We start from the raw sequence: 57,197 nt of genomic DNA, 5'->3' as shown, positions 1-57,197 counted from the left end.
TGTTGTTTTTTGGACAGCGTTGCAGATAAGAGGTTTGGTTTAATTTGCCGTCTAGTCCAGGGGTCTCCAGCCTTGGTCCCCTTTAAGACTTGTGGACTTCAATTCCCAGAGTCCTCAGCCAGCAAAGCAAAGCTGGCTGAGGGACTCTGGGAGTTGAAGTCCACAAGTCTTAAAGGGGACCAAGGTTGGAGACCCCTGGTCTAGTCCAGGCATTTCCAGCCTTGGCAATTTTAAGCCTGGAGGCCTTCAGCTCCCAGAAATTCCCCAGCCAGCAAAGCTCTGGGAGTTGAAGTCCTCCAAACTTAAAAGTTGCCAAAGTTGGAGACCCCTGATCTAATAAGCAGAACTGGGATAAGTTTGTTTTTTTGCTTTCGTTTTTATTATTTTGCCTTAATCGCTTTATAAGCAATGAGCCACTTCCTTCTATTTCACCCCAAAACACAACGATCATGATAGGTGGAGTGGGCTGAGAGGATCAAGTCACCCAGAAAAAATGTCCTTACTTAAGGTGGGACTAGAACTCACAGCCTCCCAGTGATTGGCCCAAAATCAACCAGTCGGCTTTCATACCTAATGCCGCACTAGAACTCGCAATTAACCCAGCTGGCTTTCGTGCCAAAGGCAGTATTGGGACTCATTGTCTCCTATGATTGGCCCACATATCCAGCCTTTTGTGCCTAAGGTGGAACTATAAGTCCCCGTCTCCCGATTGCTTCCCTGTGCAGAAAGTGAACCAAGTAGGACTGAGCTGTTCATGATCCGGGAGGAAAACATACATGGGGGGCTCTGGATGGGGGTAAAAGAATAGGCGCCTGGTGGGTTTGAACCTCCATGCCTCAGTTGAAGGGGGGGTGGAGGGAGCCTGAGATGCATTGCACCACTTGTTGTGAGCACGACCACACTAGCCATCTTTGGAGCACACCTGAAACATAGTGCATCATCATAGCATCGGACTGTCAGGGTTCAAAACAGAATGCCTGACCTAGGTGGTTTGATGGGATCACAATATAGTGGCTTGAACTACCAAGACCATCTTTTAAAAGGAGAGAAATTCTGGGGATTGAAGTTCTTAAAAGAACTTCTTGGTCCCCAATGCTGAATTTGCTGCAGTGGGCTAGGCTGGGAAAGCAGGTTATTTGAAGGACTTCCTATCCCTTGTTACATTCATCCAGTCCACCAGGATGGGAAGGCTAGGCAGGTTACAGATCCAGGGTTACCTATCCCACACAAAAGGGCCTTCTTGGTGGTAGCCTCTTCTCTGTGGACCATCATTCCCCCCAAGGAAGAGGGTGGGGTCAATCTATTCTCCGAAGCACCCCGAAGACAGGACAAGGAATAATGGATGGAAACTCATCAAGGAGAGAAGCAACCTGGAACTAAGGAGGAATTTCCTGACAGGACAATTAACCAGCGGAACGGCTTTCCTCCCAAAATTGTAGGTGCTCCATCAGTGGAGGTTTTTTAAGAAGAGACTGGACAGCCATCTGTCTGGAATGCGTAGGCTCTCCTTCTCAAGCAGAGAATCGGAGCAGATGACCTCTAAGGTCCTTTCCAACTCTGTTGTTGTTATTCTGATTGTTCCTCCCACCTCCACCCTGTGGGTTTTGTGAAACGCCCCCAAAAGGTGGTTTTTATCAGTAGGCCCGAGTATCCCAAATTGCTATGGACCTGATCTAGTGGCTGGTTTGATTGTACAGTTGCTGCCATGGGGTGGGATGAGGACTTCCTGTGCTGTGTAAGAAGTTAACAACCTTGAATAAAATTTAAAAAAAAAATGTGCAAAGTCTCTTAAATCAAGATGGGCTCCTTTTTTTTTTGGCCTTTTTCCATGTGGTTCTTCAGACAGATCTATAGGCCTCAGATTTCTTGATTTCTTCATTCAAGCATTGAAATTAAACCCTGATTAGGCATTCATTAAAAAAAAATGTTGCTTTTTTCCACAGCTACAGGATTTGAAAAACGTGTGTTTTAGGACGCATCCCTGAACATAGGTAGCCCTTGACTTACGACCACAATTAGGGCCAACATTCCCATTGCTAAGCGAGACTGTTGTTAAGTGTGTTTTGCCCCGTTTTACAACTTTTCTTGCCACAGATGATGCCAAGTGAATTGCTATAGTTGTTAAGTGAGTAACACGGTTGTTAAGTGACTTTGCTTGCAAGAAGGTCGCAATAAGGGCATCACATGATTCTGGGAACACTGCAACCACTCCTAATATGAGCCAGTTGTCAAGTGTGCAAATTTTGATCACGTGATCAAGGGGATACCGCAAGTCATTAAGTGTGAAAAAGTCGCAAGTCACTTTTTTTCAGTGCCATCATAACATCAAACTGGCACTAAATGAATAGTTGTACCTGTTAAAAGTTCTTACCCGCAAGACAATTGCTTTTTAAATGAAGATCAGGCAATTTGTATCTAAAAATCAACAACTGATACTTAAATATTCCTATTTTTAATTGCATCGAAGATGGGGAAAAAAAATCATTTCAACAGTACATTTTATTTCCTAACAAAAAAATTATTTAAACTGATGAAACGGGGAGTGTAGGAAATCCTTCAAACTCTTTTGAAAATGAAATGGGCTGCTTGGAAAATTTGCGAGGGGAGGGTCTTGAATTCCCTCTTGAATTCAAAATGGCAACCTCATATTCAAGTGACAAATCTGGGGACTGAAGCAGTTCCCAAAGAAAATGCTCTGCGCCACCCCCGTTATGAAATATGCAGCGTTTCGGCATCGTAGAAATTTTAACAAATTCAGGACCGGCATTAACAGAAAAAAGCATCGACGTTTGCCTGGACCACTAAATAATAAAAGTGTTATTTTCTGCCGTTTTTTTAAAAAAAGGAAAGTTAACTATCCGATACAAAAATTTGTGTACATCCCAACATTTCGATTTCAAAATGGAATTTTGTCTGCTGAATTCAAACCGAAGAACAGATTTCCATTGCTCCTGAAAGTTAGTTTTCTGAAATAAATTTACAGCTTGCTATCTTTGCCGATGCTCATCCACGGATTTGCAGATCTGACAAAAGATAGCAGAAAATTAGAATGCTAGCACATTCGGACATGATGAAAACCCAGAATCAGAAGACCATGAGAGGACGCAACAGAGGCAAGGAGAACATGGTTCTTGCTTCTTCATTCGAAAGAGAAGAGAGACTCAGTTTGTCTAAGCATCACTTGGAGTTCAAACTTCAAAGCTATCCGCATGTGGATAACGTCTGCAAGGGAGCATTAGGCAAAACTGATCAAGAAACAGGATAGTAACCAGCTTTTAACTCATGGGGTACAAATATACGTGACATTTTCCAGGCAAGCAATGAATCTAACTCCCAGAATTCATATCTCTGGTGGTGAATGATCGCTTAGCCAGGATCTTTCAGGATCTTCCTGAACACTACAGATCCAAGATCTTCCTGGATCTGTAGTGTCAACATTATTGATGTGTCAAGCTATCAGTGAACCATTAGTTCAGCATTTAAGGGCAATGTTTAAAGCAGATAGACCGCAGATGAGATTCCTATAATACAATTCTTCACAGTTCCATGGTTATCAAGCGAATTTCCTTCGGAGAAACAACTTAAGAGGCTTAAATGAAAATTCGATTGCACATCAACAATATCATCTAGTTTGAAACGAAACTCTGGGCAACACAAAATGATTGCCATAGCAGAGTGTACAAAAATTAAGGTTGTGCTGAGTTTAAATAAGGCTCCACTTCTGTTGGCAGCAGTTACTTTCACCTAGACACTGAGAAGAAAAAGAAAAAGAAAACAAAACGTTGATCCGAGCTACGGACATAAAAACATTCTGTTATGCATAACTGCTATGGTCAACCGTAGGATCTCAGCTGTATCTGCTGCTTTCACTGGGACTTCGGCAATTAGAATAGCTGCGGTCACTTTCGCTGTCCGACCTGTAAGATCTATAAGGAAAGACAAAATATACATCAATATAACACTCACTTCCACCAGGCACTCACTTCCACTTTAAATACAGGCAGTCCTCGACTTACAACAGTTCATTTAGTGACCAACGTTACAAGGGCACTGAAAAAAATGACTTAGGACCATTTTTCACACTTACGACTGTTGCAACATCCCCTTGGTGATCAAAATTCAGATGTTTGGCAACTGACCCATATTTATGACATTTGCAGTGCCCTGGGGTCACATGATCCCCTTTTGCAACCTTTAGACAAGCAAAGTCAATAGGGAAGCTGGATTCACTTCAATCGTGTTACTACCTGAACAACTACTGTGATTCACTTAACAACTGTGGCAAAAAAGGTTGCAAAATGGGGCAAAATTCACTTAAGAAATGTTTCACTTAAGAATAGAAATTTTGGGCTCAGTTGTGGTCGTAAATCAAGGACTACTTTTGAGACTTTTTCAAAACCTGAAGATACAATCATGTCATGAAACAAGTTCACGCAGTTATCCCTCCTTCAACTCGCACGTGTGCTGGATTTGTAGCCAAGACTTCTGAGATAGTGATGTTCTAATATTTCTTCCATTTTGTTGCTAGTTATTCCTTGAACCCCATCAGCATTGACAAGCTCCCCATCAGTCAATTGCAGAAGGCAGCTTGACTTGGAACAGCTGACATCCTACAAAGAGACCTTTAGCCCCATCAAACGGCGACATCTGTCTATTCCAGGTCCTGAGGGAAAGATTCCAGACATAGACAAAAATGCCAAATCCAGTCTGAACATCTGGCTGATTGTGTGATTAACCATAATATACGAAGTGACAGAAGACAGAAAAGCTAAAGTTTTTGGGGATTTTCAAATTCAAACAGACAGGCAATTGCCATATAACACCGCAGACTTAACAAGGGTTGATTACAAAAGACAAAAAAATCCTGGATAGCGGATGTGGCAATGCCTGTAGACAGCAGAAGAGAAGAGAAAGAACTAGAGAAGACAATAAAATGCAAAGACCTGCAAATAGAAGTAAACGACTGTGGCAAAGATAGTGTCAATAGTGATAGGCTTCTTGGGTGCAACTCCAAAACAACTCGAGTACCCCTTCAACCCCAACGGCATTGACACAATCCCCATCAGTCGATTTCAAAATAGTTTTAGTTGGAACAGCTGACATCCTTTGATGAGATCTTTAACACCGTCAAACAACAGCCTGTTGCACGTCCTTGAAAAGGACTCGAGAGGTGGTACAAAACTGCCAATTCGAGTCTAAACATGTGGATGCCTGTGCGACCTAGCGTAATAAAGGTTGACAAAAATGCCAGCGCTACTTTAAACATCTGGCTGCCGGTGCGACTCTGTGTCAGGCAGGAAGGTGTGTTGGAGACATTCACTGCCTTGAGTTATTTGTAAAAAATAAAAGCAGGATACAAATTTTAAAAATGTTAATTTTTAACATGGTAACTGAAAACTCCTTTGGGGACCTCCATGATATTTAAAAGAGAGCAGGGATCCTGAGAGCAAAAGTGTTTAAGAAACACTGGTCTAGACCAGGGGTCTCCAACCTTGGTCCCTTTAAGACTTGTGGACTTCAACTCCCAGAGTCCCTCGGCCAGCAAAGCTGGGAGTTGAAGTCCACAAGTCTTAAAGGGACCAAGGTTGGAGACCCCTGGTCTAGAAGCTCTCTAAACTTCCCCTGCTTTTGCAAAATGCTGGCAAATACACAGCAGACCTGAAAATGGAATATAAGAGTTTGCATGCAATGTTTCCCAGCCGTTCCAATAACAGTCAAGCTACTAGGAAAAATTTACCTGGAACGTCGGTCGTAGCTACGAGACCGGTGGTAACTGTCACTTCTTTTACTTCTGCTACGGCTGCGACTCCGGCTATAATAACTGTCATAGGTGTAGGATCTGCTTCTGTGAAGGAACCAGAAGCAATGGATTATTTGATTTAGAATGACTTCAATTGTTCGTAAGTAAAACAAAAATTGTGTGAATGTAACAACTGCTTTTAGATTGCCAATCTTTTGTGCTGACAAAACTTGGAAGAAAGGAAAGACACCTAGAAAATTGCAACAGCTATGAGCTTTATACCTGGTGTTCTATCTATTCTTTATAACCAGAATTGTTTTTACAACTAAAAATAATAAGTAGTCCTCGAACTTACGACCATAACTGAGCATAACATTTCTGTTGATAAGCGAGAGCTTTGCCCCATTTTATGACCTTCCTTGCCACGGTTGTTAAGTGAACCACTGCAGTTGTTAAGTTAGTATCATGGTTAAGTGAACCTGGCTTCCCCATTGACTTTGCTTGTCAGAAGGTCGCAAAACGGGATCACAACTGTCATAAATATGAATCAACTGCCAAGCGTTTGAAATTTGATCACATGACCATGGAGATGCTGCAATGGTCATAAGTGAGACAACTAGACACAAGTCATTTTTAACTTCGAATGGTCACTAAGTGAACTGTTGTAAATCAAAGACTACTTGTACACCTGAATCCATGCATTATTCCTAGATATTTGCATATTACTCCTAGGGTATTAGATTTAGGAAGGAATGTAAAAGGAGAGCTTGTGCAAGCTTCAAATATACCCTCTCTCCATTATCTGTTAAAGAAGATTTTTATTTTTCCTCCATTTTTCCATGCTTGCCTGAAAAAAAAAAATCCTTCGATAACAGATAATCTTTGATTTGCAACCATTCGTTTAATGTCATTGTTGGCAGACCTGAAGGAGGAACGCTGACAACCATTTTCAGTGACAACGGCACTGAAAAAAAGTGACTTATGACCGCTGCAGCATCCCCATGGTCACCAGATCAAAATCTGGATGCTTGGTAACTGGCATGGATATACTACAGTGGCACCGTCCTAGGGTCACGTGGTTCCCCTTTTGCAAACTTCTGACAAGAAAAGTCATATTCACTTAAGAATCGTGTTCCTTACTTTAACAACTGCAGTGGAAAGGAACGTGGTAAAACGAGCCAAAACTCACTTCACAACCGTCTTGCTTAGCAACAAGAAATTCTGGACTCAGCTGTGGTTGTTAAGTCTAAGACTACCTGTAATTGTTTATAAAACAATGGTCAGAGTAACCGGTTTACAGATTATTTTACGAAGATGTTTATGAAAATGACCTTATGCGTATTACATACCTTGACCGACTCCGGTGAGTGTAAGAGTTGCTTCTGGATACGCTTCGACTATAAGTGGGACTATTAAAACAAAGAGGGAAGAAAGGTTTTTCCGATACAGCACTTAACAATAGCACTTAGATTTAAATTGAAAGAGTGTGTATAGGTCTACTATGTGTATCAGTCCAGGAGCTAGTACAGCCAACAGTGGTTTGTATCGAATAGTGGTTTTTATCTACAATAGGAATATAGGAATACTATACATACAGGTGCTACAAGCAGTATCTAAATGAACAGCAATTACAGCGAGGAAGAAACTCAATGAACCAACCAACAGGGCAGAAAGGTCTCCACTTATTACAAAGACCCTTAAAGGGATAACAGCCAAAGACCCTGCTGACTCATTCCCCTCATTGCATCAGCTGGTTAGCAAGGTAAATTATTATCTTGACATATATACTGCTTTATAGTGCTTTACATCTCTCTCTAAGCAGTTTACAAATGTCAGCATCTTGCCCACAAACAATCTGGGTCCTCATTTTACCGACTTCAGAAGGACGAAAGGCTGAATCAACCTTGAGCTGCTCAGGATCGAACGCCTGACTGTGGGCAGAGTTTGCCTGCAATACTGCAATCTAACCACTTGCGCCATCATGGCTCCTATAAATTTCTCCAATCCTTTAACTTTGAAAGACAACTTACCTATAACTTCCGTCACTGTGGTAAGATCTGCTTCGACTTCTTGAGCAGCAATCACTGTGCCACCCTCTGCTCGGGCTTCTCGAGTAACTGCGGGATCTGTGTATTTAAAAGAAACAAGTTGGGGAAGAAAACATAACTGAAAAAAAGACACCACCTTGAAAAAATACATTCTAATAGACAGTGAGTTCGAGTCCTGCCTTAGCCATTATAGTCAACTAGGTGACTTTAAGCCAGTGCTTCTCAAATAGTGGGTCGGGCCCCCCCGGGGGGGCGCGAGGCTCCGTAAAGGGGGGCGCGTTTGACCTCTGCAAACATACTAACATAACAAACATGATACTATTTAGTCGCGCGGGGGGCGCGAAAAATGTTTTCTTCTTCCTAGGGGGGCATGACAGAAAATAATTGAGAAGCACTGCTTTAAGCCAAGCACCAAGAGAGTGTGTGAGCTAGTCCTGACTTAGGCACCAAGGCTGGCTGGAAGACCTTGGGCCAGTCACTGGGAAATGATGAGTTGCAGTTTCGCTTTAGCCATGAAAACCAGATGGGTAACTTTGGGCCAATCACCAAGAGATGTTCTAGTCCCACCTTAGACACAAAAGCTGGCTGCGTGGCTGTGGACCAGTCACCAAGAGACAGTGAATTTGAGTCTTCTCTTAGGCATGAAAGCCATGTGGGTGACTTTGGGTTAATCACCAGGAGACAATGAGTTCTAGCAAGTCCTAGTCTTAGACCTGCCACATTCTCTCAGAGAAACACACCTCACAGGGATGTTGCTGTGGAGAAAATTGGAGGAGGAAGCTGTGCTAGATATGTTCGCTGTCTTTGAGTTATTTATAAAAATAATCAAGGCAGGAATTACATGAATGAATGAATAAATGAATGAACTCACCTATATGAGTACTTGGAGCTCCTCGACTGACTTCGTGAGTGACTGTAAGACAGCGATCTTGTCCGATGCCTGGATTTAACATCCGACTTGCTACGCGAGCGACTCCGACTTCTGGACTCGCTGTCCTCTCGTGTTGGAGAATCTTCTTCACTCGAGCTCTCGTGGTTCCGGGGTCGCCGATTCAGGCGTGCCGTCTTTCTGACTTCGTCAAACAGGGAGCCTGGCCTAATCTTGTTTTTACTTTTAATCTCGATCCTTAAACCTGGAGGTTTGGGATCGGAGGAGCCAGAAGCTATGTTTTTCATTTCAAAGGCATTGCTGGCGGGCCCTGCAAGCTGCAGATTCCCAGCGCCCTGTAACGGTTTCCACTTGTTGTCCCCAAGACTGCTTGATGAATTTTCAGAAACTTCCACTTTCAGCAGGGTTTCAACACTGGTGGCAGCTTTCGGTTTTTCCCTGTCTCGTTCCTGTATGCCTTCTTGGAGGCTACTCAGTCCCTTAATATCAACGGCTTGTCTTACATTCTGGGTTATGGTGCTAATTGACGCCTGGGAACTTGTGCTGGCTTTAATGTCTTGGAAATTTAATTTTAGGCTTACTGGGGAAAGCTGCAGATCCACTTTTACAGGCGAATCATGGTCTGGGGTACAAATATCCATATCGTCTATCACTATGATAACCGGCTTGTTTCCATTATCCTCCTGAGCTGCAGTGGGACTTTTGGAAACAAATATATTTTTAGTTGGATAGGGAACGTGAGTTGAAGAAACAGCTTTTTCCTCACCGCGTTTATTTAGTTGGCTAGTGGAGGCACCTTGATCTGCTCCTCTCTTTGAGACAACAGTCTCTTTGTGAGACATCCGATCATCCTTCGCATGATCTTTGATCGTTTTATCACTTCGGGAATCTGGCTCTTTGTTTTTGTCTTTGGCTTCCTTTTTGGCATGTTTCTCTTGCACTTCTTTTATTCCAGATTTTCTGACTTCCTCCTCCTCCTCCCCCTCCTCCTCCTCTTCTCCAAATTCTAAGGGAGGCTGCCAATGGAATGTCTCTTTTCGTTTTTCAGCCTTGTGTTTCTTCTCCTTTTTACTTTTGGATTTTTCTTTCACCTTTTTGATGTGGACTTTTTGGAAGGGTTTTTTGGAACTTCGCTTCGGCTTCCAGGATTTGTCTCTGGAGTCTGTATCGGAATCGGAGGTCTCAGTTTCTGAAGAGGAAGGAAGTTTGTTCCCTTTTGATGTGCTGGGGACAGGGTCAGATTTGCACTTGCGTTTGGCGGGTGGGTAGGAATCCGTATCAGAGTCCGATGAGGCCTCGCCTTCCTCTTTTGCAGACAAGAGTCTCGAGTTTTCTTTGTCATTTTGGGTGACTTCTCTTTCAGAATTTACTCCGGAAAACCACTCATCGATCTCATAGTTTTTTGTTTTGGCTTTCTGGCCACTTCTACTCTCAGATTTGTCTTTCAAAACTTTTTGTTTGGAACGGTTGCTGTCCTGCCCAGACTGAGTTTTCTCTTCACGTGGATTGCAACCCAAATTTCTTTTAATTTGCTTCCGGGTCACATTTTCAGATATTAATTGTCCTTTTTCTTCGACGGCTTGGGACAAATTGATAATCAATTTGTCACTATCAGTCGAGGAATTGCTGGAGGATCTGCTTGCACTTCTAGGCTTCGAGCTCACGCCTTTCACGTAGGGGAGTGTGCTTTCCGAACTGCTCTGCCTTTTCTTGGACAGCTCGGAATTTCTCTCACGGGATCCCGACTTTGTCCGGCTTTTCTGTCGGTCATCCTCACTGAGGGAAAAGTAAGAGGAGGATCCACTGTAGCACGACTGGTCGCTGGGGAACGGATTCTCCGAACGGGATCTCACACAGGATCTCACAGTAGATCGGGATCTCACACTGGATGGGCTTCTTGATCTGGAATAGGACTTGGAGGAGGACCGACTTCGTGAAGTCCTGCTTCTAGATTTCCACCAGCTGCCTGAGCTTCTGTTGCTCTGGATTTTGGAGTAACGGCTCCGGTCGCTCTCCGAACTCTTTTGCTGCTTAGTATAGGAAGAGGAGCATCCGGGGTCTTGGATACCGATTAAGCAGTAATTCGCCTGAACAGGTGGTAGGTGAGTGGTCTTGGCTTTCATTTCCTGAAGACGCTCATAAGATGGTTTCCACGGTTTTTGCCCTGGTTTCCATCTGGAAGGCGGAGGACTATCGCTCAGTGGGATAACTGGGAGGGTTTCGGCAACCACGGGCTGAATAGTCAGTTTATCATTCTGGGGTAACGCTGTTCTTGCCGGTTCAATGGAGACCAGCTGACATTCCTTTAAACGAGGCACCGCAGTTTTGGGCGAGCTGGGGACCGTTTTCACCGGTTTTGAGGCAGAACTGGATCTTGACCTGCTCCTTGAACGCGAGGAAATGTGAGTGTTTCTCGATCGAGAACTTCGGGGATAAGACCTCGACCTGGACCGAGATCGGGATCGATACTTATAGTACGAGCGAGAATCTCTGCTGGAGAAAGAGGCCGAGTTCTGCTTGTCTCGCTCTGATTTGGACCAGCCTCTTCTAGAAGAATCATCTTTAGATGTCAGAGAGGAAGAACGTGATGCTCTTTCCCGGTCGCACAATGATTTTGTCCTTCTGGCAGAGGAAGGAGAGGATTCTACCTCGGTGGAAGGAGACCGTTTCTTTTTCATTTGCTTGTGCTTCTTTAAGTGTTTCTGCTTTTTGGCCTTCTTCTTGTGCTTTGCTTTTTTCTCTTTCCGGTGTTTTTTATGGTGGCTGAGATGTTGAGCAGTACTGAGGTCTGAAAAGCCATTGTGGGACCAAGAACGAGACCGAGGGGACAGGCTTCTTTCATCCCACCGTCCTGGGTCGCTCAGCCTAAGAGGTGGCGGGGAGAGGAAAATCAAAGTATTTTCATTTTAGTCTTTGATCAGCTTTTGGAAAAATAAAAAGAATACACTAAAAATAGTTTTCAACACATTGAGGAAGGCGGGGGCAGGAGGTTAATAGGAAACCAATGTATCTAATTAAAAGTTTTGCACAGTTGTACAACCAGGTGAAGATATTTTAGCCACCTGATGTGTGAGTTTGGGGTTAGCATTCTTTTAAAAAAAAATGAGCATAAAATTGATTAGCGTGGCCTGGCCATTTGGAAACAACTGGGACTATTAGACCCGGGTGCTGCGTCCGGAGATATGAGGACGTGATTAAGATTTTCTATTGCCCTCTATTAACAAGGAGAAAAGTCTCTGCAAATAAGGAGTCCCGTGAAATCTCCCTCCCAGCAGAGCCGATGGGACGGGACGCCAATAGGTTCTGGAAAAGACCCATCTATGTCTGCTTTATGGTTAAATTGTACAGATACCCTGTAGTAGAGGACTTGCAGCTGTAACATTTGGCAATAGAATTCAGGGGCACCGATGATATAATTTTGGCAATGTCTCTGATTCGAACAAAGCAATCCAAAAAGCAAGCAACCTCTTTTAACTATGGTGCTTAGCTTCCTGTGGGGATTAAGCTCTAAGCAAGTGCTCTAAGCAGCACCTGAAAGAAAGCCTGAATGAGTAACTTGGATAAAGCTGAAAAAAAACAGAGGTCTGAGAGTGGCCTCTTCCTAGAGAAGAAGAACCAGTAGTCACAGTATACCATAGAATAGCATAGTTTGCTCTGTAGTTCAGAGTTGAACTGTGGGGTCCTTGGTGCTCTCTGAGCTGTGCTTCTTTTCTTGAGATGTTTCATGACCTAGCTATGTAACATCATCAATGCTAGAAAGGGCTGTGGTTTGCGGGGAGGAAGAGGAGGATAATGGCGACTGGATACCTAGGTGCTCTCTGAGCTTGGTTATTCTAGCTTCCAGTACGGATGGTATTACCTAATTGGGTAACAAAACAATTGCAAGAAAATAGCCAAGTTCAGAGAGCACCCAGGACACCAGTCTTCCTCCTTCTCCTCTTCTCTGCAAGTCCACAAGTTCTAGCACTGATGATGTTACTTAGTTGAATCATGAAATGTCTGCGAAAAACCCAACCAAACTCAGAGAGTACCAAAGAGTCCGCAAGGTTTATATCTGGTAAACAGAGTGTTTACGTGCTTTCAGTTAGGGTTCTCTGCACTTAGGAAGATCACTAGTGAAATAATCAGTACTGTTCACACAGCCTCCAACTTACCAATTTAAACTGGGCTCGAACCCAATTCTATGTGCCAGTCGGATGGGCTGAACCCACCCAAAATGATCTGAGCAACACTCAGAAATAAGTCTGCTATCTGATTTCAATCACTGATTTATTCTTGAAGTGGCATAAAGGAGGAAAGAATTTCTGCATGTGTCCGCACCCACAATAATCCAGAAACTGGCGTCTCAGAGCACCAGTGTTGTATTTTTTAGTAGGTTTAGGCCTGCACATTTAGTAACTCTGCTTTATGGAGTGCGATGACTCAGCGGTTAAAGATGCTGAAACTTGTCAGCTGGAAAGTGCGGGTTCAAGATCCGAGTGCCGTGTGATAGGCTGGCCTCCCAACCTTTGCTTGCCCCAGCTCCTGCCCACCTCGCAGTCCAAAAGCATGCAAATGTGAGTGGATAAATAGGCACTGCTTCGGTTGGGAGCTAACAATGTTCTTTGCACCTTGGCATATAATCGTGCTGGCCACATGAACTCAGAAATATCCCTCAGTTAAGAAATGGAGAGTCGGACATCAATCTGCTTTACAAGTTAGTCCCCAGATTCTTGTCTTGCACAAGTTAAAAGTCGCAAACATGTTTTCCCTTCCAAACTCTCACTTCTAAAATACATCGTTCTCCCAAAACGTAACATTTCAGGAAGGAAGACAAAGTTGTCAGCAAATTCTTACTTATCTCCTTTACTCCACTTTTCTCCACTGGGGGCCCTATAAGCTCTCAATCTCTGCATTTCCTCTTTCCAGTGGGGTGGTGTTTCGCTACTTCCATTGTTATCCGATTCTGTGCACGAGCGAGAGTGTGGCGGTGTATGGTATCTCTAGGGGGAAAAAATGCAATAGGATAACAAATCTCATCAAGTCTACAGACTAGATGGAACCTGACTCGATAGCATTAACTGTGGAGGCCTAGTAGACAATCATTTCAACATGAGCCAGCAGTGTGCGGCGGCAGCCCCCCCACCCCCCTCCCAAAAAAAACCAAAAAAAAAAACCCAATGCAATCCTAGGCTGCATTAACAGAAGGATAGAATTAAGATCACATGAAGTGTTAATACCATTTTATAAGGTTTTGATTGCTACAATTTAAAAAGTGTGCAGAGAACAGTGGCAAAGATGATTAGAGATCTGGAGGCTAAAACATATCAAGAACAGTTGCAGGAATTTTGGCCATGTCTAGTTCAATGAAAAAAAGGACTAGAGAGTGACATGATAGCAGTCTTCCAATATTTGAGGTACTGTCAAAAAGATGAGGGGGGGTCAACCTATTCTCCAAAGCACCAGAAAGCAAAACAAGAAACAATGGATGGAAACTAATCAAGGAGAGAACCAATCTCTGATCATTGCATGATTCACCTTGTACCTGCTTACAGACAAAAGCTTAAAATCATGACACCAATAATTAAATCAGTGAGGACTTGGACTGAGGAGGCAAAGCTAAAGCTACAGGCTTGTCTTAAAACATAATCAAATGACCACTGGATGCTCCAAACAGCTGTTGAAGAGGGCCGGAAGAGCAGTCATGTGATCATTAGGGAGCAGCACCTGATCGTCAGAACATTAGATCCAGGTCTTAAACCTCTTTTTCAGATCTGACATAACTCCAAATGGTCGCTAAGCAACCATTCATAACTCAAGGATTACCTGTAAATTGAGAGTAGGGACCTTCGTTAACTCATAAGATGGACTTGCTATGAAGCCCTCCAGAAAATTAAATTTTGCAGCAAAACTGAACTTTGCGTTGCAAGGAGGCAAAATTGATATCCACTTTTTTGTCTAAAATATTACCTAATTTCAGGTTTCAGTAAGTCAATAATTAACAAAACAGGTATTCCTTGACCTACGACCACAATTGAGCCCAAAAGTTCTATTGCTAAATGAAACATCTGTGAAGTGAATTTTGCTCCCTTTTACGATCTTTCTTATCAAATTTGTTAAGTGAATCACCGCAATTCTTAAGTTAGTCACCCGGTTGTTAAGTGAATCTGGCTTTCCCACTGATTTTGTTTATCAGAAGGTAGTAAAAGGTGATCACATGACCCTGAGACACTGTAACCATCATAAATATGAGTCAGTTGCCAAGCGTCTGAATTTTAATCACGTGACCTCAAGGATGTTACAATGGTTGTAAGTGTAAACAATAGTTGTTAAGTTGGTTTTTTCAGTGCCGTTATAACTTTGAATGGTCACTAAACAAACTGTTGAAAGTCAAGGGCTACCTGTAAAAATGTAGTCTTCCACTGCTGCCTGTTTTTCTTCTTACTTTTTTTTAACTTACTATTTCAAGTGTCAGAATACTGTCATTTGTCACCTTTTTATAGTTTCAACGAGTCCATAAATGAACAGAAGCTGACATCATTGCTACACAGCCCAAATTTATACGCCATTAAATTAATCAAGCAAGAACAACCTTTCAGTGCTTTTAAAAATAAAAACTCTCAAGATGTAAATTTGATTTTTTAAAAAAAACAACAACGTACTATTGTGCCTCTCCCTCTGATTTTTCTTCCAGATTTTGACACCGAAGGCTTCTGGTCGCTCGAAACAGGTCCTGAGTCAATATTCCTTAAATATTCAGAAGAAAATAAGTATTAGGAAAAATGAACTGGAGAGTTATGAGCTAGTTTCTTGTAATCAAAATATGGCCTAAAATAAGCAAGTGGGGTCAACAGTCATGCAAGTAACTGCTTATCTTTGTTGTTAGCCCAGTCCCACGTGGGACTCTTCTGCAGGCAACCTCCTTTTATTTATTTATTTATTTATTTTGGCCACTGCTCATCTCGCCGTGAGGCGATTCCATGTGGAACACAACTGAATAAAGACAAGCTAAATCATTAAATGTTAAAATCCCTATCTATCTATCTATCTATCTATCTATCTATCTATCTACCATCTATCTATCTATCTCCATATCATTATCTCTCTTTCTCTCTCCATATCATTATCTATCTATCTATCTATCTATCTATCTATCTATCTATCTATCTATCTATCTATCCATCCATCCATCTATTCTATCTTCCTATCTTATCATCTATTTGTCTGTCTGTCTGTCTATTCTATCTTCCTATCTATCTACCTATTGACTGTCTGTCTGTCTGTCTGTCTCTCTCACAGCACACCCCTTGTGTGGAACAAATCAGGTGGGCAAATTCCATCAGGATGAGACAATTTCTGGGTAACTTGGACCCAATACTATAAATGGCTTTACACCAACATAGCTTGCATAACAGTTTGTACATCAACATGCTGACTACGGGGTTCTTGGTTATCTCTGAGGGTTTCTTTTTTGGCAGACATTCCATGACCCAACTAGATAACATCATCAGTGCTAGAAGTTCAAATTCCACTCCCATCTAGCAATGATAATGTTACCTGGTCAGGTCAGGAAACGAATGCAAAAAACAAATAAACCATCAAGCTCAGAGAACACCATGGATCCCACAACAACTGATATTACAAAAAAATTAATCCAAGAACTGAGAAGAAACTGTGACCTTTCTTTCTTGTTGTTTTATATATTTCAACTACAGTCAGTTCTTGAGAACATTAGAGTTTGTAACATTTCAAACAGTCCGTTGTTTAGATGAAAGTGGAAATAAAAGACGGTCTTGTCTTCACTGATTTAGTGGAAATTACTGCAGTATATTACAGATAGTCCTCGACTTCCAACCATTCATTTAGTGACTGTTCAAAGTTACAAAGGCATTGAAGAAAGTGACTTATGTCCGTTTTTCACACGTACGACCACTGTAGCATCCCCAGAGTCATGTGGTCAAAATTTGGATGCTTGGCAACTGTCATGTATTTATGACGGTTGCAATATCCTGGGGTAATGTGATCCCTTTTGGGACCTTTTGACAAGCAAAGTAAATGGGGAACCTTAATTCATTTAACAACTGTGTTACTATAACTTAAGAGCTGCAGTGATTCAATTAAAAATAAAGGGAGGTCATAAAATAGGGCGAAATGTTAAGTGAATTTTGCCCTATTTTATGACCTCCCAGTTGTTCTGTCTTGCTTAAGTAACAGAAATTTTGGGTTCAATTCTGGTCGTAAACTGGGGACTATCTGCACTAAAGATAAGAGGCATAGGTAGGTACAACTTTCCTCCCAGTAAGAAATATTTTAACTCCTAAAATATATAATCTCTTTGGTTAATATCTGAAATACAGGTAATCCTTTGGTTACGACAGTTCACTTAGCGAACGTCCAAAGTTACGACATAACCCCAAGTACTTACAACATATTTGCCCTGCCTATCACTACCCGACACACACACACACACACACACACACACCCCGGCTGGGTCTCCACAGGCCCAGTGCCTGTGGAGACTGACTTACGTTGCGACAATTTAGTTGGTTCCTTTGCCTGCTTCAGTGCATTCGCAGAGAACAGAGACCTAAAGTAGTGCAAGACCATGCGAGATCAGTAGAATGAGATCTTGCGCTACTGATCTCACACGACAGTACAGTACCTTACGCCTCTGTTCTCTGTGAACCGAGGCCTGTGCCAGATCCATGGCAAAGACTTTGCAAACAGAGAGGTCTTGAGAGGTCTGAAGCAGGTGGCCGGTTCCGTCACTAGGTGCCTCCCCCCCACCCCCATAGCCTTCCCCACCCTGAGTCACCTCATGTGCACTTAATTAGATTAGCGAATGCATGGGTGAAAGCAGGAAGTGTTCACGTTCACTCCAACGAAACCTCAGGTTATGAATGTAATTGGCAGGCTCTATTAACTCGAGGCCTACCTGTATAAATAGGTACATTTCATTCTGTCACTTAGGTTCCAATAAAGACACAAAGAATTAAAAATAAGTGCAATGCGTACAAATCTGGCTCTGTATTTATAATGGGCGCATCTCTTCTAAGCAGAAATCTGTTTTCCGGCACAGGAGGAATTTCTTCTGGACGGACAACAGGTTTGCCCCTTTTCACGTTCACGTCTGCTGATTTTTCGTTTGTTTCGCTTCGGTCAGAGTGGCTGGAGGAAAGAGAGCGATTTATGGCCACTGAGGCTACTTCATACCTGTTTGAAAAGCCAAGAAAAATGGTTAGCAGGGAATAAGCATACATCCTGGTTAAATTAAACTATTTTGACCTTTCCTAGGTTGTTGAAAGTACATCTAATTCACTTCTTTTTCAGTAATTAAAGCTGCTCTCTCTGCTGTTGCTTTTAATTCTTCACTGATTCCTCTAAACAGAATTGTACGAATTCTAATAACATCCATGGAAACATACAGGCATTTCTCACTTAATGACCCGTGGCTTAATGAGGATGGACACCCCTCCCCCAAAAGGTACTCACAACAGAGTTCCAAAGTTATAATAGCTGCACTCGTGGTCACAAGATCAAATGTTGGGCTCTTGATAACTGGTTCCCTTTTACAACCATTTGCAATGTCCCAGTTGCCTGACCACGACTTTGGGGATTTATTTATTTTTTTTGCAAATTTCAAGCATTTACAGATAGTCCTCAACTTACAACCATTCATTTAATGACAGTTGAAAGTTACAACAGCACTGAAAAAAGTGACTTATGACAGTTTTTCACACTTACGACCATTGCAGCGTCCCCATCATCACTTTATCAAAAGTCAGATGCTTGACAACTGGTTCTGTCCCAGGATCATGTGATCATCTTTTGTGACATTATTACAAGCATAGTCAATAGGGAAGCCAGATTCATTTAAAATCTGGTTCCGTCCTTAACTGCAGTGATTCAATTAACAACAGTGGCAAGAAAGGTGTAACTCAAAACTATACTTTGCATAGTAACAAAATTTAGGGGTTCAATTGTGGTCATAAGTCAAGGACTACCTGTAGTTGTGATTTTCACCAAAAAGCACTCAAATTGAGTCGTTTAACTACTGCAATATTTGTTTAATGACCACACTGTTTGCTGAACAGCCGCCTGAGGCGTTTGCTTAACTACTGCTGCAAAAATGACTGTAAACCCAGCTGCAGTCACTTGGTGAATCACTTAACTACTATTATAACTTAGAACCGTAATTCCCAGCTCAATTATGGTTGTAAGTTGTGGACTACCTGTACATATCCATTATCTTTAAATGTAGTTTTAGAATCCACAACGCTATGCTTGCTAGGAATTTGAGGTGTTTCGTTTTGACACGATAGATCTGTGATGGTGAACCTATGGCATGTGTGCAGAGCCCTCTCTGTGGCCACGCATGCCGTCGCCAGCTGCTTTTCTGGTTTCCGGCGCATGCATGCGCAGCTGCCAGGTGGTCTTTGGGTTTCCAGCGCCATGCATGAGCACCGGCCAGCTTGTCTTCCGGTTTCTGGCGCTCTGGCGCATGCTTGTTCCAGTTTCGGCCCTTGGTGCTGAAAAGGTTCGTCATCACTGTGATAGATGCAGAGTTGGAGATTGCTGGGCTCTAAAAGGCTTATTTTTTTAGACTTAAAAAAAAAGATCTTAAGTTTTGCTGTCATTATTTAAGACTTTTCTAGGCCTGACCTGTATACATATACCCATTAAACACACACACACACATACACAATTTACACCCAAGATAAATAAATAAAGGCAGAAGCTTGTCCACCCCAAGGATAAAACACCCAGACACAAATTGAGCAGCATGGTATATGCAGTACAATGAAATGCAGTTCTGGAGATTGGGCAAAAAAACCCCACCACTTCACAAACACGTGGCACAACATAGAAGAATAAACCTATTGGGGCCAGATTCTACAGTCCATCTAGCATTTGAAAGACACTCTTTTGAAGACAGCCAAGTCCACATTTTGGACAGAGAGGAACGCTGGTTTGAAAGAGGGGTCAAAGAGGGCATCTAGGCCAAAAATTGAACAGCCCTCTCTCAACAGAGGGAGAGTGGGGGAATACTACACCACTTATCTCCCATTTACAATCCAGTCCTTTCAGCAATTCCAAGAAGGTTCCATACTCATTTGCACTATTCAGGTGATATTGGGGGCACAGATATTCTCCAAGTAGCCTCAACAACTCTTGAGAGAGAATGCTGACCAGATGATGGCAAGGAATATAAATCCATCCATCCTTCACCATCAGTAAGAACTGAAGAAGCTTCTTGGATGGGAAGCGAAACATTTTCAAAGAAAAACAAAGCCCAACTGCCTTTTGAGAAAGCACCTTTGGGACAACTGTGACCTAAATGATAGAAAATCTCCATAGACTGACCTGTGCTTGTTTTTTGTTTCCTCTTTCTTCCTCTCTTCCCGTCTTCGTTTCCTAGATTGTTTAGCTTTGTTCCGCCTCTTCCTCTTCCTTCTCCTGCTTCGTTCATTTTCATATTCACTGTCAGAAGATGACTCCGATGATGTGGATGTGCTGCTAGAGGAGCTATCAGAAGCTTCTGAAGGACTCCATGCTTTCCGCTTCTTCTCCAACACTTAGGAAGGATAAAATCACATGCTTTTAATAACCTCTAGAAAGCACATGGATTGACAATCGACAAGAATAGAGTTAACAATCATTATTTTGGGATTACAATTACATATAGTACATAGCAATAGCAACAGCACTTAGACTTATATACCGCTTCATAGTGTTTTACACCAGGGGTCTCCAACCTTGGCCACTCCAAGACTTGTGGATTTCAACTCCCAGAATTCCGGGAGTTGAAGTCCACAATTCTTAAAGTGGCCAAGGTTGGAGACCCCTGCTTTACAGCCCTCTCTAAGCAGTTTACAGAGTCAGCATATCGCCCCCCCCTCCCCCACAACCATCTGGGTCCTCATTTTACCGACCTCAGAAGGATGGAAGGCTGAGTTAACCTTGAGCCTGGTGTGATTCCATCTGCCAAACTGTTGGCAGCCGGTGATCAGCAGAAGTAGCCTGCAGTACTGCACTTTTTTTTTTAATTTGCATTTATATCCCGCCCTTCTCCGAAGACTCAGGGCGGCTTACACTATGTTAGCAATAGTCTTCATTCTATTTGTATATTTATATACAAAGTCAACTTATTGCCCCCAACAATCTGGGTCCTCATTTTACCTACCTTATAAAGGATGGAAGGCTGAGTCAACCTTGGGCCTGGTGGGACTAGAACCTGCAGTAATTGCAGGCAGCTGCTGTTAATAACAGACTGCATTAGCAGTCTGAGCCACAGAGGCCCCTTTAACTTTAACCACTGCGCCACCGCGGCTCATCTGTTACCAATAAAGGAGACTATTTATAGCTCTGGTTGAAATGCAGGGTCCTTGGTGCTCTCTGAGCTTGGTGGCTTTTCTTGCAGATGTTTCATGACCTAACTAGGGAGCATAATCAGTGCAAGAAAGGAGGGAAGGTTGCAGAGGAGGAGAAGGAGAACTGTGGAGTCCTTGGTGCTCTCTGAGCTTGGTGGCTTTTCTTGCAGATATTTTGTTTCCCAATTGGGTAACATCAACATTACTAGGCAGGTGTGCTTTGTGGAGGAGGAGAGGAGGAGGGGGATTATAGAGTCCTTGGTACCCTTTGAGCTTGGTTATTTCCTTGGAGACATCTCATTACCAAACCAAGTAAAACAATCAGTGGTAGAAGAGTGTGATTTGTGGAGGAGGAAGACTGAGAGGTCCTTGGTGCTCTTTGACCTTGGCTGTTTTCTTACAGACGTTTCATGAACCAACCAGGTAACCTCATCAGTCTTAAAAGAGGGTGATGAATGATGATGCTCCCGAGTTGGGTCATGAAAAGTCTGCAAGAAAACCACCAAGCTCAAAAAGCACCAAGGATCCCACAGTTCAGCTCTGTGCTACAAATATTCTCTCCAGTTAATAATATCATATAATAGGTATTGAATAGATCTACATAGGCCTTTATTTTACAAGTAAATATTCTGCTCTACATTTTCTTGATTCAGAATTCAGCATCCAATAAAGCCTTCCCCAGGATCACAGCAGAATCAGGCCAAAGCAAAGGTGAAACGTTATCCAAGGTACACATCCTCCAAGAGTTTCAGAATATGGTTTCCAGAATCCTAATTCGAATCCAACGTTGCAGAGATTCTAGGATCCTTTTTGCCATGAAGCATGTCTATCATGAAAGAAAGGCTTACCATCTTTTGCCGGTTTGGTAACCAGCACCCCACAGTCAATGACACGCACATCGGCATATGGCCTACTGGCAGAATCAGTTTTCAGGCTTTCGATTTGTTCTATGACTTCAAAACCAGAAATAACAAGTCCAAAGACGACATGGACGCTGCAAAAACAGAAAACGGCAAAGGTATACTAGACTATACAAAAACAGGGAACCTGCCGGCCGTGTTCACGCTAAATTCTTTGTTTTGTGTGGGTTTCCTACAACCACCTACTTGTGGTTCCTATAAGTTCTCGACTTATAACCGCAAATAAGCCCATAATTTCTGTTGCTAAGCAAGACGGTTTGAGCCTGCTTCCAAGACCCAAACTTTCAGATCACAACTGAGCCCCAAATTTCCATTGCTATGCCAGAGTTAAGTGAGTTTTGCCCCATTTTACAACCTGTCTTGCCATAGTTGTTAAGTGAATTACAGAAGTTAGAAACTTTTCCCCATTAACTTTGCTTGTCAGAATGTAGCCAAAGGGGATCACATGACCCCGGGACAAAGTGACTGTCATAAATATGAGTCAATTGCCAAGTGTCTGAATTTTGAGCATGTGACCATGGGGATTCTGCAATGGTCGTAAGTATGAAAAATAGTCATGTTACTTTTTTTTAGAGCTCTTGTAACCGAAATGAATGGCTGTAAGTTGAGAACTACCTTTAATTGTCTAAATGACCAACTTAAGTCCAACAGAGGAAACTACATTTAGCCCCAACGTAACCTATTTTTGCTGTGGATGAAATTAACTCCCTCAGGTTGGTTTTCCTTATTTGTGGCACTTAAAATGAAGACTTGCAAAAAAGCAGCTTCTTCTGTTGTTTTCAACACAGCCAACTGGCTCTTGGAGGGAGTGACAGAAAAAATAACAGTGGTAAAGATCCCTCTCCCAATCTAGCAATAGTGATTCACCCAGGTTTTGTTTTTTCTTTAATTTCCCCCCCCCCTTTTAAAGAGAAAACGAATAAGCAAAGCAGACAGCAGGAAGGAAAGGGAAATCTTTCTACCACCCTTGCTGGAGCTGGGATGACTAAAACAACGGCTGCTACCTGTGGATAATTGATGGAAAGGGTAGGTTAAATAATTGTATTCCTGCAAACTTAGAAACTAAGGACCCAAAATTAGATTAAATGAAGAATGTTTATTTCCACTCAGGACCACTGGTGTCATACTTTGAAATGGAGCCTTGATATTGAGGCAGTTTATATACCTAATCAATCCCAAACAAAGAACCGAATAATTATCAATATTAGTTTATTAATTTAGATCCCACCTTTATTATTCTTACAAAGAACACATCACTCCCAAGGGAGGTTTCAGATCCACACTTGGTGTTTATGAATCTTGTGCCTCCACCTTTCTCATTATCATTTATTTATTTCTGATTTTCCATCTTTATTATTTAATAAATAACTCAAGCCAGCCAACATCTCTAATACTGCAAACTCTTCCTATTTTAACAACAATCCTGTGAGGTGGGTTTTGATGAGAGGGACTGGCCCAAAGTCTGGCTTTCTTATCTAAGGCAGGACTAGAACTCACCATCTCCTTGTGATTGACCCAAAGTCACCCAACTGGCTTTCTTAGCTAACGGTGGGACTAGAACGCACTGTCTCCTCGTGATTGGCCCCAAATCACCCAGCTGGCTTTCATGCCTAAGGTGGGACTGTAACTCATCAGCTCCTGGTGATTGGTCCCAAATCATTCAGCTGGCTTTCATGCCTAAGGCAGGACTAGAATTAATGGTGATTGGTCCAAAATCACCAACCAACTTTGATGACTAAGGCAGCACAAAAACTCTCTGCCTCCTGGTGATTGGCCCAAAGTCACCCGCCAGCTTTCACGACTAAGGAGGGACTAAAACTCAGTCACTTGGCTCCTGACAAGGTGCCTTAACTACTAGGCCAACCTGCCTCTTTTTGGATAAAATAGTTCTTTTCAACTTGTTTTTCTCTCCAGCTGTTCCCTCTCCCTCCCCCCCACTCCCACCCCGCCCCATCCTCCCAGGTCAATACTTGCATTAATTTGCAATAGGATGGCAAAAAGCTCAGGTTGAATACAGTCCTAGTTTTGTTAAGTTAAGGCTGTTGTGAAACTCTTAATGAGAAAGGAGGGCCTTACCTATCAAGATGAGGAGCAGGCTTCGTAGTTCTGTTCAACATCAACATACACAAGTTGTTTAATGTTGGAGGGAAAATCAGATTTTCAGTTGAAGAAGTTAAAAAGGTAGAATAGCACAGGTAAAAAAAAAAGTAAGGAAAGAAAAAAACGTAGCTGTTAATTTAATAGATAAAACTTATTGGTACTAAATTCAGGAAATGTATCACTTCTTGTCATACACTACAATTTAAACACTACACTTGAATTTCATTTTTGATTAAAATTAAATGCTTAATAGTGTAGGTAGTATCTTTATTTTACCAACTGAACAAACCACCCTGGATTCACTTGCATTTGAAATACTCACAATTACAATCTGGATCTTGGCAACAGTACAGAATAAATTAGAGGCTGCTAATATGCACAAAATGTGCACAAAACCACATTCTTTAAAGTACAAATATATTAGGCACACAAATACACAATTGTTTCAAACCAACCTGTCCTCCAATTGTTTTTCTAAGGTCAGCAAAGCCACACAGAAATCATTCATAGCTTTGGAAAATTACTGTTACAACTGATGACATGTCAAACTTTAGAGTAAAGAGGTTTTTATGCCTTTTTTGCAGCCTGTGTTTCAAGAATATAAAGCCACTGCTGAGTGAGTGGGTGGCTGGGGGATGAAAATATTAAATTCCAATCCCAAACAAGATAAAAACATTAAGCTTATGGCATGGCAAAGCTCGCAATCATATACTTATCCGCTGATAAATTCCATCAAACTGACTTCAGATTTATTTGAAATATCATGTATAGTGGTTGTGGCTTTAAGAATCTTGTATCTCTGTGATTTTACTTTCTAGGCTAAAATACAAGAAACCTCTGAAACGAAAGACTATAGTCCAATCTATATTGACAATCTGCAGAGAGGAATTAGTGGGCCTTGAAAATAATCTGCCAATTTATATATTAGGGGAATGAATTGTTTTTCAAAGACAACATTGTGACTACCAACTAAATTATCAGGAAGTGTCTGTTGAAGTTACCACAGAAAAGACCTCTCTTATTAATTAGCTATAAAGCAATATACTGTCCTGGTGTACTTTTGCAAATGTCTGTTGAAATAGTCTTCTTTTTTTTTTTTTTTAATCTTTGGGAAAGAGGGAACGGATAAAGAAGCAATCCAAATTACACATTATCATTGAATTTTCAATTTTTCAAGCAAGGTATCTATCATTTGATAGACTCTTTTTGAGTCTAAGAACTCAGCCACTCTTCCCTGGATCATTTTAAGTAGAGGGCAATCTAATGGGAATGAGGCTGCTCCTTATATCCCAAGCACAGGTAGTCCTCAACTTATAGTCACAATTGAGCCCAAAATTTCAGTTGCTAAGTGAGAGAGTTGTTAAGTGAGTTTTGCCTCATTTTATAGCCACTGCAACAATCATAAATATGAGTCAGTTGCCAAGAGTCTGAATTTTGATCACATGACCACAGGGATGCTATTTTCCTATGTGTGAAAAACGGTCCCAAGTCACTTTTTTCAGTACCGTTGCAACATTGGTCATTAAATGAACTGTTGTAAAGTGAGGGATATCTGTACAGATAGTCCTCGAGTTACACCATAATGGTGCCTGGAATTAGGGTCATAAATTGTCACAGTCATTAACCAGGTTATCAACAACTGACCCAATTTTACTATTTTTTTAAAAGTGCTTCTTTAGCACTTAAAATCATAAACAAAACCATAAAAAAGCAAAAGTTAGAATATTTTGGACATGTGATGTGACACCCGGAAAAATATGGCATCCTTCACTTAATCCTCCTGGAAAAGATTGAAGGCAAAGGAGGTCCAGGCAGAAGAAGAACAATCATGGCTTCAAAACCTAAGGGACTGGTTTGGACAAAACTCAACAGCACTTTTTCGTGCGGCTGTTGATAAAAATAGGATCGCCAACATAATTGCCAACAACCGATGATGGATATGGCACAAAAAGAAGAAACTTGTTTATCAATCCTATTGTCTGAAATGGCCAATTTCTTTTTGCCTGAAACCAGATGAAAACACCACTTTCTGCCAAAAAACCTAAATCACAGTCATGTGAGCGTGGGACCCAGTAAGCTAAATGGGAGCTGGTTGCCAGCTCAAAAATATGATGTGATTGGGGGGAGGAGCAGCTGTCAGAACTGCCTTTGTGCTTTTGTGGGATCTGTCGTAACTCTGAAGAGTGGCTAAGCAATCAGTCGTAAGTCGAGGACTACCTGTTGCTGTATTGATATGCACTTGCTCAAAGTGCCGCCCAGAATATGTCTTACTAGCAGATACCCTCCAAATACATTCACAATGTGAGTTTCATCAGCCACAAACACTGATCTTGTTGTTTCAAAATTTTACAAATATTGTTGCTCGGATCTCATTTTTCAATTGGGGTCTCAAAAGCAGGGCTGGTTTGGAGGCCTACTACCCCGCCCACACAGCGGATGATATTTCAAGGCCTGCGGTCAATAAGGCAACTTACCTACTATTCCTTTCTGCAAAGCTAGAAAAATTAACATAATTATTTGCTGATCAGGTCAACACGGGCAGGGCAGTCTCTACAGCCTTTTGTATCAAATGCTATAGGGTTTCCTACTTAAGCAGAGGGACTAGAAGACTTCCAAAATCCCTTTCTAGCTCTGTTATTCTGTTTTAACCCATCTGCTCTCAAGCCTTGAGTCACAAAAACGGGCAAGAATCAGCATGCAGCTGCCCAGCTCTTTAGCTCTGAAATGAATAAAGAACAGGGGGCCCATTAGGGCATTTGATTCAGGAAGAAGAAATGTGAATTCTTATTACTATTGTTCCTTTTTGCAAAGTGATGAGGACAGCAAAATCTGTCCCCAAACGAACTGAGGACTGGGAGGCAAGCATGCTTTTTCTTCCTTAAGTGGTCTAAAAGATTAAGCACTTTAACACCGTTAACACTGTTAACCTTAACTCTTACGTTTGCAGAGAAACGAGCATACAGAAGAGGGATCATTAGCACACATTTATGTGTTCCAAATACTAACGAATATTAAAAAATGTGGAGCAGAAGTATTAAGCCTTACCTTGCTGGCAAGTGGCTGTTAAATGTGTTATTGCTATGGATGGACCTAATTGCATAGACTGTATGTGCAGTGAATTTCATATGTATGAACGAAATAGGGGAAATAAATATATGGATACATATTAAATATTTGTAACTGAGGTCCATAAGTTGAAATGTTATTTCTGACCCAAGTATAGTGGGGCGATCTCAGCAGGTTCACTCAGACTCAGTTCCCCTTTCTATAAAACAACCTGAAACTAGTGAGGATATAAACAGAACTGTGTAGTTTAAACTACAACCAACTGAACTGAACTGAACTCCTGAATTAGAAAAAATTACCAAGAGGTTAATTAGATTGAGAATCAGTGTAACACCCCCCAGTTCTAAGTGAAAGTATCCATCAACAATTTTGAAATATTTTTACTAGTTATCATAAAGATACTTTGGATCATTGCCTTTATTCAAACACACAAAGCATTTTCAGAAAAACAGGGAGGAAGAAAAAAAATGTTTGAACAGCATTAATAGCAAGAATTCTTAACTATTCCTTACCTACTGTCTTCCTCCAAAATGGAAGTATGTTATAAACTCAAAAACTTAGCATTTTAGTATTACTGAAATACTGATTACAAAATATGGATGTTATTTAAACTGGTGAGTATAAAACAACTTACTCAAACCTTTGCATTTAATATTACTGAAATACCGATTTCAAAGTATGAATATTATTTAAACCAACTACGATCATTTTAAGTGACTATTTCTTCCCTTGATAATAGTTTGCAAGAACACATCAACTACTGAACTAGGCATTTTTTGTTTTTTCAAAGCCATTTTTTTTCCCCACTTAGAGAAAAATGACTGAAAAAATTATATTTCAAAAGTTTGGGATGAAACTGAAAAAAAAATTACTTCTACAATTAGTAAGAATTTTTGCATGGTTTATTCTGAAGTAGGGCTTTAAAAGAACAGGGTTGCTATAAAGAAGTCTCTCTCTCTTTCTCAACCCCAGGGAGAACACCACAAGATTCAATTCACATATGATCAGAAAAAAGACAAGAAAGACAGAAAGGAGAAAATGAAAAAGGAGGGGAAGGGAGAGGGAGAAAGAAGAAGGAAAGCGAGAAAGAAAGAACACAGCCTTAGAGGAATGAGACATTACCTTTGGAGCGCACGATGTAAGACTGTTTCTGTAAATTTTACACAAAAATGGCAAGAAATAAATTGTAGTACAATTCCAAACAAACTTGAGACTATGTTTAATACAGCTTTTAAGTACTTTTTTTTTTTTTTTGCGTTTCAGCTGAATGCAATTTTCTATGTGTATGCAAAACCAAGGTCACTTTAAAAAAAAAATAGAGCTCTAAATTTTCTTTATGTTCACCTTTATTTAGGGTTCAGGGTTTATACCAGTAGAAATAGGATTTGTTTATGCACTGAAGAGTCACTAAAATAAAATTCTCTGTCCTGCAAATCATTTGTCGTTTGCCTAGACTTGTTGCACGCAAGTTATGACGACAGGTGTAAAGTTACTTGAGCGATTTGTTTGTGTTACAAAAAGATTACAGGTAGCCCTCAACCTATGACCACAACTGAGCCCAACATTTCTGTTGCCAAGTAAGATAGCTAAGTGAATTTTGCCCCATTTTACAACTTTCTTGCTGGAGTTATTAAGTGAATCACTGCAGCTGTTAAATTAGTCACGAGACTGTTAAGAGAACCTGGCTTTCCCATCGATTTCGCTTGTCAGAATGTCACAAAAGGGGATTACATGATGCCAGGGACATTGCAACCATCATAAATGTGAGTCAGTTGCCAAGTGTCTGAATTCTGATCCTGTGATCATGGGGATGCTGCAGCTGTTGTAAATGTGGAAAAGGGTCATAAGTCACTTTTTTTCAGTACCACTGTAATTTCGAACGGTCACTGAATGATCAGTTGTTAAGTCGAGGGCTACCTGTACTGAAATAATTTATAAAGACTATAAAAACACAGCAGCCAGAGTGGGTGGGGGGAGGAGGAAGAGACACACATTTTAAAATGCCCTTCCACAAATCAAAGCAGTACATAAATATCATTAAAGGCAGGAATTTTCTGGGTTTCCAGCACGGTCAGGAATAAGCCCTGTGTGGCAGGCAGGATTAATCTTGGTGATGTTTTGGCTTGTTAACAGGCCAGAAAAAATCAGTAACGTAAAGCTTTCAACCCACATATAAATGTTAGTGAGATCAGAAATCATATGGTTATAATAAATGCGGGTGTGTTACCATTCCTTTTACAAATCAAGATAATCGCTGGGATTAGTAAGTGAAAGCTCTCATTTTACACAGGCCTAGTGTGGTTTGAATGTAGAATGCTTCAACAGCTTGATTTATTTCATTTGTACCTATCAGCAGACTCCCACTGGGCTTATATACTTACTAAGAAACAATTTATGACACAAAAAATTCAGGCTAAAAGTGTAAGAAAATTATGAAAAGAGCCACATATTTTTTTTGCAGCAACTTTTTCAAGAATTGAAATAATTCCAAGCATGTGCAGTTCAATAACCTTTGAATTCCATATATTTTTAGAATTTCCTCCCCCCCCACTCTCCCGGAACTTAAAACAGAAAAATAACGAAGCTGAAGAAAAACCTTGAATATCCTAGACAAAATAATCAGAAACCCAATCTCTGTCTCTCTCTCCCCACCCCATCCTTCCTAGTCATATTAGAGAAAGATGAAAAACTGTTTCAAAATATTTACAACTGAAAAAGAAATGTCAACCACATATTCAATGGGGCCTTTCAACCAACTGCAGTACAAATCAGTACAAATGCAATACGACTGCAGTACAAATGTTAGTATTTGGGTGTGCATGAGGGTAGGGGCAGAGAAGAGATATGTCAGCAGCACAAAAAAGTCACTGTCTTCTAAGCCGTTATCATCACCTATTTTATCACCAGTAACTGGGTTTCAACATGCTTGGGATAAACACATGTCCATCATCTGACAAAAATTAAATAAATAAATAAATAAATAAATAAATAAATAAATAAATAAATAAATATATATAATAATAATAATAATTAAAAGTAAAAAAAATTAAAAGTAAAGACATAAATGGAATTAAAAATGCAACAAAAACATACAAAAAAACCCCTCTCAAATGGATCACTGGGTCTTTTTTCTGCCGTCAGTTTTCTATGAGCTACTTTCCTGCCTCCAGAAAAGCTGTTCTGAGTGCTGCATTGTATCATAACTTATCCCTTACATTGTACCTTATTTCAAGCTCTATTGTTTTGTAGATTGGCAGCGGCATCCTAAGAATTCAATCCACAAGCTAAAATACTGATTTTTCCTTGCAATATTGTTTAAGCCCTTCTCTATGTAATATCTGGGTGCACCACAAGACATTGCTAAATAGGGTGAACACCTAGTTGGCTCTTTAAGTTTCAGCCACTAATAAATACTTATGATCACAACAGGGCCCCAATTTTTTTTTTGCTAAGCAAAACAGTCGTTAAGTGAGTTGTGCCACATTTTGCAAACTTTCTTGCCACAGTTGTTAAGCGAATCATTGCAATTGTTAAGTTACTATCACAGTTGCTAAGTGAACCTGGTTTTCTCCATTGACTTCGCTTATCGGGTCGTAAAAGGGTCACCTGACCCTGGGACACTGCAACCATCATAAGTACATGCCAGTTGCCAAAAGTCCAAATTATGATCCTGTGACCAGGGAGATGCTGCAACGGTTGTTAAGTGTAAAAATGGTCACTTTTTACAGTGCCACTGTAACTTCGAATGGTCGCTAAATGAATGATTATAAGTCAAGGACTACCTATACTTTGCAAGGGATAGAAGTTGTATCTATCTTTTATGCAAAAAAAACAAAAAACAAAAACAAATCCACACTGTCTGTAAACTCATTGAACCTGAAATATTGCACTTGAGTTTGAATACAACTTAAAAGTTTGTCATGGCAGAACATGATTATCTTATATCAGCTGCATTTTCACTTATTTAGTCTTTCTTCCACCAAATAACTGTTAATTGCAACAACAATTATAATTAATATAATAATGGTTAAAGAGGGTACATCTACCTCCCCTGAATTCAGAGTACAGTACAATGAATGTTAAACTTATCTTAAGCAGGACTGTACAGGATTTAAAGTTATACCATAGGATAAATTGCTGGCGCCACCACCACCAAAGTGAGTCTGTAAGATATACGTTTTGATGTGTTTTTAAAATTGTAAGCAGTTTAGAGTCACCTTGTAAGGGAGATGGGAGCCATAAAAACTTAATAAATAAATAATCAGCTGTATTAATCAAGTGCTCTTGTAAATATTGCCATATAATATTAAATAAACTTTAGAGCCCATTAGCAGCTTCGTGAGCCAAGTATTAGCAGTTGTACTTTCGCTAGTTCAAGTAAGCTTTGAAACTGGAAAAAAGTATGGAAGAGCGAACAAATTATTTATTTTCCACTATATATCTAATTCATGCCAATCTCAAGCATAAGGGAAGCTATCTGTCTGCCAAACTAGACCACAGAAATCTCTATAAACCTGCATTACCTTCCTAATGAGGTCAAAGTTATTTCCAATTTTATACTGATTTTCCATTTTGGGGACATTCCTTAGGAAGCAAGCTAAATATACCTCTTATCTGAACGTTATTCAATAATGGCAGAGACCTCTTTTCTGTTTAATCTAGAGAAGTGATCCCTTTAAGAAAATAACAAAGCTCCATTCATTCTTATCAAGAAAGATGGCAAACTTGAGGGAAAAATATCATACATAGCAACCAGGACAGTAATTCTATTAAACATGCTTGAAATCAGTAACAACCAAAATTCATCAAATACCAAAAATCTAAGTTGTCTTGTCTCAAACACAAGATGAAATGAATACAGCTTGTGTTTTTGTAAATGCTAATACTGGAATATAGGTGGAGGAATAGGAAAAGAGAAAATGTTGAACCACACATTTTAATAAAATCTAGCAAAATCACTTGGAAGTACAGCAGGTTAAATTCACTTCAACTCTTGCTAACAAAATTAAAAATCTGAAATGGGTTTTGTAGCCAATTTCCTCAACAATATAACTCTACTTCAGATTTTCAAAGGGATAGAAAATGCGAGCAAAAATTAATATGGAGTCTATACAACAAATGTTAAAATTACATTGTACTTGGCTATCTGTAAACTAACACTGGTCGAAATCAACTTTTATTATACAGGCAGTCCTTGAATTACGACTGTAATTGAAACTGGAATTACGGTTGTAAATCATTAGAGTTGTCGGTCGATATGACATGACATGACTGTGTGTGAAGTTACAATAGTTTTTTTCACAGTGGTCATTAAGTAAATGCTGCAGTCATTAAGTGAATTCCATTTTCACCCAAATGAAATCACCCAAGGGGTGATTTTTGCCAGAAGCCAGATGTTAGAAACTGGCAAAAATGTGTAGAAAAGTAGTCACATGACCTTGGGCTGCTACAAAGAGCCATAAATAAGTAAGCTGGTTGTCAAGCATCCAAAATATTCATGTGACATGGTGTGTGTTGTATATGTTTGCGTGTTTCTGTCATAAATCCAAAAATGGATTTTAAGTAGCTCTGGGAGGCTCCATGATTAAGTGACCAGCTGTATGATGAGGGCTGCCTGTAGATGACTATACAGATAAGTTCTCAACTTATGACCACAATTGAGCCCAAAATTTCATTTACTAACCAAGACAGGTAAGTGAAATTTTGCTCATTTTATGACCTTTATTGCCACAGCTGTTAAATGAATCACTGCAGTTGTTAAGTTAGTAACACAGATGTTAAGTGAATCTGGCTTGCCCAGAAGCCAGATTCACTTTTGCTGGTCACAAAAGGGGATCACATGATCCTGGAACACTGCGACCATCATAAATATGAATCAGTTGTCAAGCATCCAAATTTTGACCATGTGACTGTGGAGATACTGCAATGGCCGTAAATGTGAAAAACGGTCATAAGTCACTTTTTTCAGCCATTGTAGCTTTGAACTGTCTTCTAAATGAATGGTTGTAAAATGAAGGACCACCTGTATTTTCTATTAGATCAACTTCAAGCATATTCAAGAGGTTTTCATCCCTGGAACTACTGCAGGTCTAAAAGATGGCTGGGTCCCATCGCAAAATTAAGAGGGCCGTCATCTGCCCCTTTTCTTGTGTTAAAAGAAAATGTGTGTGAATCTCTCCACCCAAACCATTTCTATGCACCTTTGGGTCTGGGAACTGATGAGAGATAAAAGCTATGAATTCAGTGCTTTCACAAAAGAAAATGCCTTTTCAGAATCTGAGATACGATATTCGTCTCGAAAGGTTTCTTTGTAAGAGAACACGAATAATAAATAATTCAAAATAATGCCTTTATATTCTGGCAGGGAACCATGCAAAGCTAATGAATTTGAAAACAGCACTGGATCTAGAAAAACCAAATAATTGTCTTTCATTGGTGAAAAGCAGAAATCTGCCTTTCGGTTCCTGTCCTTGTATAAATATTTTGGCAATACTATCTTTCTTACGAACAGTGTTTGTGCTTTTAAAAAAACGCAACTCTCAAATGAAGTTTACTTACATGAAAAACTGGGAACCATTCGTATGTTTCCCTCTGTTTGCCATTGACAAAAGAAAGGCTCGGTCGTGTTTCAAAATAAAGTTTTCATCTGTGTTGAAAGAGGAGACAAAGCAGAGACAAGTCAGCCTCCCCCTGGCATTTAGACCCTTTCCAAGTATCAATCATGAAGAATTATCCCATTATGCAGTAAAAACTCAAAAACGATCTATGCCATTAGAAAGAGACGGTAGAAAGAGACGGTTTGCACGCAAGCAATCATTGAGCAGCCTTTAATTGAGAATATTCGGAAGTTTCAGTATTACAAGACACTTTTACCATCTCGTTAACCGCTTTTGTGGGGGGTCTCTGGCTGTTCTTCAATATTGCAGAGATTTCTTCAGCCCTGCTATTGAAACACGTTTCCTCTAGTTGCAGAATGAGCAGACCACAAGCAGTTCCACGGAACGACGGTACTATAGGTTCCTTTGGTATAGCCATTGACTAGCCACAGTTAAGAGAGAGTTTGCATCTCAGTGAACATTTCCATGAAATGAGAGCACTAAGGAAGTTCAAATTTCCTTTGTGAAAAGGCAATATGCCTTGCATCGTTGTTGTTGTTTTTAAAAAAAACACTGTGTAGATCAGTTCTTCTCAATCCTGGCATTTTTAAGATATGTGGGCTTCAAATCCCGGAATTCTTCGGCCAGCCACAGTGAATTCTGGCAGCTCAAGCCCTCATATCTTAGCTTTGCCAAAGTTGAGAAACACTAGTGTAGATACTTCCTTATTGTTAATCAACTGGCAATAAGGTAAGAACAATTCCAAAGCATTTTCTCCAGGAATTTGTAGGCTAAGCATCACCAGCATGCAATAAAGTTGGGTTTGATCAGAAAACACAGAATCCTCTACACCAAAAAGCTTTTTTCTTTGATCTGGACAGAGAAACCACTTTGACTCCTTCGCAAAAGTAATTAAACTAATTATGTGGCGTTCTGGTGCTCTCTTGAGATCAGTAGTTTTCTGGTAGACTTTTCATGACCCAACTTAATAACACCATGAATGCTAGAAACTAGAAGCCCACTCCCTTCTAGCACAGATGTTACCTAGTTGGGTCACAAAATGTCTCCACCAAACTCAGAGACCACCAGGGACCCTGTCAGTTCAAACCTGAGTTACAAATGTTCTATTGATAATTAAATTATGATTTGTTTCTTATGCTAATTCTCAACTACAAACAACAGCCATCCACAAAACGAGAACATCACATAGGTTTCTTTCAGTTTCATTGCGGAAAAATCTCATTTTACAACATGCTGTTCTGACTGATGATTACAGAAACTATTGGCAGCTTTAACCAAATTTTATTAGCAGCCATAACTGTACAGTACCAGGACAGTTGTACTTACCCAATTCAAAATCTTAGAAGAAAAGAATCAAAAACCTTTACAATACAGATTGGCAGAAGAACAGAAGAATAATTGCTGTTGTATTCTGTGATTAAGCATTTTTATTTAGAATGTAATTTTGTACAAAGCAGCTCATTTAGAAAAGGTTATTCTCCTCTAGGACATATTTGGAATCAACCTAACAAGAAAAACTGTTTGGTATCTGATTTATAATCCAATAATTTTAAAACATGCCCCAAATAATTGAGAAGACACATACAAACCTCGAAAAGGGCAGGGAAAGGGAAGGAGCACCTGAGTTGAAAGACAAGTAGGTGACATCCCAAGGACGTCTTGTTCCGAACCGAAGGCCATCTTGGGCCTCTCAAACTATTTTGGGGTTCCTCTCCAAAGCTACACGGACCCAGCCACAAATTCATTAACAGCCGACCAGAGATTTATTAGGAAGGGTGCAGGGGAACAGTTTGAATTTGTGTTGAGCTTTTGTGTCTTACCTTTTCATTTTGCAAAAGATCACATTCTCTATAAACAAAAGAATATGTTGACAGTTTTAGGCAGGAAGACAGGAGTTGGCATGAATCAAGTTGGCTAGCCTCCATGCTGAAGTCAAGTTTTAACCACTACAATTGCCGCCATAAACGTTGACTGTTAACGCTAATATTTACAGTCTTAAGAATTTTAAAACTCTCATGCACACAGAGAATATCCATGCAATATTATACTTTCATGCAAGAGGAGCTATATAAACCTGGTTATGAAAAGCTGAAATTGGAATTTGCAAAACTGAAGCCACCGAGGTTTAAAATAACTGCTTGAAGCTTACCTTTAAAATATCCTCCATAAATAGACTCGCCACCTTTTCCGTTACCTAGCATTAAGAAGGCAGAATGTTAAATCCTGGAAAACGCCGCTAAATAATTTAATTAGTCACATAGCATGTTTACCAGTATGAAATTGGCAGTGAGATCTGCAAGATTCCTAATTTTAAAATACGGGTAAATTACAATTACAGGTAGTCCTTGACTTACTACCACAATTGAGCCCAAAATTTTTGTCACTACCATGTTTCTCCGAAAACATGGCCCACCCTAATAATAAGCCAACCCTAATTTTTTTGAGGGTGGGCCTAATATTACCCCTACCCCAAAAATAAGCCGGGGGATAGGCGTGGCCAGCATGAGTGGCAGCGGGGGCGTGGGGGGGGAGGTAACTGTCCAGCTGCAGCTGCAGCCCGCTGGCCGCTTGGGGCAGTGCAAATACCGCTTTTGCTTTTCTCTTTCTATGCGCAGTGCTTGTGTTTGTTGGGACGCTTCCCTGAAGCCGGCAGCTCCGCAGCCAGGTGCTTTGCTTTTTCCCTCTTTTTGGGAGGCTCGTGGGAGGCTTTTTGGCAAACGGGAGGAAAATGGGGAGGGGGATTTTCCTGCTTGTCATCCTTCCCTCAGTCTGTGCTGAGCTGGAATGGATGGATGGCAGGCAGGAAAATCCCCCTCCCCATTTTCCTCCCGTTTGTTGCCAAAAAGCCTCCATTCCGAATGCTTAAGGTTCGGAATGGAGGCAACGGTGCATCCGTGGCACATCCAGCTCACCGAGTCTGGCCTGCTGCAAAACTCAAAAATAGTTAAGACTGCCTCAAAAATAAGCCCAAGTACTTATTTTCTAGTCTAAAAGAAAATAAGACTCTGTCTTATTTTCTGAGAAACACGGTAAGTTAGACAGTTAAGTGAGTTTTGCCCATTTTATGACCTTTCTTGCCACAGCTGTTAAATGAGTCACTGCAGTTGATGAGTTACCATCACCATTGTTAAGTGAATCTGGCCTCTGCAGTGACTCTGCTTTTCAAAAAACGATCACGTGACCCTGGGACACTGCACCCTCGTAAATACGAGTCAGTTGCCAAGCATCTGAATTCTGATCACGTGACCCCCCCCCTGGAAGCTGCCACGGTCATGTGAAAAATGGTCAGAAAAATGGTCATTTTTACAGTGCTGTTGTAACTTTGAATGGTCACTAAACAAATCAAGGACTATCTGTAGCACTAAATAATTTAACTAGTCACACAGCATGTTTACCAGAGAGGAATTGGCAGTAGGCTCTGTGAGATTCCTCATTTTAAATTGCAGATAGTTTACAATTAAGGTAGTTGAGTGCAGGTGATAACAGGTACGCTTTGGATATGGGCAGCAGGTACAGATAATCCTAAATGAGCAACCACAACAGAGCCTGTCCATTAGCAGAATGGGACAACTTGCCACAGCCCACTCACCACGGTCAACTCGCCGCTCCGGGACAATTCTGTTCAATTATTTTAAATAAATTAAGTAAATAATTTCATTTTTGCCATTCACGTTTCATTCTCTCTCCTTTTGTATCCTTTCTTTAATTCTTTTATTCCACCATTTCTTTGATATTAGTGTAACTCCTGTCCCGCAGTGAGTTGTCCTCTGGTGAATTGGCCGTGGTGAGCTGGCTGAGGTAAACTGTCACAGACCCGCCCATTAGGGTCTATCGTTTGTTATGGCGGCTGTAAGCAAGAATACTGTAGCCATTAAGTAAATGTGGCAGTCATAAGCATGAGCTCATTGTTTGCAGAGTCTGGCGGAAAAGTGAAAACGCAGGTTTTCAACAAAACTGTTCTAAAATGTTTTCACTGTGGGACGCTGCCTTAAATGGGGTTGCGTTGGGATCATGTGACTGCTGGACAACTGGAACTTAGGATATGGGTCCTAAGTCCCCCTTTTCAGGTAGGCTGCAACTCTGAACGCGATTTATAAGTGGCGCAGGGGCTAGAATACAGGATTGCAGGCTAACTCATTGCTGACTGCCAGGAGTTCAATCCTGACAGGGCTCAAGACTGATTCAGCCTTCCATCCATCTGAGGTTGGTAAAATGAAGACCCAGATTGTTGGACGGCAATATGCTGACATTTGTAAACCGCTTAGAGCAAAGCGGTTTAAATCAGGGGGTCTCCAACCTTGGCAATTTTAAGCCTGGAGGACTTCAACTCCCAGAATGCCCCAGCCAGCTTTGCTGGCTGGGGAATTCTGGGAGCTGAAGTCCTACAGGCTTAAAATTGCCAAGGCTGGAGACCCCCTGATTTAAAGCACTGTGAAGCAGTATATAAGCTACTGCCACATGGGGTTTTGTAGTGATCACATGACTGTGGGAAGGCTGATCCCTGGAACTTAGGATATGAGTCGTAAGTCCCCTTTTTCAGGTAGACTGTAACTTCAAAAGTTCGTGAAGTGACCAGCAGTAAGCCAAGGACCACATGCATACTTTAAAGTTTAAACTCTATTATTGTTCTGCACTATATTATAAACAAACATATACAAATTTATGTTTAAAGTACTCAATTGCCGATCTTCAAGATGGAATAATTACATATATTTTCCACTTTAAACATTGGCACTCCTCAATTTATGATTACAATTGAGCCCAACATTTCCATTGCTAAGCAAGACAGTTGTTAGGTTTTGCCCCATTTTATGACCTTTCTTGCCATAGTTGTTAAGTGAATTGCTGCAGTTGTTAAGTTAGTAGCACGGTGGTTAAATGAATCCAGCTTCCCCATTGACTTTGCTTGTGAGGTGGCTGCAAAAGGGAATTACATGACACTGCAACTGTCATAAATATGAACCAGCTGCCAAGCGTTGGAATTTTAGTCATGTGACTATGGGGATGCTGCAAAGGTTCTTTGAAAAATGGTCATAAGTCACTTTATTCACTGCCATTGTAACATCAAATGGCCACTAAAGAATGGTTGTAATTCAAGGACTACCAGTAGTCCAAATAATGCAACCATTTTGTGGGATTAACTGCACTAATTAAGACCCATCTGTTATTTATGAAAGGGATTTCCTCAAATGCATCTCCAGTGCTGTTTGTTGAAAATTCCAACTATTCCCTTGTGACTTTGAGATAGGCCTAATTGAATCCTCCCTACAAATAACACTAACATTGGCACGTGTACAGACAGCACAGGGAAACCACAACTCCTCCTCATCTTATCTTTAAGAGATTACACAATTAGGGAGAGACAAAACAAGGCCTGTGAAGATGCCAAATTTGGTCTGACAGAAAAAATTAAGCTGTGATTTTTTGGGAACAGGCCCGGGAAAGCAATGCTTGGGTTTCTCTTCTCAAAATCTTTTTTCCCCTCCCTCTTCACAGTTTATAGTTGCTTCCTATTTAATCTCACATTGACTCAATCGTCTTGGGGACATTCTCCTTACATTTAAGTAAAGCCTGCACAGGGGATGTGTACATTTTGTAGCAGTGACTAAACTAAGCATTTGCAATTATTCACACATGCCAGCTAACAATAGCAATAGCACTTAAACACTGTTTCACAGTGCTTTTACAGCTCTCTCTAAGCAGTTTAGAGTCAGCATCTTGCCCCCAACAATCTGGCTCATTTGGAAAGACAGAAGGCTGAGTCAACCTTGATTCTGGCTTCCCCACTGACTTTACCTGTCAGAAGGTCACAAAACGGGATCATGTGACCTCATAATGGGAGACACAGGGTAAGGGTATGGGACTCAGTGGGGTGGGAAGGGACCCCAAGGAGCAGGAAGAAGGGCAGGAGATGCCTCAGAGGCTGGGGTAGGTCAGGGGCAGGGTCTGTGCTGCATTTAATGACCCACACGTTTAATGACTGGATTAGGGAAAGAAGGGAATGACTCATGCATATATGAGAGGGGAACTTTACCTTTCCTTTACCTTTAATGGGTGTGCAAGTCACTCAATGTACATGCAATAATTTATGACCAAAGAGAAACAGCTACATATAATAACAATAACAACAACAGCAATAACAACAACAACAACAACAATAATAATAATAATAATATTCAGAATAAATTTTAGAGTCAGAAGATAGGATTTTACCTTATATAAAACACTAATTAGAATGTCTTAAAAAAACTAATGTTTTAATTCCAGATATAATACAATCTATTCTTAAAGTTACCATTCTTATAACGTAATATGAGAGCTAACAGCATATCCAAGCTATTTCTTTTTCAGAAAAGAAAGGTCATTTACTGTAGATATTTAAATATATTCAAATTCCTCATAATATTTTTACAGGCAACTGATAAATTTCGGCAACCTTTTAATTACAATGGAAACCTCTCCTCCAATTTGGGGTGATGAATTAAGGTAAGGTCGTTTCATCTACCTTCGCTAAAATCTCCGCCTTGAATTATGAAGCTTTTAACCACGCGATGGAAAGTTGAACCTTTGTAGCAAAGCTTTTTTCCAGTTGTTTTCCCAATTCCCTTTTCACCTATAAGGAGGAAATATATGTAAGCTCTCAGCAGTGTTACAAGCCATGATGTCAAAGAGAGGCGAATGAGTCAGATATTGCAACTTGGTCTCACATCACTTAAAGCCACAGGTGGTCACAATGCCATATGTGTATCCTGTTGTATGTACTGCACATAGCTGGACAAACATGACTTCTAAATAATCACCTACATTCGGCAGAGCTTCTGTTCCAATGGAAGACACTACTACCAGGAGCTAAACACAGAGGGGAAGTCATTTTTGACTGCCAATTAAGACTTCATTAAAGTAGCAGGATGAAGGTCTATGGAGATTCTCAGTCATCCAGGTCATGGTTGCCTCAAAGGTGCTTTTTCAAGAGGCCACTGGACTTTATTTTTCCTTGAAGACATTTCACTTCCCATCCACAAAGCTTCTTCAGTTCTGACTGAATGGTGGAGAATGGAAGGATTTATATTCCTTGTAGTCATCTGGTCCTTACAAAGTAAGTGAGGCTGCAGTCCTTTCAGCAGTTCCAAGAAGGTTCCACACCCACTTGCACTATTCAGGTGACCCCGAGGGCACAGATAAATCCCCAAGTAGCCTCAACAGCTTTCTAATTACCAGATGACTGCGGGGAATACAAATCCTTCCATTCTCCACCATTCAGTCAGAACTGAAGAAGCTTCTTGGATGAGAAGTGAAATATCCTTTTGAAAAAGCACCTTTGGGATAGCAGGATGACCTTATTGTCCAGAGATAAGATTACATGTTTCACTGTTATCAAATCATAGTTGGATGCTTTGGCAATGCTTTTTTTTTTTCCTGGCATGGGAATTTCACAATATAGAAACATTCAGTATGGAGAAATGTGCTTGGAGTTGCCTTGAATATATTTGATACCATCAGCACTGACAAAATCACATCAGTCAATTGCAAAAGGCAGCTTTACTTGGAACAGCTGACATCCTGCAACAATACCTTTAACACCATCAAACATCCACATCTGCCTATCCTGGGTCCTTGGGAAGGACTCGATAGGTGGACAAAAAGGCCCAATCCAGTCTGAACGTCTGGCTGACTGTGCGACGAACAACAACAACAACAACAACAATGGTTAAAAAGAATACAGGTATTCCTTGACTCATGACCACAACTGGAACCAGAAATTCTGTTGCTAAGCAAGGCTTAGAGTTAAGTGAATTGCACCCAATTTTTGCCAAAGTTGTTAAGCAAATCACTGCAGTTGTTAAGAAAATCACACATCATGAAGCGATTCTGGCTTCTCTATGGACTTTGCTTGTCAGAAGCCAGCTGGCAAGATTACAAATGGTGATCACATGACCTTGAGGTGCTGCAACTGTTATAAATATATGCTGGTTGCCAAGTGCCCAAATTTTGATCAAGTGACAGGGGGCAACATTGTGCTGGTCGTTAGGTGCGAGAACCAGTTGTTAAGTCCAGTATTTTCAATACTGTTGTAACTCTGAGTAGCCACTAAATGTATGGCTGCAAGTCAAGGACTACCTATATGGAATCAGGACCCCACAAACAACTTAGTTTTTCCTACTCGCCCTCCTACCTCTTCAAAGTTTAATGTCACTGATAAGATGTTGGTCAACCTGATTTAGTTAAATCATACTTTCACACTGGCTGGCTCCTTTTCTCTAGGGCTGGGCAGGGGAAAAAAGATTAACCCAATACAGATGGGATGTTGAAATTCTCGGGAGCAGATGAAATTCCAGGTTCCCTTGAGCATTGGTAGGGAAAAGGCTACTAACACTGCAGTAGCTCAATCCTGCGGTACAGCTCAACTCTGTAATTTTCAGAGATACCCTGTATCAAATAAAACTCTGCAAAAATAACATTTAGGTATAACTAAGTAACATTTAGACATTCCATTTTTATCCCTTTGTTCTAGCTCAATGAAAGAGTACAGGCAGTCCTTGACTTACAACTACAATTGAGCCAAACATTTCTGTTGCTAAGCGAGACAGCTGTTAAGTGGGTTTTGCCCCCTTTTACCATCTTTTTTACCAACTGCTATTAAGTGAATCACTGCAGTTGTTCAGTTCATCACACGGTTGTTAAGTGAATCCGGCCTCCCCGTTGACTTTGCTTATTGGAAGAATAGCAACCGTCACAAATATAAATCAGTTGCCAAGCATTTCAATTTTGATCATGTGATCATAGGGATGCTGCAAAATTATCATAAGTCATATTTTTCAGTGAAGTTGTAACTTCGAATGGTCACTAAACACTGTTGTAAGTCAAGGACTATCTGTATACAGCCCACTTTTGTAGTAGGCTTTGGTTCACTCCTAACAGACATTTCCAAAAAACAGAGATCCTTCAATAAGCATCTATGCCCTAAAGGAAATTCATATTTGTTACTCTATAGGAATAGATTAATAGTTTGAAAAAAAGGATTCTGTGCATTACAGATTTTTAAAAATCTGCTAAGAACAATTTCTGGCATCCAAGAAAGAAGCAGGCAGTCATTTATGCCTGACCTTGTGTTTCTTTTCCCAGTGGCTCCAAAGATAAGTCATGGTATAATTGCAATAAAATTATAATTATTTACAACTGTTAACACGACGTACCTGTGCATAGACAAAGGAAGTTTTTGCAAGTCCTTGGACATACATCAGAGAAAAGCTGAAATATGATACGACCAACTGGAATACAAATTAAAGTTTAATTACATTCCATTTTTACAACAGCCAACCAAAGCCTATTGCAGTTTTTTTATGATTACCTTATCATGGATTTAAACTGCTGTGGAAATTAAACTGTTTTCTCATTTTTCAATTTAAATGAACCTTCAATCAACTATCTGCTTGCCCTTTCTCAAGCCTACATGTATCTTACAGAAACTGCAACCGTCTCACATTCTGTTTTACAGTAAAGAGAGGAAAAACAAGTGAAAGCCACAGCCAGAGTACTTAGAAATGCTTAGTGATCACTTTCATTTTCCACAAATGACTAGGTTAAGAATTTTTATGTGCTCTAATTATAATCCTAGTCCAAAAATAACGATTTTATAACACGTCGGAGCAAGTAAGTTGCAGTGAGAATTTCTAGAAAAACAACAACAACAACAACAAAAAAAAGGAATTTTGGTTAGTAACTATTTTCCAATCCCACATATGGTTAAGTATGTATGTGACTTATACACATACCCAAACATAAAATATGTACAAAAACTGGTAATAATTCACTTTTTTCAGTGCCATTGTGATTTGAAGGATAATTAAATGAATGGTTATTAAGTCGAACATTACTTGTAAAGTGACAAGCTTGGTATTCATCAGCAGGCATGCAGTACAATACAATATCTATCTTCTTTATTATTTTTATAAATAACTCAAGGTAGCAAATATACCTAATATTCCTTCCTCCTCTTATTTTCCCTCCAACAGCAACCCTGTGAGGTGGTTTGACTGAGAGAGAGAGAGACCCAAAGTAAAAATAGAATTCACCGTCTCCTGGTGATTGGCCCTAAGTCACCCATGATTAGCCCTAAGACAGTCTGCTGTCACGGTTGGGACTACAGCTCTCAGTCTCCCAGTTTCTGGTCTGTGCCTTAAGCACCAGATCAAATATTGCTTCCATTGTGTATTGTTTTGTGTTTTTTTTTATTTTGTATAAGATTCCTCTAGTTACTGTGTGGGATGAGAAGCTATGCTTATTTAAATTATTCCCATACTTTCAGCTAAAAGGAGTAAGGTTTACACTGTTATACAAACCATATTTTCATATCAGTTATCTAAACGCAAGTGATACATTTGTTTTGTAAATGTATTTTATTTATTTATTTATTTATTTATTTAATATATGAAACACATTTACCAAATAGAAAAAGTATCATTTATGTTTGGATCACTGGCATGAGAATATGCTTCTTTGTAAAAAAATGTAATTACTTTACATCTTTTAGCTGAAAGTATAGGAACCAAAATGTTTAGAATACAAAAAAACATCTGGACTGATTTTAATTGTTTCTAAGCGGTTTTCCTCCAATTAAATATTCAAAGCAGATTGATATATGAAAATAAAAAGCACTTTTATTCCTAAAAACTGACTATAAACCTAAAAGCAACACATTAAGAAATTATCCAGTGACTGAAGAATAGAAGTAGTAAAAGTAGGACACTTGGACACATCCCACATTGTATTAAAGTGTTTGGAACTGGAATAAAGACAGAGAGATGGTTTCATTCTTCTACCCACTTCTAAATTTTTAAGAAAGATTATCAGAAAATGTATTTAGTGTCATTTCCCCCCCTAATTATTGGATACAAGGCTGAACTGGTTGCAACAGCTGTCACTTTATTCATTTCCAGGCTTCATCTGGCTGATCTCACTCATTTGTACAATCATCATCATCTTCATCATCATCATCAGGAATTAAATCAAAATTTTGCTGTGTCATTGCTATATTATATGCAATCAATTCTGGTTTATTTGTCGATACAACAAAAAGCTATAAGAGACCATGCAAGCACATATGTCATGATGAAAGAGAGAATAATAGAACTGGAAGGGAATTTGGAGGTTTTCTAGTCTCAATTCTCTTCTCAAGCAGGACGCTCTTACCATTCTACCACTTACCATTAAGTGTCCAGTGTCTTTTTAAAAGCCTCCAGTGAAGGAACACCCACAACTTTGGAGGTAAGCTATTCTACTGGTTAATTTTTCTGTTAGGAAATGTCTCCTTAATTCTAGGTTGCTTCGCTCCTTAATTAGTTTCCAACTATTGTTTCTTGTTTTGCCTTCTGGACCCCTCTTCTTTGTGGCAGCCCTTCAAATATTGAACAGTGCTATCATGTCACCCCTAGTCCTTCTTTTCACTTTGCATTGCTACTCTGAAATGCTATTTGACCATGTATAAAAATAGCATATAACCATTAAAATTCAAGTGCTGACAGGGACACAAAAGAGGGCTGTAAATAAAATCTAATTAATGAGAATCATTCATCTCCACAAGCATTAGCTCTAAGGTATCGCAATACCAATATTCTTTTCAGAAAAAAAGAGAGACTGATACAGCCCTCAGACCTTACCTGGTTCTCGATTAATTTCAATATCAAAGAAGCACTGAGGACGATCCTGTGCCCCCATGGTAGCAAGATGTCCTAATGCCCACTTCTTCACCACCTTCAGGGAAACAGAAGCATATCAAAATTTAAATATTGGATGAATCTTACAAGCACACAGAAGACTATTTATACGATAAAAAAATGCCCCACCCAGATCATAAAGCAGCCAATAAAATTGAGTACTAAGAATTTCACGTGATTCAAAAGGAACTATAATTGCTATTCACACTAAGGATTTACTATAGTAGTCCTCGACATACATGACTTAGACCTAGACTAACTTTATTGTCGCTTTGAATGTACAGTAATCAGCATACATTAAAATGAAATTTTGTTGCATACAGCTCTCAAAGGGTCTCCACCTCTAATATACACTACATAAACATGACAAAATAAATAAATACAAAATTATGCATTAACCCATATATATTATATGACACAGAGAAACAACACCATCTAGTTTGGATGTATACATGTATATGATGAGAGAAAGGAATCTTGCTGAGTTTACCAGATGGATGGCATAAGGAACAAAGCTGTTACTGACTCTGGTAGCCCTGCTAGAAACCTCCTCCCAGAGGGGAGCAACAGAAACCCTGTGAAATGGGTGTGTAGGGTCTCTAACAATGCTCTGAGCACTAAGCACATTAGCGCTTATAAGCAGTATCCTGAATGACAGGAAGCAAGCTTCCTAGAGCTTCCTATAATCTTCTCAGCTGTCCTCACCACTCTCTGTATGGACCTTCTAGCTGATGCTCTGCTGTCCTCAAACCAAACAGGGAGGCAGTTTGTTAAAACCCTCTAAACTTGCCTCTGTAAAAAGTGGCCAGGACTGAAGAAGATGCACCACTGAGTCCAAAATTTCTGCTGCTAAGTGAGACCATTGATGACTTTTGCCCCATTTTATGACTTTTCTTGCCATAGCTGTTAAGTGACTCACTGCAGTCGTTAAAGTTAGTAACACAGTTGTTAAGTGAATATGGCTTCCATACTGCAAAAGGGGTTAACATGATCATGGCAGATTGCAACCGTCATGAATAGGAGTCAGTTGCCAAGCGTATGAATTTTGATCACGTGATCATGTGGATGCTGTAATGGTCATCAAGTGTGGAAAAACGGTCGTAAGTCCCTTTTTTCAGTGCCCTTGTAACTTGGAACAGTCAGTCAATGAACTCTTGTAAATCAAGGATTACCTAAACACTGTCTGCACTGCTTACAATATAAAGCATTAAAAGTGCCAGAAAACAATTCAAATTAAAAAAAAAAAGAATAGAAAATTACATTTTATATAATCTCTCAGGAATTGAATAGTAAATCATACATTTATAAACATATGTATATGCATTTGTGTATGTTTGTGTCTGTCTCTGTCTTATCAATACACATACACACACACATTTTATAAATGCAGAATATATTTATTGCAGATATCATAATGCCTATGTTTTGTATGCATCGTTTGTAATCATAATCAGTGGCTGCCCATTCATTATGTCTGCAGCTAAAGTTAAGTATTTCCTCCCCATCCCAATAGGCTACAAGAAAGAGCGTCGGTTGCATGATGAAATATTGTGCATTTCTGCCTCTTATTTATTTTTTTAAGTAAAAGGCGACAATTTAAATATCCATTCAAAGGTTTGAAAACGAATGTTTCCTTTGGATCTTATTTAAAGGAAAAAGTAAACGATTTTTGGCAAGCGAAGCGAGGTGTAAACCATCCCTCTCCCTCTTTCTCCGGGACAAGCTGGGAATGATGGGCACTGGAACTCTTTTATCCTTATGAGGAGATGGAAGAGCGAAGCTGAGTCTCCTGAAAAATAAAGCTCTTTTTTCGGTAAGGAGAGAGAAATGCCATTGAGGAATACGTGAAGAAGAAGAAAAAACACAAGCATTGGCCCCGCTCCTTCGAGAGGACTAGCGCCTTTTCGGTGAAGCGGCTAACAGCTCTCGGAGAAGCCCGGCCCGGGGAGTTTGTTACCTGGCCGCGCCGGAGCTACTCGGTCCGTTCTCCGCCCCCGCACGCTTCAAGTCAGTCTGGCTCGCGGCCAAGCCCCTCGGCGTGAAGAAGCTACAAGAGCCCCTCAGCAGTATCGCCATTAACGGAAATCTTCTGAGGGGACGACGACGGGCGGGGGCGAGACGCGAGAGTACGCACGCGCACTCCCTCACCTAAGGCTACGCCCTCGGGATTTCCTTTCCATCCAATTGGCCTTTTTTTCGAACAGCCACGCCCTCGGCGCGCGAGTTGCGCCGCCTCCTCTCCACCTGCCGGGCCACGCCCACCCGCTCTTTTTTTCCCCCCTCCCTTTTCTTTAAATCTCCGAAAGAGGGCGGGACGCCCTACCCGCGCGCCTCACTCCCCCTTTCTCTTCCCGTGAGCGAGCGCGGCCCCGCCCAAAGCTTCGAGGGGTGGAGTCCAAACCGAACCAGCAATAACAACAGAGGGGGGGGGGAAAGGGCTGGGTGATTTTAAGTCTCGCGAGATCGCCTCGCTTTCACCTCCCCTCGCGCCGCCCTACTGTTTTGAAGATGTGGCAGTTGGCGTCTGGCTGTGAGGGAAGGAGGGTAGTGGCGTTGCTCAGTCTCGCCTTTAAAATAAAAGTTATACGTATTTAACTTTTAAAATTTCCTTCCCGTAGATCAGAACCTCAATAAAATAAGATGTGTACCCTGCAGGGTGTTATTTCCTGCTACTTGTTTCATTTTTGCCTTCAATAGGGTATTTTTAGTGGTGCATTTCTGGCAAGGACCTTGGAATAATCATATCCAATGATCTTAAGTGCCAAAGCCCACTGTAACAATATCGCCAAAAAGGCATTAAGGGTTGTAAACATAATCTTGCGTAGCTGCTTCTCCGGTAATATTACACCACTAACCAGAGCATACAAAACATTTGCTAGACCAATTCTTGAATACAGCTCATCTGTCCAACATTAATAGAATAGAATAGAATAGAATTTTATTGGCCAAGTGTGATTGGACACACAAGGAATTTGTCTTGGTGCATATGCTCTCAGTGTACATAAAAGAAGAGATACGTTCATCAAGGTACAACATTTACAACACAATTGATGATCAATATATCAATATAAATCATAAGGATTGCCAGCAACAAGTTATAGTCATACAGTCATAAGTGGAAAGAGATTGGTGATGGGAACTATGAAACGATTAATAGTAGTGCAGATTCAGTAAATAGTCTGACAGTGTTGAGGGAATTATTTGTTTAGCAGAGTGATGGGCTTCGGGAAAAAACTGTTCTTGTGTCTAGTTGTTCTGGTGTGCAGTGCTCTATAGCGTCGTTTTGAGGGTAGGAGTTGAAACAGTTTATGTCCAGGATGCGAGGGATCTGCAGATATTTTCACGGCCCTCATCTTGATTCGGGCAGTATAAAGGTCCTCAATGGGAGGGAAGGTGGTAGCAATTATTTTTCTGCAGTTCTAATTATCCTCTGAAGTCTGTGTTTTCTTGTTGGGTTGCAGAACCGAACCAGACAGTTATAGAGGTGCAAATGACAGACTCAATAATTCCTCTGTAGAATTGGATCAGCAGCTCCTTGGGCAGTTTGAGCTTACTGAGTTGGCGCAGAAAGAACATTCTTTGTTGTCCTTTTTTAATGATGTTTTTGATGTTAGCTGTCCATTTGAGATCTTGCGATATGATAGAACCCAGAAATTTGAAGGTTTCTACTGTTGATACTGTGTTGTCAAGTATTGTGAGAGGTGGAAGTATGGAAGGGTTTTCCTAAAGTCTACCACCATTTCTACGGTTTTGAGTGTGTTCAGTTCCAGATTGTTTTGGTTGCACCACAAGGCTAGTCGTTCGACCTCTTGTCTATATGCGGATTCGTCATTGTCTCGAATGAGACCAATCACTGTTGTGTCATCTGCGAACTTCAGTAGCTTAACAAATGGATCATTGGAGATGCAGTCATTGGTATACAGAGATAAGAGAAGTGGGGAGAGCACACAGCCTTGGGGGGCCCCTGTGCTAATTGTACAGGTATTTGATGTGATCTTGCTTAGCTTCACCTGCTGCTTCCTGTTTGTTAGGAAGCTTGTGATCCACTTACAAGTCTGTTCCGGTACCTGTAGCTGGTTTAGCTTAGTTAGAAGAATGTCTGGAATGATGGTATTGAATGCTGAACTAAAGTCTACAAAAAGGACCCTTGCATAGGTCTTTGGAGACTCAAGATGTTGTAGGATGTAGTGCAGAGCCATATTAACAGCATCATCTGTTGATCTATTTGCTCGGTATGCAAATTGCAAGGGTCTAAGAGCGGATTCGTGATGGTTTTCAGGTAGGAAAGCACTAGCCTTTCAAAGGTTTTCATGACTACAGATGTTAGAGCAACTGGTCTGTAGTCATTCAGTTCCTTGATGGTGGGCTTCTTCGGCACTGGGATGATGGTAGAGCGTTTGAAGCAAGAAGGAACATAGCACATATCTAGTGATTTATTGAAAATATGGGTGAAGATGGGGGCCAATTGGTCAGCACAGACTTTTAAGCAAGAAGGAGTTATCTTGTCTGGGCCTGGAGCTTTTCCTGGCTTTTGTCTGTGAAATAGGTCCTGCACTTCCTTTTCTGTGATCACTAGGGGTTGTGAACCCAATGAAATGGGGTCAGTTGTAGGAGGCTTGGCTGTTGTTGGTGTGTCTGAGATGGGGGTTGTGGAGATAGGTGGCTGTAGTTTCCTTTCAAACCTGCAGTAAAACTCATTCAGGTCATCTGCCAGTTGTTGATTACCTTCAGCCTGGGAAGGAGGTTTGCCATAGCCATAATACAATTGAACATGTCCAGAAATTTCACAAGAAGAGTCCTCCACTCTTCTGCTCGCAACAAAATACCTTATGCCACCAGACTTAAAATTTTGGACTTCAAAAATTTAGAATTACACCACCTTTGGTATAACGTCAGCATAGCTCATAAAATCATATGCTACAATGTCCTACCTGTCAATGACTACTTCAGCTTCAACCACAATACACAAGTGCACAATAAATACAAACTTAAAAGTGTATCTAGTACCGCTCCAAACTCAATTGCAGAAAATATGACTTCAGTAACAGAGTGGTCAATGCCTGGAATGCACTACGTGTTCTGTTTCCCTCCCCCAATACTCCCAAAAAAGAGTCAAGTCAAAGGCCTTCTTTTCTAATTTATTTACATAGATAAATGTTCTGGCCACGTCTACCCACCGGCCTGCCAAGTCTCTGGAGATAATTAGGAAATTATAGATAAGGCCAGAGTTACTCACGAACGTGAACTTAAGATTTATCTATTCTGTCTCGCTGGACTGGCTTGAATTTTAATTTTTTAGTTGATTTTATGGGTTTTATTTTTTATTAATTTTTATCGGGTTTGATTGTATTTTGAAAATTGGGCCAAATTTAATAAGTTTTTTAATGTATGTTTTTAGTATTGTATGTGTTTTCACTGTATTTTATTTGGCTGTAAACCACCCTGAGTCCTTCAGGAGAAGGGTGGTATACAAATTAAATTATTATTATTATTATTATTATTATTATTATTATTATTATTATTATTATTATTATTATTATTATTATTATTATTATTATTATTATTATTATTACATTCTTCCTTCCATTGATACTGTTTGCCCGCGCAAATTCACTGCTTTGTCCAAGACAAAAAGCCAGGAAGTTCCGCCTCCTGTTTTTATACCCTCTGTAGATGTCACTGCATTACTCATCATTCTTTGGCTTTGTCCCAATGCCTCCTCTGCTGCGCGCGCCGGTCACGTCTGCACAGTCTTGCATCAAGCCAAATCGTTCTTGGGGCGTTGCTAAATCAGAAGAAGGCCCGGGAGAATCAGGCCTTGTTGGCTCCTCCTCCTTCTTTTGGGTGAGTGCCAGGGAGGGAGAGGGCCCAGGAGAAGCAGGCCTTGCCAGGTCTTCTCCCTCACTTTCTGAATCATCCGAGTCCAGGAGTCCGAGTCCAGGAACCTGGGTCACAACACTATCCCTCACCGCAGGGCCCTTCCCCCAGGGCTGACGATCGGGATGGGGTCGGGATGAGTTCTGCTCATGGAAGGCCTGCACCAGGTCAGGGGCATGAACGTCGGAGGCATCTACCCAGGAGAAATCAGTCCCGTATCCCTTCCACGCGATCAAATATAGGGAAACGACCCTTCAATCAGCGGGAGTCTCGTATGCTGTGGACTTCGTATTCCTCTGACCCATCCTCAGCGACAGTGACGGGTGCTGTTGGGCACCGAAGGGGACTCGGTGTGGCCTCAGGAACCAGAAGGGACCGGTGAAAGACGGGGTGGATCCGCATGGATCGTGGCAGGGTCAATCGGTAGGCTACCGGGTTGATGACCGATGGTCTTTTCGGACCTCCACCTGATGTCGGGCCCCCTCCAGATGGTGTCGCCATTTTATATCGGTCGTTTGACCGTTTTAGTTTTAAATTGGCCGGTTAAATATTTCATTTTAAATGTATTTTAAATTTATTGTGTACCTATGTGTTTTAATAAGGCTGTACACCGCCCTGAGTCCTTCGGGAGAAGGGCGGTATACAAATTAAATTATTATTATTATTATTATTATTATTATTATTATTATTATTATTATTATTATTATTATTATTATTATTATTATTATTATTATTACATTCTTCCTTCCATTGATACTGTTTGCCCGCGCAAATTCACTGCTTTGTCCAAGACAAAAAGCCAGGAAGTTCCGCCTCCTGTTTTTATACCCTCTGTAGATGTCACTGCATTACTCATCATTCTTTGGCTTTGTCCCAATGCCTCCTCTGCTGCGCGCGCCGGTCACGTCTGCACAGTCTTGCATCAAGCCAAATCGTTCTTGGGGCGTTGCTAAATCAGAAGAAGGCCCGGGAGAATCAGGCCTTGTTGGCTCCTCCTCCTTCTTTTGGGTGAGTGCCAGGGAGGGAGAGGGCCCAGGAGAAGCAGGCCTTGCCAGGTCTTCTCCCTCACTTTCTGAATCATCCGAGTCCAGGAGTCCGAGTCCAGGAACCTGGGTCACAACACTATCCCTCACCGCAGGGCCCTTCCCCCAGGGCTGACGATCGGGATGGGGTCGGGATGAGTTCTGCTCATGGAAGGCCTGCACCAGGTCAGGGGCATGAACGTCGGAGGCATCTACCCAGGAGAAATCAGTCCCGTATCCCTTCCACGCGATCAAATATAGGGAAACGACCCTTCAATCAGCGGGAGTCTCGTACGCTGTGGACTTCGTATTCCTCTGACCCATCCTCAGCGACAGTGACGGGTGCTGTTGGGCACCAAAGGGGACTCGGTGTGGCCTCAGGAACCAGAAGGGACCGGTGAAAGACGGGGTGGATCCGCATGGATCGTGGCAGGGTCAATCGGTAGGCTACCGGGTTGATGACTGTCTCGACAGGGAACGGGCCAATGAATCGGTGGTCTAACTTCTTTACCGGGTGGTCGGACGGGAGGTGTTTGGTGGAGAGCCATACCCGGTCTCCGACCACCAGTGGGGGCGTTGCCCGTCGGGAGCGGTCGGCGGACCGTTTGTAGTCCTCCTTTGCCCAATCCAGCTGCTGACATACCAACTGTTGGACCGCATGCAATTCCGTCAGGAAGATCTGCGCTTCGAGAACAGGAGAGTCCAGTAGTGCCAGAGGGAAGAGCCGTGGATGGTACCCTACATTAGCAAAGAACGGGGTCATCTGAGTAGAGGTGTGCTGAGAGTTGTTAAAAGCAAACTCCGCCAGGGACAGGTAATCGGCCCAGTTGTCCTGCTGCTGGTTGATGAAGCAACGGAGATACTGTTCCAGGATACCGATGACCTTCTCTGTATCCCCGTCGATCTCCGGATGGTGCGATGACGACAGACACAACTGCACCTCCAACGCGGCCATCAGGCTCTTCCAGAAGCGAGCTGTGAACTGAACTCCGCGGTCCAAAACCACCCTGTCTGGTAGACCGTGGAGGCGGAAGATGTGCTGCAGGAAGAGACAGGCCGTTTTGGTGGCTGTGGGCAGCCCGCGGCATGGGATGAAGTGTGCCATCTTGGTGAGCATGTCCACCACCACCAGCACCATGGTGAACCCAGAGGACGGCAGCAGGTCCGTCAGGAAGTCCATAGAGATCGCCCCCCAGGGTCTGTCGGGTGTCGGCAAGGGCTGGAGGAGCCCGGGAGGGGCCCGCGTGGCAGCCTCGGCTTGCCGGCACGATACGCAGGATGTCACGTACGCATGTACATCATGCCGCACTTGGGGCCACCAAAAGGTCCGTGTCACCAGGTGGAGGGTCTTGAAGAACCCAAAATGTCCTGCTGCAGGGTTGTCATGGCACTGGGTCATGACGAGGGCTTGGAGTGGTCCTGTGGGCACGTATAATCGCCCCCGAAACTTGAGTAAGTCTTCCTCCAAGGTCCAAGGAGACGTGGGGCCCACCTCCGCTCTCCTTTGCTGCGACCAGGCGTCCTGGCGCTGCACCTCTCGCACCTGGGCCCACAAGTCCACCGGTTCCTGTGCTGCAGCCAAGGCTTCTGCCGGCAGCACCGTCCGTGGAGGAAGGGGGTCCTTGGCACAGATGTACTCCGGCTTACGGGACAGGGCATCCGCCCTCCAGTTGTGACTGCTGGGAATGTAGGTCACGCGGAAGTTGAACCGGGCAAAAAACAATGACCACCAGATCTGCCGCTGGTTCAACTTCCGAGCTGTGGTGAGGTGCTCGAGATTCCTATGGTCTTTTCGGACCTCCACCTGATGTCGGGCCCCCTCCAGATGGTGTCGCCAAGCCTCGAATGCAGCCTTGATAACCAGCAACTCTTTTTCCCAGATGGTGTAGTTGCGCTCGGAAGGATTGAGTTTCTGGGAGTAGTAAGTGCAGGGAAAAAGTGTGCCGCCATTCGTCGGAGCCTGTAGCAGCACCGCTCCAAGAGCCACATTGGATGCATCCGTCTCCACCACAAAAGGCCGGAGCGGGTCGGGATGCCTCAGGACGGGTTCCGTGACGAAGGCTTTCTTGAGGGCTGTGAATGCTTCTTGCTGCGAGGGACCCCACCGGAAAGCGACCTTCTTCCTGAGGAGCTGGGTAAGTGGAGCCGTCAGTGTGGCGAAGCCCGGGATGAAGGTCCGGTAGTAGTTGGCGAAGCCCAGCAGGCACTGAACATCCTTCACCCGACGAGGGGCTTCCCAGCTACACAAAGCCTCTACTTTGCGTGGGTCCATGGCTATGCCCTCAGGCGAGATGATTATGCCTGAGGAATTCTATGGAAGTCCAGAAGAAGACACATTTCTCCAGCTTCGCATTGAGTTGTTGCTCCTGCAAGCGTTGCAGAACCAGACCGACGTGTCGAAGGTGGATTTCCCTGGACCGGGAGTCAATCAGGATGTCATACAGGTAGATCTTCACGAACCGATCCAACATGTCTCGGAGCACGTCGTTCATGAAGTGCTGGAAAATGGCGGGGGCGTTGGTCAACCCAAACGGCATGGCGGTGTATTCATAGTGTCTGTATCGGGTGCCAAATGCCGTCTTCCATTCATCTCCGTCTCACATCCGCACCAGGTTGTAGGCCTCCCGGAGATCGAGCTTGGTGAAGATCGTGGCCTCCTGCAACCTCTCCAGCAGCTCCGGGATGAGCAGCAGGGGGTAGCGATTCCGCACCGTAATGGCGTTTAGCCGGCGGTAATCACAGCACAGGTGCAAGTCCCCTGTCTTCTTCTTCACGAAGAGGACCGGGGCCAAGAGAGGGGACTTCGAAGATCTGATGAACCTCGGGCCAGATTTTTGTTCAGGAAGTCTCTGAGGGTGGCCAACTCGGGCTCCGACATGGAATACAGGCGTCCCAGAGGCAGTGGTGCATTGGGCAGAAGGTCCACAGGGCAATCGTAGGGCCGATGCGGGGGTAGTCGGTCCGCCTCCTTCTCGCTAAACACGTCGGCGAAGTCCGTCAGCTCAGGAGGCAAGGAGATGGCAGCGGTGGGGACGTTCTGGCGGGCACAGGTGTGGCGGATGTGGTTGACGCACTGCAGACTCGGGAAAGAGATGGCGTTCCGCGACCAGGCCACTTGGGGATTTTATTTATTATTTAGACTTTTATACCGCCCTTCTCCTGAAGCGTGGGTCCGAAGCCAGGCCAATCCAAGGACCAAGGGAAGGTCCGCCGTGACATAAAACTGGATCGCCTCCTCATGGTCCCCAATAGCCAGGCGTAAAGGCTGGGTGGCAAATTTAATGGGGCCGGACACCAGTTCTTGTCCATCAATTGTCTCTACCCGCATCGGAAGGTCCACCAGAACCACGGGGACCGCAAACTGGGTCACAAAGGCCTAGTCCATAAAGTTTGTTGTGGCCCCTGAGTCCACCAGCGCATGCGCCTGGAGCCCGTCCGACTGGTTCCCCAACCATACCCGTGTGTCCAGAATCAGATGCCGAGGGGGCCAAGAGTCTACTTCCGCAATGTCCAGTGGGGGCTTAGTACGTGCCGGACCTAGGGTTTCCCCAAGGTCGGGACTGCTCCGTTTCCCGATTGGTCACGCTGTGATTCGGGGACCGGCGTGCGTGCCCCACTTCGCTTTCTGGCGCAAGAAGCGGCGAAGTGGCCGGGCTCCCCACAGTACAGGTTCCGGTTCCGCTCCTGGGCTGTCAGGCGAGGTCTGGCCGCCCCCAACTCCATGGGCTGGCCACAGCGGTTACAAAACGTGGGGCGACCTGGGATGCTGGTGGCGCAGGAGGCGGGGGTGCAGATGTAGGGGGGCGCGACAGGACGGTCACCGTTGCAGATGGAGACAAAGGGGCACCAAGTTGTCGAGGGTCCGCGGCGCCTCCACCCGGGCCAGCTCGTCTTGAAGTTCCTCTGAGAGTCCCTCCTGGAATGCGTCCACCAGCGCTGCATCATTCCAGTCAGAGTCCTGGCACAAAAGACGAAATTCGGCGATGTACTCCTGCAGGGGGCACTTCCCTTGACGGAGTTCTTTAAGGCGGCTGGTTGCCGTCAGCGTCCGAACGGGGTCCTCGTACATGATGCGCAGGTGCTACCAAAAACGCTGTTGGTCCGCCAGCAGGGGGCTGTCTTGGAGCAAGAGGGGCATGGCCCATCAGGCAGCCGAGCCAGAAAGAAGGTTAATCACAAAGGCCACCTTAGCCCGGTCATCTGGGAAATCCTCTGGCCGCATAGCCATGTAGAGTTGGCACTGTCCCAAGAAGATCGGGAACCTCTCAGGCTGCCCAGAAAACTTATCCGGCACGGTTATCGGGCACTTGCGACGAGGAGGAGGAGTGGGAGGATGTGGGGGGGGCTGCAGGCACATTCCTGGCAGCAAGTTGGCCTGCCAAGTGAGCCACTTGCTGCTGTAGCTGTTGATTAGCCGCTTGTAGCTGCTGTAACTGCTGCTGTACCTGCTGCTGGTCCATCTTTGGTGGAAGATGGTTTAGTCGGGGTCTTGGACAAAATGTTCTGTTTCCCTCCCCCAATACTCCCAACAAAGAGTCAGTCAAAGGCCTTCTTTTCTAATTTATTTACATATATAAATGTTCTGGCCACGTCTACCCACAGGCCTGCCAAGTCTCTGGAGATAACTAGGAAATTATAGATAAGGCCAGAGTTACTCATGAATATACTCACTTCTATCATTCAAAACGACCTTGATCATCTATCCGCTTGGTCTAAAAATTGGCAGCTCCAAATTTCAACCAGCAAATGCTCAGTCTTACATATAGGAAAAAAGAACCCAAAAACTAAATACATACTAGATGGTCATTACCTTACAGACGACCCCCATCCCGTTAAAGACCTTGGAGTTTTCAT

At 42.1% G+C, this 57,197-nt stretch overlaps 1 protein-coding gene across 5 annotated transcripts; it reads right to left on the bottom strand.

Moving 5' to 3' along the window:
- Nucleotides 1-2,433: 2,433 nt before the first annotated feature.
- Nucleotides 2,434-47,554, bottom strand: NKTR (natural killer cell triggering receptor). 5 transcript variants are annotated; one of them, XM_058179918.1, is made up of 17 exons: nucleotides 47,402-47,554; nucleotides 45,388-45,481; nucleotides 42,925-42,999; nucleotides 40,236-40,343; nucleotides 35,880-35,924; nucleotides 33,672-33,759; nucleotides 24,024-24,053; nucleotides 21,876-22,021; nucleotides 20,021-20,231; nucleotides 17,672-17,869; nucleotides 15,319-15,403; nucleotides 13,514-13,659; nucleotides 8,660-11,542; nucleotides 7,771-7,866; nucleotides 7,090-7,149; nucleotides 5,738-5,845; nucleotides 2,434-3,926 (listed from the first exon to the last, which is right to left on the bottom strand). In XM_058179918.1, the coding sequence occupies exons 2-17, from the start codon at nucleotides 45,443-45,445 to the stop codon at nucleotides 3,848-3,850; spliced, it is 4,416 nt and encodes a 1,471-aa protein (XP_058035901.1). In that variant the 5' UTR covers nucleotides 45,446-45,481; nucleotides 47,402-47,554; the 3' UTR covers nucleotides 2,434-3,847. The 5 variants fall into 5 exon arrangements, with proteins under 5 accessions (XP_058035901.1, XP_058035902.1, XP_058035904.1 ...); XM_058179919.1 differs by lacking the exons at nucleotides 42,925-42,999; nucleotides 45,388-45,481; nucleotides 47,402-47,554 and adding an exon at nucleotides 35,551-35,578 and having other exon boundaries at nucleotides 40,236-40,777; XM_058179921.1 differs by lacking the exons at nucleotides 42,925-42,999; nucleotides 45,388-45,481; nucleotides 47,402-47,554 and having other exon boundaries at nucleotides 24,024-28,263; nucleotides 35,551-35,924; nucleotides 40,236-40,777.
- Between the last annotated feature and the right edge of the window lie 9,643 nt (nucleotides 47,555-57,197).

Source organism: Ahaetulla prasina, chromosome 4 (assembly GCF_028640845.1).
Source record: "Ahaetulla prasina isolate Xishuangbanna chromosome 4, ASM2864084v1, whole genome shotgun sequence".
Classification (NCBI taxonomy): Eukaryota; Metazoa; Chordata; class Lepidosauria; order Squamata; family Colubridae; genus Ahaetulla; species Ahaetulla prasina.
This window is presented reverse-complemented; position numbering and strand designations above follow the sequence as displayed.

Excerpts from the sequence above, each read along its gene's own strand:
- NKTR (XM_058179918.1), bottom strand. The coding sequence starts at position 45,445 with ATGGGGGCACAGGATCGTCCTCAGTGCTTCTTTGATATTGAAATTAAT. Across the intron at positions 40,344-42,924 it reads CTTCCTTTGTCTATGCACAG|GTGAAAAGGGAATTGGGAAA; the intron begins GTACGTCGTGTT and ends TCCTCCTTATAG. Across the intron at positions 7,150-7,770 it reads CACAGTGACGGAAGTTATAG|TCCCACTTATAGTCGAAGCG; the intron begins GTAAGTTGTCTT and ends TTGTTTTAATAG.